Source organism: Oryzias latipes, chromosome 22 (assembly GCF_053564925.1).
Source record: "Oryzias latipes strain Hd-rR chromosome 22, Olatipes_Hd-rR_3.1".
In the NCBI taxonomy this organism is placed as follows: Eukaryota; Metazoa; Chordata; class Actinopteri; order Beloniformes; family Adrianichthyidae; genus Oryzias; species Oryzias latipes.
In genome coordinates this window covers 203,260-275,348 of record NC_136258.1, presented here as the reverse complement: position 1 = coordinate 275,348, position 72,089 = coordinate 203,260, and the positions used below count along the sequence as shown (strand labels likewise).

General features: G+C 40.5%; 2 protein-coding genes and 1 long non-coding RNA gene across 8 annotated transcripts; 2 read left to right on the top strand and 1 right to left on the bottom strand.

Annotated features, from left to right (window-relative positions):
- Positions 1-20,383: 20,383 nt before the first annotated feature.
- On the top strand, positions 20,384-45,864 carry utp25 (UTP25 small subunit processor component). 4 transcript variants are annotated; one of them, XM_078940488.1, is made up of 13 exons: positions 20,384-20,544; positions 26,050-26,089; positions 26,164-26,335; positions 27,074-27,307; positions 29,425-29,513; positions 29,580-29,831; positions 29,910-29,984; positions 33,607-33,823; positions 33,910-34,112; positions 41,734-41,916; positions 42,008-42,117; positions 42,400-42,645; positions 44,980-45,864. In XM_078940488.1, exons 1-13 carry the CDS (start codon positions 20,444-20,446, stop codon positions 45,230-45,232), a joined length of 2,175 nt encoding a protein of 724 aa, XP_078796614.1. In that variant the 5' UTR covers positions 20,384-20,443; the 3' UTR covers positions 45,233-45,864. The 4 variants fall into 4 exon arrangements, with proteins under 4 accessions (XP_078796614.1, XP_023807504.1, XP_023807503.1 ...); XM_023951736.2 differs by having other exon boundaries at positions 26,164-26,329; positions 29,580-29,984; XM_023951735.2 differs by having other exon boundaries at positions 29,580-29,984.
- A 4,116-nt stretch (positions 45,865-49,980) lies between these two features.
- Positions 49,981-55,781, bottom strand: zmp:0000001267 (b(0,+)-type amino acid transporter 1). The gene is made up of 6 exons (XM_004084668.5): positions 54,959-55,781; positions 52,658-52,791; positions 52,345-52,474; positions 52,122-52,246; positions 50,986-51,073; positions 49,981-50,909 (listed from the first exon to the last, which is right to left on the bottom strand). The coding sequence occupies exons 1-6, from the start codon at positions 55,655-55,657 to the stop codon at positions 50,679-50,681; spliced, it is 1,407 nt and encodes a 468-aa protein (XP_004084716.1). The 5' UTR covers positions 55,658-55,781; the 3' UTR covers positions 49,981-50,678.
- LOC144988980 (uncharacterized) lies at positions 50,720-62,136 on the top strand. 3 transcript variants are annotated; one of them, XR_013653097.1, is made up of 4 exons: positions 50,720-50,776; positions 61,346-61,436; positions 61,566-61,662; positions 61,824-62,136. It is a non-coding gene; the product is annotated as an uncharacterized LOC144988980 (long non-coding RNA). The 3 variants fall into 3 exon arrangements; XR_013653096.1 differs by lacking the exon at positions 50,720-50,776 and adding an exon at positions 60,578-60,690; XR_013653095.1 differs by lacking the exon at positions 50,720-50,776 and having other exon boundaries at positions 61,299-61,436.
- Positions 62,137-72,089: the final 9,953 nt, after the last annotated feature.

Here is a 72,089-nt window from a genome sequence, read left to right as displayed (position 1 = left end):
TGAATATTATGAAGCGCCTGTTTGCTCATCATGTTGTTTTTATTCTGTGTGGTCAGTGCTTTTTTTATGGAAGACCGTGTAAGCCTCTCCCAGGAGAAGGCTAACGCGCGCTAACAACATCAGCCTTGTTTGATGAACATAAATCCATGTGGGAAACGTTGCAATCAGCATCTTGGCTGCACATAAAAATGTGGGAATAACATCAGCCTTTTATTTTCCCGGGACACGACTGGAAACAGAAATCTACGTGATTGATTGAACGGTTTATTAGCACTAAGAGGCATTTCTGCTTTGAAAAGCTCACACACCGTCCCAAAGCCGCTGTGTGAGCTGGCGGCCCAAGCTCTGCTCAGGGACACAGTTCTCCTGAAGCCGGCAGCCGCTAACCCAGAGCGGCGGGACGGATCGCAGTCTGAATTCTCCCACACATAACAAAACACACACGTAAAAAAGCATCTTCCCTTCCCCTCAAACACACAATAAGTCCGGCTGCTCTGCTCAGAGACACGTTCACTTGGTCCATCACACCCAAACCTGGAGGCAGAGCTCGGGTGCCGGGTCCAGACGTCAGGGGGCACGAAGCGCTCCTCCCAGCATCCCCCTCGTGAGGGGTGTAAGAGAGGGGAGAGGCGTTTTGCAACGGGCACCCGCAGGGAAGCGGGCGGTCCTGTTTCAGCTCAAAGTATTTCTCTCAGCGAAAATTGTCTATGCATGACGTTAAACCAGAGCAGTAGTGACACACGATCGGAATGAACTGTTTACATGCACAACGATCAGATAAACGATCGGCATAACCCACCTATCTCGATCTGAAAGAAATTTTGATCCGAGTCTGATCGGGGCAGACTATTCCGAACAGCGTGTTTACATGACGCATTTTTCTTCCGTTCAGGCGTTCTTTACGATTACTTTTGCCCATGTAAATGCAGCTTTTGATGGGAAAAGCTGTTCTTCAACAGTGATATGCCGACCAGGGTTGTAGGATGTGATGCAGTTGGTGACAAATGATCCCCACACAGTGGAAATTGCAGCAAACTTATCAGTCTTTGCTGGCTCACTGCGTATCATCACAGCGTAGGTGTCGCATGATGTCTTGGAAGCGCTTACGGGACGTAGTTCCAATGATTTGTGGGTTTCCCAGGTTTGCTGACCAGCATACATACATTTAGAGTGTTTATACTGTAATAAAAAAGGCTCTCATGGGATCAGGTGGTAAAATACGTGGGTTTTTTGGCTCTCTCAGTCAAAAAGGTTCTGACCTCTGATCTATGGCGTAAACTTCTACTGGGGTGAAATGGAGAAACTCCCCCACCCTACAGATCATCACAACACAATCAGTCTTCTCTCCCCACACAAACAAGCAACCACCCCCACCTCACAGTCCCCTGCCCATTCCTCAGGTAGTGGCCACATTTACAAATCAAATGATGATAATTTCAGTCAACTGAGTAGCCAGTTAGCTTCTCTGTGGCTAAAGGAGAGCCTGCCTGTCAATTAAGTCAAGTACTTCCCAGGGAGGATTTTGATTAGTTAACGGATTTTTTAGAAATATATTTTTATTTTTTGGGTTTTTATCTTTGCTGACCTGAGATCTACCGAATAAACAAAACACTAAACAATTCTCGCCATACAACCATTATTTATTATGATATTTGTCATTTCACTCATCAAAATTGTATTATTTGAAGACAAAATCCATCCTCCTCTCTTTTTTCAAAAACAGTTCGATCACCCTTTCATGTAGACTATCGTGCTTCAGTTGCATCAGGTTCTTTTCTATGCCATCCAGGCCAGTGCTGAGAGCTGAGTCTGTCCAGTTGTGTTTCTGCATGGGTTTTAGCCCTTATGCTATCTTAGATGATCCACACTTACATTGATGTGTTATTCTTACCATGACAAAGGTGGATAAAGGTGGAAAGATTTCATGTAATCCATGGACACCAGTGAAGATCACAACTCATTGAAGAAAAAAGGATCAGAGCACTGTCTAGTGCAGGGGTCGGCAACCTTTTTTACTCAAAGAGCCATTTGGGACCGCCCCTAATAAAAAAGAAAGCACTCGGAGCCACAACCCGTTTTGACATCATTATATATATTATGCATGTATATATTATTCAAAGGTGCTCATTACGTCGATCGCGATCGACCTTCAATGACATGAGTGTAGATTGCGGGCCAGAAAAGATTTTAAAAAAAAATTACTTCTTTAAAATCCACCAGCCAATCAAAATCCTCACTGAGAAGTAAGGGACTTGATTGACATGTAGATTGGCCAATCGGACATGTCTGAAGCATACACCGCTGCAAATGCACATTATGTTCTTTAAAGGATGATACCGTAGCCGCGTGTGGCAGGAGCTACTGGTTCTGGTCTGATCGCTGCATGGAGCGATGTGTTTATCAATGCATGGTAGACACTGAGAATGTGGAGGGATCAGGTTTATTGTTTTGAAGAGTTCTACTTGGTAATCATGTTTCCATATTTGAGTTCATGTAGTTGTATAGTTATGTAGTTGTAGATTTAGATAAGTTAATTCTTCTCTAAGATTTCTGGTAAATCGCCTGTCCGTCCTGGGGGAGGATCCCTCCTTCATGTGGGCACCCCTGAGGTTTCTTCGTTTTTTCCGGAATCCGTTTTTTTTGGGAGTTTTTCCTTACCGCGAAGGGGGGTCTAAGGGCAGGGATGCCAGTATAGCTTAGTCAGTTTGTTAGTTCATTTTCGTATTTTTCTATTGAACTCTTTGTATTCGTGATCCTTTTGATTTCATGTTTTACTTCGAAGCCCATCGAGACGACTGTTGTTGTGATTTTGGGCTATACAAATAAAATTGAATTGAATTGAATTGAATTCATAAAATCATCCCAGAGAAAGTCTCTGCTTACACTCCCGCAGGGAAAGCTGCGTCTCAATCTGACGCCCGTGTTTGCATCTCTCTGACAGAGTTTGAAGCCAAAGCCCCTCCTCCGCCTCTCTACCTGATTTTCCTCTCTACCTGTTCACCTGTTCACATCCTCTGCAGCTGAGAGTTGGTTTCCCCCGCGCTCCCGGTGTGTCCTACACAGAGAGCGCAAAATACGGTAGTCGGGGCGCTCCTGCGCAGCATAAGGATGAAAGAGCCGGTGTAGGTACCGGATGTTCTCGGGTTGCCGGATGTTCTCGGGGTCCTTCAGGGTCCTTCAAATGAGTTATATCACTAGAGGAGACATCACGTGGTTCCTCATGGGAGGAGAGCACCGCCATCTTGGTGAGGTCAAGTTTTGAAGACCAAATCACTTTTATAACATTTAATAAAGAGCTCTGTTTTTGCTTTCAATCACTTCATTATATGAAAAAGAAGAATGGCTTGAAATTGCTTAGTTTTGTTCAGAAATACAAACTTCACGAGTACCCCTAACTTAACTAGTATTAGACTACTTAGATTTATTTCTATGTTCCTTTATTTTATTTTACTTATGTTTTTATTTATTTGTGTGTTATGTTCATTGTTTCTTTTTTTCCCCTCTATTCTTTATTTTCTATGTCATTATTTTATATTTGGCAATGGTGACTGATCTTCGAGGCAATATTGATTACATCGTAATTGTTCGTTGTTAACGTTAATGTCATTGTTAATGTATGATACCGCAATTGTCAATAAAGTTTTTTAAAAAACTTAGCGACGTTAACTCATTGGTCGTGGCAACTTACAGCCAATCAAATAGTGTGACGTCATCATTGGTCGAAGGACCCCGAAGGACCCCGAGAACATCCGGCAACCCGAGAACATCCGGTACCCACACCGGACTCAGGTTATAGCGGGGATAGAGCGGGTTAAGCAAATGAATGAAAGAAGGCGCTCCGCTGAAGAAATATTCAATATTGTTTTTCATTAAATGTACAAAAATGAAACACTAATAATACAGAAAAAAAAATCGTTCTTTCCTTTTAACATATATAAATGATCTAGTACATATCGTGCAAAACAACCAAACCTCTGACGAAGATCATTACAAAATTTTCAAACTTATTTTTATATTTTGTTCAAAAAAGCAAATCTTTCAGTTTAGAGCACATGCGTCAAGGCCCGTGGGCCAAATGTGGCCAGTTTTTAATTTCTTAAAATGAAAAATATAAATTGGTGAATATTTATTCCTATCTAGGGGAAATTGCACTTGAAATATATTTAAACACTGTCCATTTAATCTAACCTGACAGAATCAAATTTAACAGGATTTATGCTAAAGTAACAAGCAAACATATGTTTTCTATGCAATTGTAATTGTCAATTTAAAAAGTTATAATAAATAAATAATAAGTTATTTCACATTAAAGAATAGTTACGTTTATTTTTCATTACATTTAGTTACATGTATACGTTATATCTGGCCCTTTGAGGACAACCACTATGCTGGTGTGGCTCTCAATGAAAATGACCCCCCTGGTTTAGAGGTTTAATGTTTAGGGAAAATTGCCTCAAGACAGCCTTACCTGACGTTTTTATTGATTAATTTTGGCCCACTCATGTTGATTTTTATCCCACGGATTTATAAACTACGCTATAAATTTCCCAGTAACATAATAAGATTTTCAATTGGTTTTTATATAACTATCATCCTAGTACGACGGAGTATTAGGGCCACCAAAAAAAAAAAAATTAGAGCCACCAAAAAAAAAAAAAGTAAAATTACGAGATTTTATCTCGTAAATTTAGGAGATAAAAACTCGTAAATTTACGACTTTTTATCTCATAAATTTACGACTTAAAATCTCATAAATTTACGAGAAAAAAGTCGTAGATTAAGGAAAAAACACCGAAGTTGTCCGTTTATCGGAACCTAGCTTGAAGATGAAGTATGTGGAGCCTTTTGTGAAGCTTCATTTCCGGATTATTATAGGTGTAAAACAAAGAGATTCTGAACCTTTTGGCGACTCAAAATCAGATTATTTTCCGTGTAGCAGTCTTTCCGGGGTTCAGTGTCAGTAAAGCGGAGTTTAATATGTAAAATAAGGAGCTCAGAGACACGTTTGGGTGTAGACAATCGCTGCAGCCTTTATTCTCCTTTTCATTCACATATCCTGAAGTTCATCTGTCTGATTACGTCATGAACCTGTCATCCCAACACCAATGCGGAAGTAAACAGTGTTACAAACGCCCCCTCCTGCAGATGAAATGTCCCGTTTCAGCATAAAACAATAAAGAGGAATGAAAATAGTGTTTTATATTGGCTTTGGAACGTTGAAAATGCCAAAAAAAAGTGCTCCTCCTTTTGTGTGACGGAAGCGTCACACAGACGTAGAGATCTTGTCTTTGGTGGAGGAAGAAAGGATTCAAGCAAACAGCTGCAGGGACACCGACGACGGCTTCATCGGGCTGCAGAGATCCTGCAAACCAACCATCAATAAATAAAACTTTAATGAATCGGAAATCAAACAAATGACCTTCCAGACATTTGGAACGTTATCAATAAACATTCAGCTCACCTGTTCAATAAAGTTTAGTCGGTCTTCTCTGCGGCTGCACGGCGTTCACCTGCTGCTCTGCATGCTAACTTCCACTGTAATCTCCTAAAATTACGAGTTTTTTTCTCCTAAATTTACGAGTTTTTATCTCCTAAATTTACGAGTTTTTATCTCCTAAATTTACGAAATTAAATCTCGTAATTTTACTTTTTTTTTTTTTTGGTGGCTCTAATTTTTTTTTTTTTTGTGGCCCTAATACTCCGTCGTATCCTAGGCTGTAGTAACAAACTAAAAAAAAATTCTGCTCTCACACATATAAAATGTGTTTACCAAAAATATACCAACTTCTCTTTATTGGGTCTGCTGTCCAAAGAACTTCTTATTAGATATTTGTTCTAGTTCATTTAACATTTTATTTAAAAAGCAATTTAAAAAAGGTTTTTCCAAAAATACACTGCTTCTAAACACATGTGCACTTTTACCCTTGTGCTATCCTATGGGGTCAAGATGACCATTGACGTGTTCTCCCTACCATGACAAAGGTGGATAAAGGTGGAAAAATTTCATGTAATCCATGGACACCAGTGAAGATCACAAATCATTGAAGAAAAAAGTTCAGCGCACTGTCTAGTGGGTCTAGATGACCCAACTCCCAATGTTAAAGTGCCTAGGATAGCACAAGGGTTAAGCTGAACACCTGCTGATAATTACTTAAGAAAAGTGACTGGTTGCACCTGGCAGCTCATTAAAAATGGATAATAAGATAATCCGATAGTCTTGTAATTTTTTACTAATAATATATCAAAAATTCTAAAGATCAATGTCTATTGATCAAAGTCTTGATAAATAAACCTCCAAAACAGAAAGAGAGATTTTCTTTATTATATGTTTGCTTTAGCATAAACTAAAAACGTACAAAATTTTGTCATTTTTCATAAAATTATGTAAAAGTAACAGCCCACCTGACACAGGTAAGTACTGCCATTTTTAGCAGAATAAGAGCAGTTTGAGTCAAAACTTTTTATAAAATTAACCAGCTGACTTTTTGTTCTGTAACAAAGATTCTGCAAGTAATTGTAGTGTGGATTATTCATAAAAGGAAACTTCGTCATTAATGTGCTACAAACCAGATTGTTTTATAGTGAAAAAAATAATTGGAAGTGATTAATTGCTGGCTATCTTCTGTCTCTGAACTTTTAAGTTTTCAAATCAAAGGTGAGACAGTGGAGGGGGAAAACCCCAAAACCTAGAAACAGGACATGTCTCGAACCAGGAAAAGATCATTAAAACCAAACAAAGAAAGCCAATGACTGGGTGCAAACTAGGAGTGTAACGGTAAATCGATAATAAAATGCAGATACGTGAAATGATCATCCTAAAAAAATTCTGGATTATCTGAACTTTTTCTTCTCATCATCACTGTTTCTCCCATGGCTTCCTTCTCTGATAACGGTAGGAACCCTAAAAAAAAATGTCTGCATGTTAGTTTGATCGATAGATTTTACTCTAACAGACAAGGCTGACAAAGGTTTGTCATTTGCTGTGGAGGTACTTACTGAATACATGTTGGACAGGTTGTTGAAGAGCACTTGGCCAGCGCTCACCTTGTTCCTCACTCCACGTATGGTCCCGTTCTTACTGCAGATATTGATTCTCTTATTGCAAAACACCATCTCTCTCTTGACACTGGCATACAAAAGCAGGTCGTCAGGTTCACAGCCATTCTCGTCTACAGTTGCCTCCCCTGCCGCTAAGCCATTCAGATGAGGGTTGGCCTCGCTGGTGTGCAGAGAGCTGCTCTGCTCTGCCTCCGGGCTGCTGTTGCTGTTAGAGTCCACTGAGTCAGAGCCCGAGCTGCACCAGGCCCTGTCATCCTTGAACACCTCAGCCAGGACCCGACCGCTGTTGGCAGATGCGACTCGAAACCTGACGGTTTTCCCAGTTTTGTCTCTTTCCTGTTTCATTCTTGGCTCCTCCATGGACACATATGCAAGTCTCACAATGTTTACATTGGAAAACAATGATGACTATGGCCTAAGCCATAGTGGTACTAATCCATGTAGCAATAATATCCTGCTGATGTGTCAAACTGAGCCAGAAATACCCCGAGTAACACACTAACATTCACAAATGCTCAATAATATATAGACTTCTGCCATGGCAACAGCTAAAGAATGCAAACAGTAAGTTGATATTGAAATGTTTAAATATTGATCAAGGTTGGTTTTCAAGCAGCACTTGGCTTGTATCTGATCCTGTTGGATCATGAACCATGCATGGAGCAAGGACTCACAGAGAATACCCCAGATAACTTTCTTTTTATTTTTTATTTTATTTTTAACTGAGAGCTGAGGGCCTCTTGTGTTGGACATATTTTACTTTAACAATAGGGGTTATTAATCTTCATACAAACCAGAGGTATGTCTGAATAAACCCCTTTTGTAATTGAGGCCAAACTTTATTAATTTCAACCATGTTTGAAAATCTTGGGTGTTGGACCGGACGGAAAAGGAAAGAAGAGAAGAAGAGAGAGGGACGTTAGAGGGGGGGGGGGGGGTTAGGAGGGTGATAATGGGAGGGGAGTGGGGATAAGACCATGAAGCAGCATAAGGCAACAAGTTTACTGGTTGTTTACCATTACGGTCAGGTTCAAATGTAGTACAAAAAGGGCGGGGCCTGTCCATACACACACTCAAATGTTATCAACACACCTGCTAGCTGCAAAAATGTCCACATGTCGACATGTACACAGAACAGATAGTGTTCACACGCATACTTATGCCTTAAAACCAACTACTGTGAAATATTTCAGTCATTCAATCATGCAAACTGTTAGTGCAAAGGTGAGCTAACACCTGTGCTCAGGTGAGTGTTTATGTTCTTCTAAAATGGATGGTGGATGGATAGATAGATAGATAGATAGATAGATAGATAGATAGATAGATAGATAGATAGATAGATAGATAGATAGATAGATAGATAGATAGATAGATAGATAGATAGATAGATAGATAGATAGATAGATAGATAGATAGATAGATAGATAGATAGATAGATAGATAGACTTTAATAATCCTGAAGGAAATTTTAAGTGGCCAGCTGCCCATACTTAAAAGCACAATCATTCCTAAAACAGATAAAAACACAATAAATAGATAAAAATATAAAAGGATAAAAAGAATTAAAGCAAGTATGAACAATTCCCAAAAACATGTCAAGTTTACCAGAAATTCAGCTTAATCAAAATCAGAAGCAAGAGTAAAAGCCCTCAACACAGAGTGTTGTGCAGTCTGATGGCTCATTGGACAAAGGACTTTCTAAGGAATGTGAAAAGAAGGAGGGAGAGTGCCCAGCCATCCCCACTCCAAGACCCCCGCCGCAGTGGCAGCTGGAATCCCCCCAACGCCACACGGGAGCAGGCAGGGAACAACCGCCCCCCGGGCGACCAAGCCCGCCACCCAGGCCAGGGCCAGCAGGACCGCTGCGAGGCCCCCGGAGCCAGAGAGCAGGGAGGCACGGTGGGAAAGAGAGCGCCGCCCCAGCCCAACCAGGAGAGCAGCCCCCCCCGCCGCACCGGGAGAGCCCAACGCAGGGCCCCACCGGAGAAGGACGCCCACAGCCCCAGACGAGCACCCCATCACCACCCAGGAGTTCCGGGCATCCCCCCGCCCTAACCCCAGGTACGAGACAGGACCCCCCAAGGGAGACCCGCTCCGCACTCCAGGCAGCCACCCACCCGGCCCACGGTTGGTCCAGGGAGGAGCAAGGCAGGGGCCCACCGCCCCCGCCCAGGAGGGGGGAACCCTGGGGAAAAAAGGGCGCCCACCAGGGGTGTTGTAAATATAGCCCGACCAGGCTCGGCCACAGTTGGAAATTTGGTGGGGCCCAGCGCTCAGGGGCAAGGACCAGAACCCATCCCCCAGGGACACGAACACCCCCGGCTCAGGTGTAATGTGCCCCCCCCCACCGCGCGGAGAGAGCACCGCCTGTCCCAGGAAGCCGGCACCCAGGGGACACAGCCAAGGGGCCCAAACCCCCCACCAGGGAAGGGAACGGGCCAGGGACAGATGGTCCTAGGTCCCACCTTCCTTACAAAATGTGTGTGCGTGTATGTGTGTTTGAGAGGGTGTGTGTGTGCATGTGTGTGTTTATGTTGGAATGTATATATTGAGGGGGGAGGGGTGTGTGTACTAAGGGGGGTGCAGTTAAAATTGGCGGGTAGGGCACTAAGGGGACATCTCCTGATTACTCACAATGATGTCCCCTCACCCTCCCCACCAAGGGCCCTACATGTCTAAGGTGCAATTAATCTCCAGATAACTTTCAATGACCTTTACAGCACGCTGCATGGTGGCAAAGTGGTTGGCACAATTGCTTTACACTGAGAAGATCCTGGTTAAATCCTGGCTGAGTCCTTTCTGTGTGGGGTTTGCATGTTCTTCTTGTGCAGGTGAGGGTTTCCTGCTGGCACATTTTCCATGATGCCTATGGAATTACATAAATGCCAATAACTGAAAGGGCGTAAAGACAACTAAGCGGGCGTATTTAGAAACTGAGTGAATGAACCTTAAAACCGTGTTGAGCAAATTCTAACCAAGCGACGCCGTATTTTACAACTGAACGGCTGAAATCCTAACTGAGCAGTGATCCTGCTCGGTCAATTCTCTTTTGCGCCCTCACCTGGATTTACGCTCAGTGTTAAGGGGGCGTTTTTGTCACTTGGAGGCGGTATTCAGGGGTGTGTTTGTCACTTAGGGGCAGGAACCTTTCTGGTTGATCTGACTGGCTAAAATTTGCATGCCAAGCAGCGGGGCGGGACTTTCATTTTGGGGATTTAATAGAAAAGGAACGGTGGCTGTAATGTGGATTAAAAGCACTAAAACGGTAAAAAATGCAGTTAATTTCACAAGAGAAAAACTTAGAGCACATAAAACTTTCTTACCTTAGTTTTGAGTCGTTGGTTAATGTTTTAATCCACGTTACGCGTTTTTTTCTATGAATGCCTCTAAGGGGGGGGGGGGTGCGAACGAGTTTGACACAAAGAGCTGACATTTCTAACTGTGATAGTCAAAGAGCCACACCACACACTGACCTGCCAGATACACACACACAAGCACACAATTAAAGCAGTTCGGTACTAAAGCTAAAACCATGTTATTTCTCATAACCCCGTCCTCTCCTTACAACAGCACTGGATTAAACAGCGCCGTTTCAGTTTAGTGTTTTTACTGTATTTAACGTTAACACATATACCGGTGAAACGTGCACGCTGATGTGTGTTTGAAAAAGGCAGCTGTTCTCTCCTCTTTACCGAAGTCACACAACAACACATTAGGGCCGCTCTGTACATTAAGGAGAAAATGTAAGACTTTCACCTTATGGTTGTGAAAGTACTGAATATAGAAAATATGATAAAAGGCAGAGAGCCACATGCAGCTCAAGAGCCGCCTGTTTACCCCCCCCCTGCACTGAAAAATGAAGGTCCCACCCCTCTGCCTCACCGATAAGCCATGCAAATTTCAGCCAATCAGATCAACCACAAAGGTTCCTGCCCCAAAAGTGACAAAAACGCCCCCTTAACACTGAGCGTAAATCCACATGAGCGCGCAAAAAGGAATTGACCGTGCAAGATCACTTCTCAGTTAGAATCGCGCCTGCGCGGTGTGAAGGTTCACTCACTCAGTTCCTAAATACGCCCGCTTAGTAATTTGTAAATAATGTGTAATTTCGTAGATGCCTTTCTACATGCGACACCTGAGAGACTTTATGAGCAGAATCGAAACAACGAAGTGAAAACTTTAACCACTTCTGATTGGTCAGACTGATGACATGTGATTAAGCCTCCAAGAATGATTGGTGGAGACAGTTGAAGGGGCGGGACTTTTCAGAAAACAGCTGAAGCTGTGGCTAAATCACGGTACCGTCATTCTTATCAAAGTGTCTTTAAAATAATCAAATAAACAGAAAAAAGTATTTTATCATCTTTCATTTTCCTAACCACTCAGTGTTTTATTAGGGCCTGTATGGATGAACACAGAGCTGAAATTTTGGAGATGGGAAATGTTTTTAGAACAGTTAAAATGGGTAATTTCTCATGGCACACCTGACCATCTCCATGGTGTGCCGTGGCACACTGGCTGAAAAGCACTGGGGTAGGGAGGTTAGTGTTTAGTCATCGGTTTCCCCTTTCTTTCATTCACAGGTAAGATTTCAGAATTCAGTTAGTTGGGGTTTTATTTGTTATTGTGGCCTTGGTTCACCCTAAAGCAGGGGTGTCAAACTAATTTTGGTTCAGGGGCCACATTCAACCTGTCTGATCTCAAGTGGGCCGGACCAGTAGCGTAAAGGCAAAATAACAGCTTTGTTTTTGTTTTTTTACTCAATTGGAAAACATGCCTCAACATACATGGTGGCCTAATCATTTTTTATTACACATTCATTCACAGAGGCCAATGGATCTTAAATAAAGTTAATTTCACTTTAAAAAATTAAACTTGCAAACATTTGTGAACATAAGAGTTTGGAGTTAACCTCCTTTCTCCCCTGAAACGTCACCAGACCGTCAATATCAGGATTCAAATCCTGTGCAACAACACATTTACTGTCATTCAAGTGTGCAAAACACAATGAAATGTCCATTATTATTATTATTTATTATTATAAGAATCTTTTCCTGGTTGCTGCCTGAATTTTGTGATAACACCTGCCTTCTTCCTGACCTTTGATGGGGCACCATCAGTGACCAAAATTACTTCATGTGACCAGTTCACTTCAACATCGTCCAGCGCAGTAACTAGAGAGCTGACTATGTCATCAGCTGTTGTTGTGTCCATCAAGTTCAGAAACTCTGCTGTGACGTCTCTTTAACACCTCTAATAAATATGCACAATTATATGTGATGTTGGTGCTTTCATCAATAGTGACTGAAAATACAATAAATGACTGGATTCCTTCATATGGCTGCCCATGTTTCCTCAGAGATGTTGGATCTGGAGTCGTAATTCTTGACAGACTCATGTTGGCAAAGGTCGACTGCTTTTTGGGAGCAAGACTTCTGCAGCCTTCAGCATCAGAAAATGGTTTGGATGTTTGCTCCAACTTGTTTGCAATAAGGTAGCTAGCTTTCACTGCTCCATCACTGACGTCACGGCTGCAGTAAATCCAGATGGTTATTTATCGAGTAAAAGGAGCGCGTCATAGAAACCTTAAAGTGACAGACAGCAGTACCCACAAGCAGAATTATGATGTCATTAAATGTGGTTTATTAAACATTCGATCCATTTCCTCTAAGTCCCTCTTAGTCAATGAGTTAATTAATGATAACAACCTCAGTCTTCTAGCCTTAACAGAAACAGGATGACTATGTTAGATTGAATAAAGCAACCCCCCCACTTATGCTAACTATCAGAAATCCAGGATTTCAGGGAAAGGAGGGGGTTTGGCAGTAATATCACAGTCTAGCTTACTTCTCAGCCCTAAAGTTAAAAATGCTTATAATTCATTTGAAAGCATCATATTGTCTATAAATCACCCAAACAGGAAGACTCGAAAACCTGTTTCATTCATAATTATTTATCGCCCCCCCGGCCCATATTCAGAATTTTTAACTGAGTTTTCCGACTTCCTATCGACAATTGTCTTAGATTCTGATCAAACTATAATATTAGGGGATTTTAATATTCATGTTGATGACCCCAGTGACTGTCTAGGAAAGGCTTTTGCAGCTTTATTAGATGATGTTGGTTTCACCCAAAGTGTGAATGAACCCACTCACTGTCATAAGCACACCCTGGACCTTGTTCTAACCCATGGTATAGAGATCAGCCAGCTGAGTGTCCTTCCTCTTAACCCCATCATTTCTGATCACTTTATGATTACCTTCCAGTTTACATTAGAACATGCAACCGCCCCAGCGAATAAGAAACAGAAGAACCTTAACTGACCGTTCTGTGTCTGAGTTTAAACACACAGTTCAGCCAGTACTTAGTGATATTCTGAGAAAATTCTCTGAGTCCAGCTCCCATAGTATCAGTCCTAGTATAAATGACCAGTTTGTTAATGATGCCTGTGATGGCTGCCTACGCTGCCACACCATCAGGGCAGTAACCTCCTGCACCACACACTACATATATCTGTTCACTTTATTTGTTTGCATCTACTTTTAGATTTCTTTTTCAAAAATAACACACATAAAGTCATAAAGTTTATCAACATGTTTCAGTTTACTTTATTATAATTTGCTTTATTAATTTGATGTTATGCTTTGAGTCACCAGTGCTAAAGGGAACCATTGCTGCTGCTGCTGCCATCTGCTGCTGGAACAATCAAGTCAGGCCTGACACAAGAATGCATGCCAGTCAGCAGAGGCCTTATATTCAGCAGGCAGCTAATTGGACTGAACCATCACCCAGTGGACAAGGAACTCTTTTTGTGTTTCTTTACTTTAGTTTCCATTTTGATGGTCCTTAGTTTCATTCATTGTGTATGTTAATTTATCACATGTTGGACATTAGTTTAGTTTGTTCTCTGTATTTTGTCTTAGTCTTTTTAAGTTCCCCCTTGTGTGTCTAGTTGGTTTGATCAGCCACTATATATGTTCCCTTGTGTTTGCAATTAGAAAGGTCAGTTTAATTATGATGGTTTGTCTGTTCAGTTGTCCTCTTTTACATTTAAAAGCTTGAGTTAACTTTATTGCTTTGACCTCTTTTAAGGGGCCCATTTACACATTTTGAAAAATAAAATTAAATATTTTTGTTTAAATTGTTTGCTGTCCTTGCCTTCTACTGCTCGGTCCACCACAATGCCTTAGAAGCCCTTAGGAGTACAATTGATGTTGTTGCCCCCCTGAAACCTAAGTTTGTTAGACAAAACCGAGTAGCACCGTGGTTAACGCTGAAACACGTTCTCTTAAACAAGAAACCCTCAAGTTCGAGAGGGAATGGCGCCGCTCCGGTACAGAGCAGTCTCTGAATACCTGGAAACATAGCCTATTAAATTATAAAAAAGCTCTGCGTAGAGCTAGAAGCCAGTACTATTCAACTTTAATATCAGAGAATGGAAATAATCCAAGATTTCTTTTTAGCACTATTGCTAAATTAACTCGCAGTCAGAGCTCAGTAGAACCACATGTTCCTGTTTCTCTCAGCTCTGATTTTCTTACATTTTTCGATAGTAAAATCTCAAATATTAGACATAAGTTAAATCAAGTTATTCCTACTATCAGCCCAGAGCAGGCGGAAGCGGTAGAAGTGGAAGCATCCATAGAAACCTCTGTAACATTAGACTGCTTCACTATTGTGGATCAAGTGGAAATAGCATCAATTATAATCTTCAACTTGTCTGTTAGACCCAATTCCCACTAGACTTTTTAAAGAAACTTTTCCCCTAATTAATGATTCCATATTAACAATGATAAATACCTCTCTGGAAATTGGTTTCGTGCCACAGTCTTTTAAATATGCAGTTGTTAAACCTCTTCTGAAAAAGCCCAGTTTGGATCCTAGCATGTTGGCCAACTATAGACCGATATCAAACCTCCCCTTTATTTCTAAAATCCTAGAGTTGTAGTTAAGCAGCTTTAGCGCCACCTACAGGACAACAGCCACTTTGAAGACTTTCAGTCGGGGTTTAGACCTCACCACAGTACGGAAACTGCACTAGTTAGAGTCTCTAATGACTTGTTATTGGCCTACTTTCTATTCTGGTCCTGTTAGACCTCAGTGCAGCCTTTGACACTATCGACCACGGTATTTTACTCCATAGACTAGAGCAGGACATTGGGATCAGAGGATCTGCTCTCCAGTGGTTTAAATCCTATCTGTCCGATAGGTACCAGTTCGTTAATGTAAATGGACATTCCTCTCAGTGCACTCGAGTTAACTATGGAGTCCCACAGGGCTCAGTCTTAGGACCCATCCTGTTTACGCTTTATATGCTACCCCTAGGAAACATAATCAGGAAACACAGCATTGATTTTCATTGTTATGCCGATGATACGCAGTTGTATTTATCCATGAAACCTGACCAGAATGAGGATATAGTGAAACTGAACGCCTGCATCAGAGACATCAAGACCTGGATGACAATTAATTACCTCCTCTTGAACCCAGAAAAAACTGAGGTCATTATACTAGGTCCTAAAAACCTCAGAGATCTCAGAGCCACCAAGCCCCTGTTTTATGGAATAAGCTCCCAGTTCATGTAAGAGAGGCCGATTCAGTTTCTACATTCAAAGTTAGACTGAAAACATTCCTCTGTGGACAGGCTTATTGTCAGACTAGTTAGTATTCAGAGATTATTTAACTTAATGTTAATGTGTTTAAATTAAACTTAATAACAATAACTTTTTGTTTTAAAAGGTTGCTAGAAGTTGAAGCTGGGGAAACTATGGTGCACTGGGGTTCTGTCCTCTTTTCTCATCTACTTCTACCCATCTACTTCTGACCGTTTACCTCGCCTTTGCTCCTGCTCCTTCACCTGGCTGTGGATCCTGCCTCTGGCTCGTCTCCGCTCTGTACCTGACCGAGTACCTCGTCTCTGCTCCTACTCCTACACCTGGCTGTGGTTCCTGTCTCAGGCTCGACTCGCGCCCCTGACTGTCCCCCCAACCACGGCTGGATGAAGCTCGTCTGCTGGACTTTATTTATGTAGTTGTAGTGTTAGATAAGTTAATTCTTCTCTAAGAGTTCTGGTAAATCGCCTGTCCGTCCTGGGGGAGGATCCCTCCTTCATGTGGGCACCCCTGAGGTTTCTTCGTTTTTTCCGGAAACCGTTTTTTTAGGAGTTTTTCCTTACCGCTAAGGGGGGTCTAAGGGCAGGGATGCCAGTATAGCTTATTCAGTTTGTTAGTTCATTTTAGTATTTTCCTATTGAACTCTTTGTATTCATGATCCTTTTGAGTGCATGTTTACTTCGAAGCCCATCGAGACGACTGTTGTTGTGATTTTGGGCTATACAAATGAAATTGAATTGAAATTGAATTATTTATCGGTCCAGCTAATAGTTGCTATATCTTCTCTTTTCTTAACTGCAAATGTTAAAACTTTTCTTTATGGTGAGACTCACAGTGGAGCTGAATGTTATATTCTTTCAGCACTGCAACCTGTTGATGACATACCAAGCATGCAGGTTTGCATTCAGCTCTGTGAACAAATAAAGCGCTTTCCATTTTTCCTGGAAAGCTCAGGACTTCACTTCAAACATTTTTTTCCTTTTGACAACATTTTGGTCATTAGGGTGTCACTACTGATCATTCTATTAGCAACAAAACAATGTTGAGGCTCACAGGGAACCAAACTACTGTCTACCCAGACACAGAGCTGTTAGGTTTCGCTTTTGGCACATGCATGTGTTGTTTCACCTGTTTTGCTTTTCCTTTATTCCCCCTAGTGGCGGAAATGCGCATTTCGGTTATTTCTTGAAAAAAATCATATCATGGCAAGTGCCACAGGAATGGACTAGAAACTTGCTTTCTTTTTTAAACATTCGTATGATTTTTACTCTTCATGTGTGGGCCGGACTAAACCAACTGGTCGACCGGATACGGCCCGCCAGTTGGCTCCTTTTTTAAGTTATTGTTGTTTCGTAGAAATAGAAATATCTTTATTGTCATTGTACATTTACAACGAAATTACAGTGCAATTTTTTCCGGTGGAATAAAATAAAAAGTCAAATAAAAAAAATAATAATAAAACTGCGAAATAAGACAATATAAGATAAAAAATATAAAAAGGAGGTTACACCTTCTCCAGCTATTGCACGCTTCCCTAATAAATTAACTTTATTTAGCAGCGTTTAAGGCCACGATGGCTCTTGGATAGAAGCTATTTTTTAATCTGTTTGTCCTTGTTTTAATTGTCCTGTATCTTTTGCCTGAAGGCAGCAGTTCAAACAGATCTCCAGGGGAGATCCAGCTGCTCTGCTCAGAGACACAGTTCATTCGGTCCACCGGCACACGAGCCAGGACCACGCAGGGTCCCGCTCCTCCCCGGCACCCCTCTGGTGAGGGGTGTAAGAGAGGGGAGAGGCGGAGAGCCAGCGGGGCAAGAGCCAGCGGGGCAAGAGCCAGCGGGGCAAGAGCCAGCGGGGCAAGAGCGGAGCGGCGCTTCGCACCGGGCGTCCGCAGAGCAGCTGGTCGGTCCTTTTTGAGCTCCAAAGCGTTCTCTGGAGCGAAACATCGTCTATTCATGACTTTAACCAGAGCAGAAGTGACACACAATCGTAATGAACCGTTTACATGAACAACGATCAGATCAACAATCGGCAATCACCAATCACCTATCTCTATCGGACAAAAAATTTGATCCGAACGAGTCTGATCGGGGCAGTGTATTCCGAACTGCGTGTTTACATGACGCATTTTCCTTCCGTGCAGGCGTTCTTTCCGATTACTTTTGCCCATGTAAACGCAACTATAGAGGGGCATAACTCACGGCGACATGTTGCATGTCTGTAAAGCTCTCCAGAACATACTCTAACTATTAGCTTAACATCAACCATGTTTTCCATGATTTGGCAACAACTGAAGCAGGTGCTCGCTTTCATCACATCGCTTTCACTGAAAGGGAATGTTCTATGTTATGTTATACAGATGAGGGAACGTTTGGAACGGATGAAAGCTAGCCCGCTCTCATATGTCAGAAGCTCAGCAGTATCAGAAGGGGTGGTGTGACAAATTAGCCCGACAAAGGTCTTTAATCCTGGGCAAAGGGTCCTGGTACTGTTGCCAAGCGAAGGCCGCAAATTACTTGCAAAGTGGCAGGGTCCATTTGAGGTTCAGCAGAAACCGGGACCATCAACATACAGAGTGGCAACCCCTGCGCAACTCCGTTCCAACAGGGTGTTGCATGTCAACCTCCTGAAGGAGTGGGTGGAGAGGCCCACAAAAATTGCTCTATTAATTAGAGGGGTGCAGGAGGAGGAAGATGGGGAAGAACAGTATCTGCCAGTGACCTCCTCAGTGGACTTAGATGTCAGCCACCTGCCCCAGGAAAAACAACTTCAGGTGAGAGAACTGACTAACTCAAAAGTGTTTCAAGAAAATCCAGGGAGGACGAATATCGTCTCCCATGACATTGTATTAAAAGAAGGAGCATCGGTGAGACGTTTGAGTTACAGAGTCCCAGAGAGGTTGCTGGACCCACTGAAGGAGGAGGTTAACCTAATGTTGTCCCTTGGAATTATTGAACCCTCAAAGAGTGAATGGTGCCACCCACTGGTCCTGGTTTCAAAAAAGGATGGAAGCATGATGTTCTGCATTGATTTTAGGTATTTAAATGCAAACTCAAAATTTGATTCCGACCCCACTCCTAGGATTGATGACCTAGTGGAATGGCTGGGAAAAGCAAAATACCTTTCAACTATAGATCTCTGCAAAGGATACTGGCAGGTCCCCCTTACTAAACAAAAAAGCAAAAACATTTTCAAACCTTTTATAAGACAAATCTTTTTTTTAAAACCCAAAGTATATTTGTGTGTTTTATTGTATGCGTCTTTTTTTAACCATCTTCTTTTTTTCGGTTATGTAAACAATTTGTTTGGTCCCAACAGCTATATTATATTATATTATAATTGTGTGTATATGTTCTTAAATGTTAATTAAAAAATGTTATGTTTGGTGTTACTGATTATGATAAGAAGCTATCTTTAAAATTACAATTGATAAATTTCCTAATTTTATTAACAAAACACTAACAAAGAAGAACATTCATAAAGTTAACTTTAGCAATAGAAATCTAAATTTCTTTGAACTAATTGCTCAAATCAGACAATATTTAAACACTATGTCACCCAGTACAAAAAAAAGCAATTACAACCATCACTGGCACTGTTTCAGCTTTACACAGTAACAGTATTACTTTAATTTGTGTTGTTTTTTTTTTACTGTTGAAACCTCTTTGTTTTTTTTTGTTGTTTTGTTTTTTATTGGGTGTGGGGGGGGGGGGTATGTACAGTTTGTTTGTTGTTCTATACTGTATTTCATGTAAGGGTTCTGACTAAAGTTTTTTTTTTATTCTCAAGGGCCTGCATTACTACCGTTCCAATCTCAGTCCATAACATTTTAGAATCCTTTGTTAGGAATACTTGTTTTTCAGGACAGAAGCGCAATAATAAAACCCTTCATAATTTATTCCAAAAAGAGTTAGTTTCTGCTTCTCAAGCTGTTTCTTGTTGGAAAGGTGTAGTTACAGATTAAGATTGGGAAAAAATTTGGGTAATTCCTAGTAGATGTTTAACCCTTGTGCTATCTTAGATGACCCCACCCTCACATTGATGTGTTCTCCCTACCATGATGTAATCCATGGGCACCAGTGAGGTTCACAAATAATTGTAGAAAAAAGGTTTAGCTCACTATCTAGTGGTCTAGAAGACCCAACTCCCAATATTAAAGTGCCTAAGATAGCACAAGGGTTAATAACAGACAAAGTTTCTTTCAAAATTTTACATAAGTTTTACCCTGTTAACAATTTCATGTCCAAATTCAATAGGAACATTGTTGCAAGGTATTCCTATGAGGAAACCACCCAGAGTCTCTACATCACCTCTTCTCGATCTGTTCACACACTAGGGTTTTGATCATCTGCACAAGGATTTTATCTTAAAATAAGAAGACACATTTTTTATATAAACATATTAATCCTAATGGCAAATTTTCACATCCACAAAAAATGTGGATGTGAAATCCAGAAATCCAAACAAAGTCAACAAAGACCGTTTTGAAGCACTTTTAAAATGACATTGTTGTTACATGTCACAAATAAGTCATGCTAGTAAGAAAAAGGCCTTGAAAACCACCAATATATTATTACTTTACTCTGTGTCTGAATATTTGTAACACCTCCTGACTTTGTTTCTTTGATATCTATTTGTATGATGTTGCTATTTCTATGTGCATCATTTCTAACTAAAAAAAAAAATACTCCGCAACTGTAGGTGGCGATAGAGTCGCTTCTTATCTTTACCATAGAAGAAGTCCTTCCTCCACACGTGGCTCAAAAGCACAACATGACGAAGCGAAGACAGAAAAATAACTTCTTTACGAAACTGTCCAAAAAGCAGAAGAAACACTTGAAGGAATTTGGAGAGGAGCACCCATTCCACGATGTGTAAGCGCTGTTTCCTTTTTAGTTTTACAAATGTTAAGACATATACAGACTTGAGGGTTATCAAGAATAATGTATGTTTTATTAAACAAGTTCTGCTAACAGCTCGTATTTATCTATTTAATTAAGATTTCAATGTATTTCTTGGAGAAACATTTTTCCCATTTATTTTTTTGACCATGCTCGTATGAGTAGATTAGCCACCGGAAGTATCTGGCAAACTAGCGATCCGAGCTTGTGCGCGAGGCTGCAGCGTTGACTTTCTTTGAATAAACATCGCTTGTCATCAGTAGGTAGCATAAAGTCGAGCACATCTTGTAATAAAATTTGTTTTTGACCTGCTTCTCAAATTTTAACTCGTGTAACGACGTAGGAATTTTTCCGGACGGAAATTTCGGTTCACAAAACCTCTCGTCAGCTTTTAAGTTAGTTGGTGTCTGATTTTGATACTAGTCGATTTTTGCTGTCGTGTTCTCCACCTTCTGCAAATTTAATGAGATAAAAAAGTAAACAGGTACTGTGTTTTTCGTTGGCAAGCAGTGCAAGCTTGAACATGAGGTCACATGACAGGTTTTGGGTAAGCTGACTGGCCGGCTGGTTTGGGCACCGCAGAATTTCCTCTCTGCTCTCTGCAGATGATGTCCTGTTGGCTTCATCGAGCCATGCATTGGGGCTGTTTGCGTCCGAGTGTGAAGTGGCTGGAATGAGGGTCAGGACCGCTAAATCTGAGGCCATGGTTCTTGACCAGAGAAAGGTAGTTTGCCATCTCTTGCTGGGTGAAGTGTCCTTGCCCCAGGTGGAGGAGTTTTAATATCTTGGAGCATGAGATTGATGGGCAGAGCGGGCTGCATCCAGAGTTATGTGGTTGCCGTATCGGTCCGTTGTGGTGAAGAGAGAGCTGAGCCCAAAAGCAAAGCTCTCAATTTACCGGTCGATCTTTGTTCCAATACTCGCCTATGGCCATGAGCTCTGGGTCATGACAAAAAGAATGAGGTCTCGAATACAAGCAGTTGAAATGAGCTTCCTCCGTAGGGTGGCTGGGCGCTCCCTTAGAGATAGGATGAGAAGCTCGGTCACCCGCAAAGAGCTCGTTGTAGAACCACAATTCCTCCACATCAAGAGGAGCCAGTTGAGGTGGCTTGGGCATCTAGTCCGGATGTCTCCTGGACGCCTCTCTGGGGAGGTGTTCCGGGAATGTCCCACTGGGCGTAGGGCCCGGGGAAGACCCAGGATCCGCTGGAGAGACTACGTCTCTCGGCTGGCCTAGGAATGCCTCATGGTCCCCCCTAGAGTAGCTGTAGTTAGTGGCAGGGGCGAGGGAAGTCTGTGCGTCTTTGCTAAGACTGCTGCCCCTAGGACCCGGTCCCGGATAAGCGAAGGGAGATGGATGGATGTATCAATCATGACTTTTTAAAAAATATTTCATGTATTTCTACCCTTTGGTATCATATTTTTGCGGACTTTGTAGATATTATTTTCATGTTTTTCTGACTTTCTCTTTATGTTGGTAACTTAAAATAAAATAAAAAAATATCCAGTGTAAATAAGATGTCTGCTTTAAAAATGTTTTTTAAGCTAAATAATTTCATAAACATGATATGTAATACTTAGGGCTGCATGTAATAAGGAAAACTCGAGATAGGCGATATTAGTGATCAATATTGCAATGACGATATTACTTGCAATACATGAACAATAGCAAAACAACCAAAAACCAAATTTCCATTTCACTGCAACAGTTTAATTTAAGAGTTAACCCTAGTCTACAAATGAGGCCAACATCTAACATAAAAGAGCTCCATCCAATTGATCAAATACATGAAGGGATTTATTTGATTCGTTAAATACTTCAAGCTGTCATAAGACTGTAACGATTTATTGCAATTTTCACCATCTTTTGCGATATCCGTATTGCACAACTTAATATCGTGATAACGATAAATTTGAAATTTATTGTGCAGGCTTAGTCATGCGAAGATGTTGGTGTATATTCTGCCCTACAGCATCAGTGTAAGTTCAAATTGATCTGTACCATTTCTTGATTATTTTACTAATTGATTATTATTTGATAATACAGAAATAAAAATGTATTTGAAATCAACTTTAATTGTTGTAGTTCTTTTGACTGGCTTTGCAAAGATGCCTCCCTTTTTTGGATTGGGAAGTTATGACACTAAGAACACTCATCTTTGATTCCGGTCACACAAATTGTGTTGTTTTCCTTTATATTTTAGAAATAAAATATGCCCTACATGTGATCACTTAAAATGCCATAACTTTATTTGTTGGCCTATCTGAATGATCTGTATACTAATTAAATTTTAGTCACAGGAATGGAAAAATGTGAACTGCACATAGAACTATTTACTAGTTCTATGTGCAGTTCAGTTTACTAGTTAAAGTTACTTTTACCATGCAAAATGACAACCATCTGAAATAGGGTTGGGCGATGTCCATTAAATTGGCCGTTGACGATGTTTGCTGTCAACCATCGGGATGGACGATGACATCGTCGGGGGGGGGGGGGGGGGGGTATTTTTACATTTTTCGTTCTTATATAACTGCTATTCGTTTTTTTGCTTTTTTCATTTTATTTCCCAACTGATGACTAATCCGTGATGATCCAGTATAAACTGAGGGAAGTGACTTTGACAAAAAAAGTAACAAACAAAATAGAAAAGAAGTAGTCCGCACCCGCACTTCCGGGGGAGTGCGGACTTACAGCTTTGTGTTTGATGGGAAGGGGGGGGGGTACATGAGCGGTATGTGTGGGAGATTTAAGACTGCGATCCGTCCCGCAGCTCTAGGGGTACTACCTACCGAACTCAGAACCGGGTCTAAAAGTGTGTGTCTGTGCACAGCTCGGATCGTCAGCAGAAACACAGCGGTTTGAGCTTCAAAGCAGAAATGTCGCTCAGTCCTTAGAAAACATTCAAACAATCACGCGGATTTGTGTTTCCAGTCGTGTCCCGACTAAATAAAGGCTGATGTTATTCTTACATGTTTACGTGCAGCCAGCAAGCAGCACCACCCAAAGCTAATGTTGTTAGCCCGTGTTAGCATACTGCTAATCCTGGCTTCGTTCAGAAAAAGCACTGACCACACGGATTAAAATTCAAATGATGAGCGAACAGGTGTTTCATAATAACCGTAACATTATTAAAAGCACGTTTAGAAGATCGTCTCGTATTTTACCGAGCTGACATGTCAATGTATATAGCCGCTCGGCGCTGTTTAACATTGTTTTGTATTGAATTGTTACATACAATAAAGTTTGAAGAAAAAAAGCCGCTCGGCGGAGTTTATATCCCTCCGTTTTTCAAACCCTACTGCGCATGTGCGAATGATTTATTCCGACGGAAAGTGTGACCTTAGTGAACGTTTTTATATTCTAAAAACATTCTTCTGGGCCCATGTACACGGTTGGATTCTAATCCGACCATTGATCCCATCAAGATATTTTGTACATGTAACCACGGCTTATGGTGTCGACGCGCAACGGGGCGGGGGCGTGGCATCACGATGGTGGTCTCTCCATCGGGATGTCAGTCACCCATCACGATGGACGATGATATTGTCCATCGGCACAACCCTAATCTGAAACAACTGAGACATCCTTATTAACAAAAAAAGTTACACTTCCCAGCTTGGCAAGCAGGGGGCGTAACACTACTAGAGCAATTAATTATTGATAGAAGATTCATAACATCCCAGGAACTTCAAGACAAACATGGAATAAATAACTTCTTGAAATATAAACAACTTAAATCTATAATTACTAAAACATTTAAATACAAAGACAATTACCTAGAACTACAAGAACCAGTTGTATCTGATTATTTCTTTCAATGAATAAAACCTCCAAAATATATGAACAATCTTATGCAATCTAGATAATATTTCAATCCGATAACAAAATGGGATGCAGATTTGAGTTTCATTACAGTTAAAAGCTTCATGGGAGATGACCAAGGAGGACACCACTATTGAAAGGAAATCATAAAAAAGCGAGACTGGAATTTGCAAAAATGCATCTTAACAAGCCACAAAGCTTCTGGGAAACCGTCCTTTGGACAGATGAGACAAAACTGGAGCTTTTTGGTGAAGCATACGACCAAAAGAACACTGTCCCTACTGTGAAAACATGGAGGAGGCTCAGTTCTGTTTTGGGGCTGCTTTGCTGCATCTGGAACAGGGTGTCTTGAAGTTGTAAAGGTCAAATGAAATCTCTAGATTATCAAGGCATTATGGGTAGAAATGTGCTGCCTAGTGTCTGAAAGCTTGTTCTCAGTGGCAGGTCATGGGTCTTCCAACAGGACAACGATCCAAAACACACAGCCAAAAAACCCCAAGAATGGCTGAGAGAAAAGCGTTGGACTATTCTGAAGTGGCCTCCTATGAGCCCAGATCTGAATCCCATTGAACATCAGTGGAAGGAGCTGAAACATGCCATTTGGAGAAGACACCCGTCAAACCTGAGACAACTGGAGCAGTTTGCTCATGAGGAGTAGTCCAAAATACCTGTGGACAGGTGCAGAAGGCTCATTGACAAATACATAAACCCTTTAATTGCAGTGATTGCCTCAAAAGGTTGTGCAACAAAATATTAAGTAGTGGGTACCGTCAGTTTTGTCCAGCTCTATTTGATTAGTTAGTTTTTTTAAATAATTCTGATAATCAACTCAATTTTAATGTATTGTTACTTTTGAACATTTCAAGTCATTTCAGTAAGCATTGTGGACTTTCTTTCTTTAACTGAGGGGTACCAACAATTTTGTCCACCACTGTATGTTTGTGGCATTTGGGTGTGTGTGTGTGGACAGGTTAAAGAAAAGAAACATGTTTGAAATTTAAAAAGAAGAAAAAGTTTTTTTGTTTAAATAATAAAGTCAAAGACCATAAAGAAATAAAGTCAAGATGGTCCTAAACTAAACTAAACAACATTTCACAAACACTGAGGGTTTTTTTTTAAGGAAATGAAATGAATCCCTTTTGGATTTATATTACTTATCAACCTGAATGGAATGATTGCAAACATCCAACAACTTGTTGCCTTATGCTGCTGACCCCCCCCTCCACTTTAATACCCCCCCCCCCCCCCCAAGGGCACCCCTCTCTCTTCTTCCCTTCTTTTCTTTGCCGTCCAGTCCAACAAAACACTGTTACAGATATGAGTAAGATGAATAAAGTTTAGCCTAAATTATCCTATCAAAAATGTATATAATCTATTTATGACTAATAATTCTCTAGAATATTCACCTAGTGTGTCAAACATTTCATAACCCCTATTGTAACAGTAAAATATGTCCAACACAAGAGGCTTTCACCTCTCATCTGTCTACTTAGCTGTTCAACAGGACAAGTTTAAAAAATGTAGCTGGAAAATCTGCAGTCTGCTGACCTAAAACTACCAGAAAATAAAATATGTTTGCACGGACATGGATATTAGTAACTGCAATGCAAACGATTCTCTGATTGCGTCTTTATCTTTTCTGTTTTTTTTCATAGAGTTACCGAAGGATCTGAAAGGATGGAAATAGTAGAACTGGTGAGTTTTGCTTTTCCACTTGTTATCCTTTCTGAACTCTAGTTTCCTCATTTACACTTCTGTGTCTGCTTCAGCCACCTAGCCCAGAACATTCACCCGTAGACCCAGAAGAGCAGGAAGATGGGCAAGAAGACAAGGAACCAGAAAAGAAAACGCCCTATCAGAAGCTACTTTCAACAATGAACCAATGCACACCTCATGCAGAGGAGGAAAGCTCAGAGGATGAAGAGGAAATTCTAAGTAAAGGTTATTGTATAAAGGCTTGTTTGGATGATATTTAGCCTTAAAGTCCCACGAAAGAAATCTTGTGATTTATTGTAAAAACATTATCAGTGGTGTTTTAATTATGATTATGCTATTTTTTTAAACCAAAATCTAAAAAACTGGGTTGTTTTCTAGGACATGCTTTTTACAGAGCAGCAGCAGTTCATTAGAAATTTACCTTTGAGTTTTGGATGGAACTGTTGTCACAGAACAAGCCCACGGCCTCTTCCTGTCACACATCTGTTTACACTCTCTCCCACTAGCTTACAGCCCCTCACACCCTCAACCTTACGTTACTGGTGCAACAAAAACTGCAAGCAATATTGGATTTATCTTGTCGTACAGTTGTCCTTGTCTAAGATGGCATCTGGCTCTAAACTGCACTGCTGGATAGCTTTATATTGCTCATCAGTTTTGTGCCAGTAATGTTAGCTTGGGTATAAGCTTGCGATGGAGCAAGCAAACCAAGCTCTCAGCGACTGGGTGGGGAAGGGGGTTGGATTCCTTCACACCATCTGTCCTGCCCTCAATTCAGAGGCCAATTTATAATGAGCTCCTGCCGATGTGCAGAAAATGTATTTAAAAAACAACACAGGCTTTTTGATTCTGGCTAAAATCTACATAATCATAATTAAAAGAGCACTGGGAACAATTTTACGATATAAAAAAATGTAGTTGGAGAGGGACTTTAATTAGCATTTTGTTTTTAATGTATTACAGAAGTCAATGATGAAGCTGAGGATGAAAGTAATAATGATGAAGAAGATGTGAAAGAGCTGGAGGAACTTGCCAATAGAGAAGCTGAGAATGGAGATTGCAAGTACCAAAACGAGGCTAAAGAAGAAGAGTTTGTTGACAAGGGGCAAGAGTTGGAGTTTTCCCTAGATACCAACTTCCTGAACAGAAAAGAGCAGTGTGAAGCCGGAAACTTCACGCAGGAGGAAAACGGCAAAGGTCAGAATCTACGATAGGGCCAATATATATTATGGTTATGTGTTAGGGGTGTAATTATTCATTAACACAGGGGTGCTCACACTTTTTTGGTGTGTGAGCTACTTTTGAATCGACAATGTCTTGAAGATCTACCTAAAAGATATTCATGCATATATATATATATATATATATATATATATATATATATATATATATATATATACACACACATATATACATATATACATACATACATACATACATATATACATACATACATACATACATACATACATACCAGGGACTCAGAGAAGAACTGGAGAAAGCATGGAAAGTGAAGGTGACAGTGGTGCCTGTGGTAATTGGAGCACTTGGGGCAGTAACCCCCAAGCTGGAGGAGTGGCTACAACAGATACCTGGAAAGACCTCAGACCTCTCAGTCCAGAAAAGCGCAGTGCTAGGAACAGCTAAGATACTGCGCAGGACCCTCAAGCTCCCAGGCCTCTGGTAGAGGACTCGAGCTTGGAGGAGAAACCACATGCGGAGGGTGAGAGGGGCGTTTTTTTGTTTTTTTTTTTTTTTAATAAATACTATTAGTAAATGACATTGAATCGACAATGTCTTGAAGATCTACCTATAAGATATGCATGCATATATATATATATATATATATATATATATATATATACTATTAGTAAATGTTTATTAGTCACATTAGTTGTTTATTTGAACATTATTGTTTATGTACTGATGATTAAAAAACTACACAGTGAGATTACACAGATACTTTTGTATTAACAGATTAGGCGTTTTATGACAAAGACAGAAAGCAGCAACCATCGTATGACATGCTCTGCTGAAAATCGTGCAATAGGAAGAGCGTGGCATTTAATGCGCTGCTGGCTCCGTACGCGCGTGCCTCTGATAAAACAGCTTCCTTAATGAGCTCGTATTTATCGGCCGAGAACTGCAGAGCTGATAGCAAGAGGAGAAACGCGGGGCGACTTCAATAAACACTCCGGTTGTCCGGAGAGCTCTCCTGCCGGGGACAAGATGTGCCGCGGGGCAGAAAACGACTTTCTCATGACAGTTTGCGCTCAGTGAATTTATGCGCTCAGTGAATTTAAACAGGCGTCTGCAGTGACGTATGTATCAGAGGATGTCCGATTGGCCGTTCTGCATGTCAATCAAGTCCCGTACTTCTCGGTGAGGATTTTGATTGGCTGGTGGATTTTTAAGAAGTGCTTTTTTTTTTTTAATCTTCTCTCTCCTGGATCTACCCTCATGTCCTTGAAGATCGACCGGTCGATCGCGATCGATGTACTGAGAACCCCTGCATCAATCTAACCATATTAATTTGTCTGAGACAAGTTGTTAATTGAGTCAAATTGACCTGTATTGTTATAAATTTATATCAAAATAATACAGTGCCTTGCGAAAGTATTCGTCCCCCTTGAACTTTTCAACCTTTTGCCAGGCATCAAACATAAAGATATAAACTGTAATTTTTTGTGAAGAATGAACAAGTGGGACACAACCTTCAATTGAACAAAATTTATTGGATATTTTAAACATGTTTAATTAAAAAAACAACCAAGTGCCATCACAGCGGACAACACACACGTGATGGGAGCATTAATGATCAAGCCATCATTACAGTCCAATGTATGGAAACACTGAATTTTGCAAAGACGTGACAATTCAGTGTGGTAGAATGTACCGTTTGTATTATTTATATGTGGATAATCATTAGTGGGCTGAACTTATGAAACTCAAATGTAAATGGTTCTGCCATTAGGTCTTGTTTACTTGTTTGTACACTTTTTTTTACACTTGATTATCCTACAAGAAATGCAAGGAATCTGGAAAATTTCCCCTGCACTGTTCAGTACCCAGGTATTTATCTCTTGTGACACATTGGTTGAAGTCTTGGCTAAAGATTTCCTGGATCGATTTTAAGTCAGTGAATCGGATCGTTCAAAATGAACTAATGTCGACTATGAATTGTATCAAAAACCACATTATTATATGAATCAAATCATTGTTAAAATGAATCGTTACACCCCTAACAAAAATGCATTTTTAATGTAGATCTTAATTTCTGTTATAATTACAAATGTTTTGACTGTTATCTGTAGATATGTTCCAGCAGCATTTGTACACAGAGCTCACTGAAGAAGATGTGCAGAAGATAATATCTGACAGCAAATCAAAAACACAAACTACGGTATGGAATGAGTACTTTATTTTTTGCTAAACTCTGCTTACAGTTTTGTCTTTTTTTCTGAATTAGTTGGCAAGAATGGGAACGCTTCTCTGCACCACTTTCCTTGAGAAGTTTGGGCAAGTTGACCTGCAGAAAGATAGAAATCTCCCCGTTTTCCACCCATTTTTGAAAACCAGCTGGAAGGATCTGAACCAACTATCCGACCCTAAAGAAACACCCGAGGAGATCAGCCCTCTCCAGCTGGAGTTACTGACCCTCATGGCCTCCTACAAGGATTTGTGTTACTCAGAGACCTGTCCACTTAAGCTGGGTCCTCAGGTCCGAAGTGCATACTGCCTCCATGTGCTTAACCACGTTCTGAGGGCCAACTCTCAAGTACTGTTGCACAATGCGCAGGTGAGGGAGCGGAAAACAAAATCTACAGTTGAGTGCCAAGAAGAACACAGAGACCAGGGACTGACCAGGCCCAAGGTAACCCAGCCATAACCAAGCAGTTCTTGTTTTCATACATGACTGATTAACAGCTAAGGCAGGGGTCGGGAACCTTTTTGGCCAAGAGAGCCATAAATGCCACATATTTTGAAATGTAATTTCGAAAGAGCCATACAATAATGTAGTGTCCCTTCCCCACACTGAGGCACGGAGACTTAACCTTTTAAAGTTCTTTATTCCGATTACTGCAGACCGCAACAAACGCCGTACAATTAATTCAGCAACTCCTGAATCTCTCCCGCCGAGACGAGAGAGAGCGCTTCTCCCAACTTTATATTCCCCTGCTACCGCTGCAGCCCTCCCATTTCCCTTATTCGGCCCATAGCTGAACCCCATTGGTCCAAACTACCTAACAACAGGCTGAGCGACAGAACTGAGAGCCAATCAGATCTCTGCTTGACGCGTTCAATGAACTCCAGAACTTTTAACGCGGCCCAACAGCCATCCAACTCAGTCCGCGACAATTTGTTTAAAACTAAATATACAAATGAATGTGTGCATTTGATTTAATTTCAACATTTTTAAAGTACAATAAGTCTGTGGATTCTTTTTAATAACATAGTTATGCTGTTGCTAATAAATGATGAGTATTTCTCGTGGTAGTTTTGCTGATGGTCTAGTCTGGTTGATCCGTGGTGAGTTTCTGCTTCGTTAAGGCGTTGAAACTTTAAACGTGATCGTAGGTCTGAATGTTCTGTAGATGTGAGAAAGACTGCTCACATGCAGACGGGGAGCCAAACACACACTCACACGCTGCAGTGAGTGACGGGCAGCGGGTTTTACGTTTTTATAATCCCTGCGCGATTCACCTGCTGTCCCCCCACCCCCACCCTCTGCTTTCTCCCTCTCAGTCACATCCTGTCCCCGCATCTGCGCGCTCTTTCTCAGAGACGGGAGCGCGCAGTTTTAGGCACGTCAATTCACAAGTTTCCAGCTGGTACAAACTCTGTGAAATAATAGATAATAGTAACTGATAGCGCTGGCGCAGATTTCTCTCTCTAAGCACTGCTACTACTGCGCGCCTCTGGCATCGCATCGCGCCCGAGAAGGACTGGTCTAATGAAAAAAAAAAAACTATAATTAAAGATTTGTCTGCGAGCCACATGTGACCATCAAAAGAGCCATATATGGCTCGCGAGCCATAGGTTCCCGACCCCTGAGCTAAGGTGTTATCTAAAAACCCACTCAGATGAAAATAATTTTTTCCCTGCACTTTTCTGAAAATTCAGTTTTAAAAAGATTATATTTGTGATGAAGAAAATATGCTGGATAGCCACAATCTTCCTGCTTCACTCTATCCTGATGCACCTGTTTGCAGATGACTAGATCAATTCACGTCTGTGTCCAAAAAATACTAAAAACGTGTTTTAATTTAGGCTAAAAACAGCTTAATCATGAATGAAAGACCACTGGGGATGCTTTCACAATAGATCGGGTGGGACTTTAAAAGAGAAAAATTGGACATTTCAACAGGACTCACACTGGTAGGGCTGAGCGATAAAATTCTAATTAAATATATCGCGATAGACATTTATTTTGAAGGGTCCGAAATTAGCACTCCCCAGTTGCAAAGATTTTCTCTTCTTTAGCGAGTAAAAGTTGGAGGGTTAGTCGGCACAGGGCGAGTAAATGTTTGCATAAACATAGTCATGTTAATTTGCTATCCTTTTGGTGAACCTTTTTTGTCCTCTCTACCGTTTGCACACAAGTGAAACAAACGAGACGCTTCCCACCCCCGCTGCCTTTTCACCTACACATCGCTAAGTTTAAGCTCATAAAACAGAGGAACATACAGCGATTTTTAATAGTATCCAGTAAGGTTGCACTGCAACCGTTTATCTTAAATAAGAGTCAACATACCTTAAATTATTCTCCAAATGACCCTCGTCTACATAGTAGGCAAGCATCTAACATAAAAGTGCTCCATCCGATTGGTCACATGCATAAAGGAATTTATTTGATTTATTAAATAATTCAAGCTACTATAAGATTGTTTTTACACATTTAAGGAAACTATCTCAATTTTCGCTGTCTTTTGCGATATGTATATTGCACAGCTTGATATTGCGATAATAATAAATTTGCGATTTTGTGCAGGCCTTGTAGCCAGTAAGAACAGGAGGATAAAGCCGCTTCACCTGTGTCTGCATTCATAGCTTGAAGATAGCATTTCCTTATTAAAAGGCATACAAAACAATCTTTTTTTCTTATCAAAATGCATTTGGAGTTCACTCTCTTTCGTTTATACAAAAGCATTGAGATACTTGCTGTTACTTATGAACGTTTATCAGAAGAGTTATTCAGAGATTCACAGAAGAGATATTCACAGATTCGGCCGGAAGACCGAATCTGTGAATATCTTTCTAACTTAAGTGAACTAAAACTGTGAGCTGCCAGATGTCCTGAATCGTCCTGCGTCTTTACTCATGAATGTTAATGATTAATAATAACAATAAATAAAAACATTATGTGGTTTTCAGGCAATTCTTTTGTTATGATTAAATATAAAATATAATCACCGGGAAGCTGAATAAGGATATCGCTGTTAAACCTGTTTTTGTTTTTTCAGCATGTTTGAATTTGATTTTACAGTTAGATGACAATAAATATGTTTTCATACCATTTATAAATTACTAATATGCTTTTTATTTGCCTAAAAATATTTAAAAGATAGAAGGTATTTCTTGTAAAATAGTGTTATAATTTGCCGATAAAAACAAGTTTGGCTGGTAGGTTTTTTTTAATTAACCAGCCAACTTGGCCGGTGACTCAAAAATACGTTTTGGTCCCTGTGTGGAGTTTTTACAGTTATCCGACAAAAAACAGAGTCCACTGCAACGTGCCCTTGAATATTCCTTCTGCAAATTGTGCAGAAGGCATATTCCTTCTAAACTGGAAATACCACCAACCTTTTTTATCACCTAAAGCAGTACCATCAAGCACGCTCAATCTCAGACTGAAATAAACGATTCTCGAGCAAAAACTACAAAGTTCAGACCTGCACAGCAGCAACAGTCTAAACTACGAGAAGACATTCTGAGAAATTGCTTTTAGTTCTTAGCTTATTTACAGGATGTTGACAAAGATGTTTGTAAATTTTATGTTTGTTTTGTAAAACTTGAAAACATTTATTTGTGGAATTAATGTTTTGTTTTTAAACGGAACTGATCAAACAGTTTGGCATTCTGCTTTGTTTGTATTTAAACTTGATGCCTTTTGCTTGAATCATGTTTCTTCAGTAAATCTGTTATGTTTAAAGTATGATAGGAAATAAATATTTAAATCTAAACAACCTGCTGATGACTACACAATTCTCTTATGAGCAGTGTGTTCAAATTTGACAAATATATTTATCAGGATTATATTGTGATCATAAATCGTTATCGTCTGATATGAAGAAAAAATCGTGATATAAAAAATACTATAATCGCCCAGCCCTACTCACAGAGTAACGATATGTGATTGGTCACTAACTTATGGTTCTCTTTTCAAAATAATTTTGCTGGCAATTTTTTTTTCCAAACTAAAGAGGCAGATTTGGAGTCAGATATTTTCCTCTACTCATCTGCTTTCATGTTAATGACTGACATCACTGTGTCAGGTTCTTATTCTCCTTCCTTTCCGGAGTGGAGCTCTTCAAGTGATTCACATCCTTCTCAGTTTGCTGGAGACCAAAGGCAAGAAGATTGTTGTGAGCAACAAGAAAAAATTCAAGGAGGAGTTTGGCGAAGATGCAGATGAAAAGCCACCGAACCTCCACAGACCTGATGATTATCACGCCATCTTTGCTGGCAATGTGGATGACCACTTCAGGATAGGTTTGCTTTAGGGCAAGAATGCACTTTTGATTACCTCCTTGAAGTGTTCCTCACTAACTTCTTTTTGTGTGGACTTGCCTTCGCAGGAGTGTCCATAGTGAGAAACAACATGCGGCTCTACGCCCCCTTCTATTCCTCAGACATCATCATCACTTCTCCACTGGGGCTGCGCACCATTTTGGGGGCAGAAGGAGAGAAAAAGAGAGACTTCGACTTTTTGTCATCCATCGAGCTGCTGGTGGTGGATCAGGCAGATGTCTTCCTCATGCAGAACTGGGAACACGTCCTGGTAAGAGCATCTACATACTGTCTTTTTTAAACTTTTAGTCAGGATTAATTATTTTAATAACTTCTGGGTTCTTCATAAAAGTTTAAGAAGTAAGTAAAAGTGCCCAGGGGTTAGTGACTTGGACCTCCATTTTCAGACTTCACTCTTGTTTAACCCTTGTGCTATCCTAGGCACTTTAACATTGGTAGGTGGTTCATCTAGACCCCACAAGACAGTAGGGGTGTGCCAAAATAGCGATATGGTGATATATCTAGTATATTTAGTCCTGCGATTGATTCTCGAGACGTCTTCGTCAAGTATCGACCTTTTATTTACATTTAAAGACCCTGTAAAACGGTATATTAACCATCCTTTGGTAAGAATTCTTCGGAGGGTCGATAGGGGGCGCTTGTTGCAAGATTGGTTGTTGCAGGTGGACGAAGAAAAATACACATTCAAACAAAGAGGGTGGAGGGGGAAAACAAGATGCGAGAGCAGCAAGTTCAAAGACGCGCCGGCAGCATTGAAGTTGCATCACCTGGAGTTGTGTGAGAAAGCCGTGGCTGTTGCTGGCCTGAAGCCGACACAGCCCAGCGTGGATACCTTTTTCCAGGCGAAGCTACCGCCGTCTTCTGTGAGACAGAGCAGCGGCAATATAACAAACGGAAAACAAAACGGGAGGTGGAGAACAAGGGATTGCGGTTTTTATTGAATGCATTAGAGCCACGCTTTGACATTCCCTCTGGGAAATACTGAAAAAAGGATCCCTGCGCTGTACGGCCAGACCAGAGTTACGGATGAGATGGAAACGGAAGAAAGCGAGGCATCCATCCCTTAGACCCCCCTTCTCCTCTAAGCAGCGGTAGACGAGCAGCTTGAGGCCTGTGGTTCTCCAGAAAAACACGAACATTTAAACATCCATCACATGCAGCTTTTCCCCAATCGTGGTGTTCACAAAGATGTTTACTTTTAGATGCACTTTAAGTTCTTCATGTATTTTATCCTTGGTCATTTATTTTGAAAGTAGTTTATGTCTTATTTTTGTTTCCACCACATTTGCACTAAATGGTGTCATTTATTTTTAACAAAGACACTAAAATTTGTTCACAGAATTAATATCTGATTCACAACTATTTTTTTAAATTAAGCAATGACTATGGGTTTGTTTTTCAAAAGTTAATACCAATATGCCTGGCAGCTACTTGACTTATTCATTTTGTATCCTGTTTACAGCAATTTTGTACTAAATAATGGCTGCTGTTCATGTTCACTATTGTTTAAACCAAATTTTATAGATATTTCCAAATGAAAATTGTCATTGTCAAAGACAGAGTATTACTGATTTCAGCAATGTAAAGACCCGTACACACCGGGATGAATTTCGCGCGCGATTTTCACCGACGTTTAACGCCTCGTGACTAAACAAAGGGCACCAATGTGAGTGTGCATACCGACGCGAAAAACGCCACGCGTAAAAGCGTCATTTTTAAAAAAACGCTTCGGGTTCGTTTTTTTGGTTTGACGCGCTGCGTTTAAAACTATACGACCAATGAGAATGCCGCTTTTGCACACGTTTCTGGAGCTTCTGAAGTTACAGTAAAACACAACTTGGGGGCGCTCAAACACAAAACTGCCTTTCTGAGCACACATACCAGCGAAGAAGACAGTCGCCAAGTAGCGTCTACACTGCCGCGAAGAAATAATGACGGACATTCTAAAATATGCCCGAAAACGCTCATGATACATTTTCAGCTCTTGTACCAGTCGATAAAACTCCCCATGTTCTTCTCTTCTCGTAACTATGGGATGTACCCGAAATCAGCATCTTTTCCGGCGTCTTTCATCATTCACCAGAACTATAATTTCTTCATCGCTGAAACTGGAGCTGGAGCTACTGGTGCTTGAAATATTCATGTTGTCTTTGTTTGATTCTGACAAGCGCGTAAATACTTGCTCTCTTCTTCTGAGTGAAAAGCGAGTTTAAGAAGCGTAAAGTTGCGCAGCGCCACCTTGTGTACAGGGGGAATTTCTGTTTTACATTAAGCGCCATCTAATGTCAGGGAATGAAACTGCATGTTCACTCGGCTCATCGTCAGTGAAAATCGCCTGGGTGTGAACACAAAAAACATGTTGAAAAACGCTGGCGAATAACGTGCGCTGATTTTCGTCTCGGTGTGTACGGCCCTTAACACAAAAGTCTGTTATGAAAAAACTAGAAAACTACAAAAGGCGCACCGGGTGTTAAGGCGGGGGCATGTTAACGCCCCGTTCAGAGCCTCCAGAGTGGGTTAATAAAAGAACCAGTCTCTGTTCTTTTAGACCAGGGGTCTCAAACTCGCGGCCCCCAAGATGATATTTTGCGGCCCCCGCCCTAATGTGAAAGTTTAATGTTAATGCGTTCCGCCAGTCTGTGTGAATGACACTTTTTCAGTATTGTGCGCGGAGCTGACAAACCAACCAATCACAGTGGAGTGTATGACTCTTGGGGGCATGACATTGACCTGGCTTGAAAGTAGGAGAACATTTAAGACAGGAAACCTGACAGCGCCCTCCCCGGACCACATTAAGGAGTTCCTTACTTTCCTTTTTAGAACGTATTTATTCGCTCGTAATTTTTAAATCCATGCAGTCCGTGCTGAACGTTTCTCTGGGCCGCACAGACCCGGTGGAGGGTTAAGGTTATGGTTACGGTTAGGCGCGCGGCGGCATCTTAACCCCAACCAAAACGGTTCTCGTGCGCGGCTGTCACTGCAGCACATCGTTCCAGCAGGAGGTGGATTGTTGCGGAGAATAAATGTCCCACATCTATGTGTGACAGCTAACAGGGCTTTAACATTAACATTAAAATGCAACAACAGACGTGTTTGAGATGAACCAGCGCCGCGCCTGGATCGTTAGCAAGACCGGGGGGGGTTGTGAGATGTAGGCGAAGCTGCAGCGAGACTGAAGGAGAACAGGAAGTTGGAGTTCAATTTAGTTTTAATATGCCTTCCCCCTTTAGTATGATCTGTGTTATTATATCTTTTATAATTATTTGAATGTTTTGTAATGCATGTAGTAGAGCCCTGGGCAGGACTATTTTCTTCATCCCACCTGCGCCTGCCAAATTTCTGATCAATCCCGCCCGCTCCTGCAACGTATGCGCTACGGAGGTTCTGCTTTTGGTTTGGATTTACGGAGAGTTTGAAGGTCAGCTGCAGCTTTGCTCTGAAACGGTGAAAGAGAAGAAAACTTTTCTTCATGTTTGCTTTTTCCCCCTTTTTAAATTGTTTTAATTTCTCTCCATTCAGCAGCAGCTCACTGACGCAAAGACTTTTGATGACTTTTGAGTTGTGACAGCTCTGTCAGTCTGCCCCAGGGCAGCTGTGGCTACAATAGTAGCTTACCATCACCAAGTATGAATGAGGAGTGAATGAATAATGGACACAATGTAAGCGCTTTGGGTGTCTTGAAAAGCGCAGATAAATCCAATCCATTAGAGGGATGGGAATCTGCTTCTTGCTGTAAAATGTGACAGTCTTTAACAATAATCCTCCCGGGTGTGCGTGTGTCCGCGCGCAGACAGACGGCCTGAAGCGCGCTGAACCAGCTGGTAAAGATGCAGGTCAAAGTCATTTGAATTTATGGAGGAAAAAAAACATTGTAATGGTTCAACATAGATGAAAATCTATGAATTAATTTTTTCCTGACGCAAAAATACTTTTTTTAACTTCAGCCTTTTCCAGTTTTTGCTGTTTAGCGCCTCAGTGGGGCATCAGCACGCAGATCTGAACACCATGCGTGTCAAACGATTAACCTCGTTTTTGGTTCTTTTCTGCTTCATCCATTGACATCATGTCCCTGCCAGGCAACCTGCTCCTTCCCTATCCTGCGCAGTGTTGCCAGATAGATTCACAGCTCTTCTGCTGCGCTGGAGCGCCCCGACTATTGTGTCAACCTATGATGACCGTACTTTGCGCTCTCTGTTTAGAACAGACTTGAGGAGCGCGGGGAAAACAACTCTCAGCTGCAGAGGATGTGAACAGGTGTACAGGTAGAGGAAAAGCAGGTAGAGAGGCGGGGGAGGGGCCTTGGCTTCAAACTCTCCCAAAAAGATGGAAACACGGGCGGCAGATTCAGACGCAGCTTTATTATTCTTCAAAATAATAAACCTGATCTCTCCACATTCTCCGTGACTGACAAAACATACGTCACACAGCAGGGGGGTATTCCAGGAAGCATGTTTAAACTCCCCTGACTTTAACCCTGAACTCTGGCTGAAATCCACCTGTACTTGCTTACTCTGGGTATGTCGGTTCCAAAACACCGGATATGAGTTGGCGCAATTACGCTCCACTTGGTAACCCTGGGTTAATGCTCGTGCACGGCGAGTACATAAAGACATTCTCAATGGTTCGCTGATTTCTGGAGTCACCATGGGAACGCTTGGAGAAAAAAAGAGAGCGCCATACTTCAGTGATACAGAGTCTGAGATTTTATTGACGTCGTATGAAGATTATAAGTCCATCAAAAAAGTAACACGGCTGCATCATCAAATATAGAGTTTCTGCTTAGAGAAAAATAACAAAGTTTCTGATCTTGTTTCCATTTTCCTTGTGAAGCGCATATATATATATATATACACACACACATACTTAAATAAATTTTTTCTATTAGTAACAAATAATTTACTTAAATTTATTCAACCTAATTTTTTACGTCTATAAAATTCAATAATTGTTTATATACCTCAAATTTACGTATTTATCTAACTAAATGTCACATTACTCCATTGATCTTTTTTTAATCTTAATTACTTATACTTCTTGAACTCTCATATGTCTAAGCTTGAGCCGGCAGATATGCTCATTTTTATGACAATAAAAAGGACGGAAAAAATGCACAGAGTGCAAAAATTCATTAAAGAATTTTCCATCATTGTCATTATAATATATACTTGTATGGAGGCTTGTAGGGGTGCTATATAAATTCATCATCCTCTCCTTCACTCTCACTCATGGTGCATAGTAGGACAAAATAACTCGGCAAAACACAGTAAAATAGCTATACAACTAAACACATTCTGTCAAAAAGCCACACTTAAACCCAAATCCGTCCAGACAGGCAAAGGGAATGGTATCCCACAATCCCTTGCGGTGCCGATCTAACAGCAGCACCAAAGTTACACCTACTTAATTGAATTAATTTGAATGAAAGGAAAATAATTGTCTGAAAATTACGTGTTATTTTTAAGGTGACCTTAAAAAATGATTTATCTTAACTGAAGCAATTAATTTAATTGGATCAAAGTAAAAATGTTTATCTTTACAACATCCATACGTGGTCTTATCACCCTCTCACCGTGGAAAAAGTATTATCTGAACTTCTTCATCCACTAAATCATCTTCAAATGGACACGCCATGCTGCTTCACCTCTCTGAAAACAAACTAACCTTAAACTAAACCTGTTCCGGACCAGGTTATGTTCAGAGCATGAGTGGCCATGGTAACTTGACCTACCCTGAAACATACCTCCATTTCTGTGAACAACCAAGAGTGTTGTTCACTTGGTTGGCTGTTGTGAACGGGTTCGTCTTCACCATGGAAATGATTCTGCCATCATCCACCACTGTGGACGTCCAGGTCTTTTTGCGTTGCTGAGTTCACCAGTGGTTGCTTGCTGTCTGTCTGTCTGTCTGTCTGTCTGTCTGTCTGTCTGTCTGTCTGTCTGTCTGTCTGTCTGTCTGTCTGTCTGTCTGTCTGTCTGTCTGTCTGTCTGTCTGTCTGTCTGTCTGTCTGTCTGTCTGTCTGTCTGTCTGTCTGTCTGTCTGTCTGTCTGTCTGTCTGTCTGTCTGTCTGTCTGTCTGTCTGTCTGTCTGTCTGTCTGTCTGTCTGTCTGTCTGTCTGTCTGTCTGTCTGTCTGTCTGTCTGTCTGTCTGTCTGTCTGTCTGTCTGTCTGTCTGTCTGTCTGTCTGTCTGTCTGTCTGTCTGTCTGTCTGTCTGTCTGTCTGTCTGTCTGTCTGTCTGTCTGTCTGTCTGTCTGTCTGTCTGTCTGTCTGTCTGTCTGTCTGTCTGTCTGTCTGTCTGTCTGTCTGTCTGTCTGTCTGTCTGTCTGTCTGTCTGTCTGTCTGTCTGTCTGTCTGTCTGTCTGTCTGTCTGTCTGTCTGTCTGTCTGTCTGTCTGTCTGTCTGTCTGTCTGTCTGTCTGTCTGTCTGTCTGTCTGTCTGTCTGTCTGTCTGTCTGTCTGTCTGTCTGTCTGTCTGTCTGTCTGTCTGTCTGTCTGTCTGTCTGTCTGTCTGTCTGTCTGTCTGTCTGTCTGTCTGTCTGTCTGTCTGTCTGTCTGTCTGTCTGTCTGTCTGTCTGTCTGTCTGTCTGTCTGTACGTACGCGTGGCGCACCTCTGTGTGTGTTGTCTGTCTGTCTGTCTGTACGTACGCGTGGCGCACCTCTGTGTGTGTTGTCTGTCTGTCTGTCTGTACGTACGCGTGGCGCACCTCTGTGTGTGTTGTCTGTCTGTCTGTCTGTACGTACGCGTGGCGCACCTCTGTGTGTGTTGTCTGTCTGTCTGTCTGTACGTACGCGTGGCGCACCTCTGTGTGTGTTGTCTGTCTGTCTGTCTGTACGTACGCGTGGCGCACCTCTGTGTGTGTTGTCTGTCTGTCTGTCTGTACGTACGCGTGGCGCACCTCTGTGTGTGTTGTCTGTCTGTCTGTCTGTACGTACGCGTGGCGCACCTCTGTGTGTGTTGTCTGTCTGTCTGTCTGTACGTACGCGTGGCGCACCTCTGTGTGTGTTGTCTGTCTGTCTGTCTGTACGTACGCGTGGCGCACCTCTGTGTGTGTTGTCTGTCTGTCTGTCTGTACGTACGCGTGGCGCACCTCTGTGTGTGTTGTCTGTCTGTCTGTCTTTACGCGTGGCGCACCTCTGTGTGTGTGTGTGTTGTGTGTCTTTAGCGCTTTTGTAGGATAAGGAGGAAGGGAGACAAGAGCGCGCAAGTGAGTGACCAATCCGTTTGTGTTATTCAGTTAGGGAGAACAGTAACAAAAAAAAACGTTTCTTCTAAAAAAAAACAGGGATTAAAAGGGATTTTACAGGGAAAAACAGGGATTTTATTAACCCACTCTAGAAGCGCTGAGGGTCTGAACGGGGCATTAACATGCCCGCGCCTTAACACCCGGTGCGCCTTTTGTATGTGTCAAAGACGGAAAAATCCCGTGACTGAGACCGGGCCCTACCATCCGGCGCGCCCTATAGTCGTGAAAGTACGGTACTTTGATTTTTTTCAAAATTCCTTTGAAATTCGTTTTATTTATATTTGTAGAAAACACCCAAGTTCCACTTTTAAATTGAGACTTATATATAACAGGTAAAAAAAAATACTTGATTTTTGCTCTTTTTTTTTATATCATATTTTAAAAAAATTAAAACTTTCCCTTTTTCTATTTGTTTTTTGTTTTAAAAAAAGAGACTTAAAAGTCCAAAAAGGTACATGAACTGAGGTTAAAATTCATTTTTGGGCTTGTTTTAAATCGCAAATACCTAATATGCTTCTAACATTTTAGAAGCCTGTTTTTTTTTTTTTTGGCACAAAAGAATGAATAATGTTTATAAAGACTTTGGTTGTATTTTTAAACTGTGTTTGAGTGACTGTCTTCTCCCATCAGCATGTGTTAAATCACATAAACCTGCAGCCGCTGGACTCTCATGGAGTTGACTTCTCCAGGGTGAGGATGTGGAACCTGAACAACTGGGCCCGACACTATAGGCAAACCCTGGTCTTCAGCTCCATCCAGGACCCACAGATCAACAACATCCTTACCAAACATTGTTCCAACTACAGAGGACAGGTAAACTCTGCGGTTCACTTTGTATTATCTTTTTAGGACTGTTAATGCTTGGTTTTTCCTTTTACTGTTATGATGTTTATTTTTGCCTCAGATTGCCTCTAAGAATCTACCAAAGACGGGCTCCATCTGTCAGGTGCTGGTTCAGCTTCCCCACGTGTTCCAAATGTTTTCTTCTGAGAGCTTCATTGATCACGATGCTCGGTAAATCCTTTTTAAATCAAAGTTTTGACTGTTACAGTAGATATCTGTGCTTTAAACCTATGGAGATCTTGAGTTTATTCTTTTTATTTGTTTTCATGTATCCTTTATTTACCCAACATGGTTAGCTTGAAAACATCCAATATGTTCTTTGAAAACACTAAAATGCTTTGTTTGTAGTTTCACTAAAAGCAATACTTTATATTTCTTTTTAAATCTTGTAAAAGTTTTTATTGAAGTGGTTTATCTTTGTTATCTTTTGTTGATGTTTTGCTTTGTTTGTAGGTTTCGGTTCTTTGTGGATAAAGTCCTGCCTCAGTACAAGGACTCTGTTATATCCCACACTCTGGTCTACATCCCATCCTACTTTGACTACATCCGATTACGAAACTACATGAAAAAGGCGGGGATGAGCTTCACCAGCATCTGCGAGTATTCCAGTAAATCGGAGATTTCCCGAGCCAGACATTTTTTCCTGAAAGGCGACAAACACTTCCTGCTCTTCACCGAACGCTTCCACTTCTACAAGAGGTGAGTTCTTTGTGATGAGAAGGGTTTCAATTACTGCTCGAAAGAGACTATTCTGTCAGGGGGAAAAACGAAATTTATGAAAATAAATGTTTTTTATTTAAGAAATTAATATTTATTTAGTTAGCTGTCCCTAAAGATCTAGGTTTACATCCAAAAAATAAGGGAAATCCATTTTTAGTTTTTGAGTCTACTAAAGACCCACTCTATGAAAATCATGTTTTTGGTATTTATACATGTTCTCATGATGGAGGACACATAAAGAAAAATAAGCTTTCTTTATTCAAATCATTGTGAATCTGGATCAGATGGAAATATGCAATTTGAAAAATATCGTATTTGTTACGTAAAAAATACGCTGGACGGCCACAAGCTCCCCGCTCCGGTCCATTCTGATGCATTCACTTGTAGATGACTATATCCATTTAATCTTTGTTTTCCTCATCTGAACTGGCATCTGGCTCAAAAGTGTACGGCTGGATAGATCCAATATTGCTTGGCCTTTCTGTGCAATGTTAGGTTGGGGGGTGAGGGGTGTAAAATAACTGGAGAGAGTGTAAATGAAGAGCTCACAACTCAGAGATGAATTTCTAATGAACTCCTGTTGCTCTGCAGAAACTGTCCTAGAAAACAAAACAGGTTTTTTGATTTTGGCTAAAAATGGCATAATCATAATTAAAGGACTGCTGGGAACACTTTTACCATAGATCAAATTCTTAAACCTTTCAGCTAGGGCTGGGCGATAAATTGATTTTATCAATGAATTTAAATTTGAATTTGCAAAGCAGAGGGAAAAATAAGCTTGTTTCCCAATATTTACAAGCACACGTGACATGCAACTTCTTAACACTTCTTTGTAGATTTTAGTTCAGGCTGATGAAGCAGCAGGACATTTGGCAGCTTTTAATGGGATGCAGACGGAACTGGAGGCTAAACCTGCTGGACTCACAGCAGCAACAGAGTTTATTAAAGAATGTTGATCTGGAGACAGCGGTGTTGTTAGACACTGATGCTATCATGCTACGGCACTATAATGCTGATCTGACGAAATGTTTTCTGACTTTAAACCAGTTTGTGGTCGCAAACAGGTTTAAAGTCGGATGATACTTTCCCAGAGCAGACTTTAAAACGTGGCGGATAAATAAAACCAACTTACTTCAAAAGACATTCATTAAAAAAACTATTTTCACTGTGAAAAAACTTTATTAGCAGTATGTTGCAACACAGAGCCAGTGTTGAGCTGAAAAAGAAAACGCACTACCCACACATCTCGGAATGCACAGAGATGTTCGAATGAAGCAAAATATCACTTTGGGGTTGTTTTTGTGAGGAATTCGCATAATCCATTAATTTTTTTTCCTCATAATACATTCATTTAATTTAAAAAAAAAAGAAATTATTAATTTTTCAGTGTCTCCTTTTGTTTGTTAGGGCAAAAGATTGCAAGAAATCAAAACAATAAAAGTGCGTTTTACTTTATCTATCTGAGCTGAACCTTTTTGCTAATAACCATGGTGAATAATCCAAACCCATATATCAGTTGTTGGTGTTAAAAGACTTAAGAGCTCTAAAAGTTGATTTGATTATGATATAGGCCCTTTAAGGCTGTACAACTACTCACTAGACTCTTCATACACATTTCTGACACATGAACATTTTCACACGTTTTCATTAGACATTTTAGATGTTAATTTTTGTTTAAACTCTTGTTTTTTCTTGAAGAGAAATATTGTTTTTGTGAATTGTTTTATTTTTAGTTTTGGAGCAGACGCAAGAGATAAAAATTCCAAATAAATCTGTCTTCTTAAAATGTCAAGTAACTATTTAGCAGAATATTCTCTCCAGGGTTGTTATAAACCAGTGGTCCCCAAACTACGACCCCGTGGCCCCGCCTCCACATTTGGCCCACTGAACAATATCAGAGACGCACTTTACTGCATGCTGCTTTTTCCCTTTTAGAACATCGCACCTTGTTCTATGTCCTGATTGGCTGAAGACCTTATCAATCAATCTCCTCTGTGCCATTCTTCCACACATGCAGACTTCCAAATCTACATAAATCTTCGACTGGGATCAGATCTTTGTTTTCATTCTATAATACTGAAGTTATTTTTCTATAAAGGTTTGAACTATGAGAGTTTAAAGAAAAGAAAAGTGTGAACATTTTCATGTCTGTCTGAGAAACATGTAGAAAGTCTGTTGTGAGGAGTTTTACTGCCTCAAAACATCAGACTGTGCAGATTAACACAAAGTTCAAGACTCATCCATGCTCTTCATTTGAACTGTGCAGCAAACAGCTGAAAAACATATCACATAACTTCTGCATGTGATCTCCAGGTACACCATTAAAGGAATCCAGAACCTTATCTTCTATGGTCTGCCGTCCTTCCCTCACTTCTACAGTGAGGTGTGTAACATGCTGGCAGAGGGGGGTCCAGGAGGGGCGGCCAGCTGGACATGCACTGCCCTCTACTCCAGATATGATGCTCACAAGCTGACCGCCATCACAGGAGGCCAGCGAGCGGGACAGATGCTGCATTTGAACAAGACTGTTCATCTGTTCATCACAGGGGAGGACAAGACCCTCTGATGCTGTTAATTAAAGGAACAACGAGCTGCTGAATATTACAAGCTTATTAAATGGCTTTCATGTCTGGCAGTGTTTCCTTTCAGTCACATCAATGCAGCTTTGAAAAACCAAGTCAGACCATAATAAAAATAGGTTTATCATTAAAGCATCACTCACAATAAAAATGAGTTAACTATTGAAAGTTTGTCCTTATCTGTTAGGTTTATAAATGTGTCAGTGATAATGTTTCATAATATGTGACCCACAATAAAAGACAAGCTTAAAAAAAAGTAAGTGATCACAAAGTGTAACGTGTGACCTCCAAAAATTCAGTTAACTATCAAACATTTGTTTTTAAAAATAAGGTAAAAACATTTTGAACAATTTAATCTTCATCAAACATTTCAAGACCACTAAGTGTTGAATATTTACTTAGAATCTAGTTTTAGTCTGTTGGTTTCAAATCAGTCTTTTCTCCGTTTAATGGTTTGTCTTAATGTTATTTTTATTAGGGTCTTTTGCTGTTAAGGCTACCTAACTATTGTAGTACGTGTGTTTTCAGTAAATAAATGTAAAACACCTTTCATTCTGTTGCACACGTTTTCAAAGCCAATTGTAAAAATAAATGAACAATTCTAAATGATTAAAGAAAATCTGGATTGTTGTCTGACTTGTAGAAAATGCAGGTTGAAGAATATGATGCCATCCCAATGCAGTGAGGTGCCTTGCTGGGGGGTATTCTAGGAAGCATGTTTAAACTCCCCTGACTTTAACCCTGAACTCTGGCTGAAATCCTCCTGAACTTGCTTGCTCTGGGTCTGTCGGTTCCAAAACACCGGATAGGAGTTGGCGTAATTACGCTCGACTTGGTAACCCTGGGTTAATGCGCGTGCACGGCGAGTACATAAAGACACTCTCAATGGATCGCCGATTTCCAGAGTCACCATGGAAACGCGTGGAGAAAAAAAAGAGAGCGCTATACTTCAGTGATACAGAGTCTGAGATTGTAATGACGGCGTATGAAGATTATACGTCCATCAAAAAAGTAACACGGCTGCATCATCAGCAAAAGAGAGTTTCTGCTTGGAGAAAAAGAACGGACAAAGTAAACGCACGAGTTTCTGATCTTATTTCCAATTACGTTATGATATATACACACAACCTATAAAACTTAAATGAATTGATTCAATTGGTAAAGAGTAATTGAGTTAAATTATTCAGCCTAATATCTTATGTCTCAATAATTGTTTATACAACTCAAATTAACATATTTATCTAACAATGTAATTTTTTCCAATTCAATTAAATGTTTTTCCATCTTAATTTAATGTACTTCTTGAACTCTCATCTCATATATCTAATTTTATAGGGGTATTATGAAATTGAAAAACCAGTATGTCGGTTGGGTTTAATAATAATTTTTCCATCCGGTATTATGAGGGTTGTACAACTGTCTACCACATTCAATTTATGGAAACGGTAAAGTTATCCACATATTAACTGCAAATTTACGTTCTTTCATGTTGTTTGCCTTTTTTAAGAGCCACAGTCATATCTGCTCTAATAATGCAAACCAACACTCACTGGCCACTTAATTACATCTGTCCAACTGCTCATTCCAAAATGGTCAAGGCGATCTGCTTCAGTTCAAACCGAGCTTCAGAATGGGGAAGAAAGGTGATTTAAGCTACTTTGACCGTGGCGTTTGTGCTGGTGCCAGATGGGCTTAAATAATGCAAAGGAATTGTTTCAAAAAGAGAAAATATCCAAAACATGGCTGTCCTGTGGGCAGAGGTTAGAGGAGAATGGCCAGACTGGTTTCAGCTGATAAAAAGGCAACAGTGAACTCGTTACAACCGAGGTTAGCAGAAGTGCATCTCTGGATGCACAGCACGTCCAACCTTGAAGCAGATGGATTACAGTGGCGGAAGACCACACAGAGTGCCATCCTGCTTTGTATCAATGGTTCTGGAGGTGGTGTAATGTGTAGCGAATTTATTTGGGCCCCTTAGTACCAATTAAGCAAAGTGACAGCCTACAGGAATATTGTTGGTGACCACTTTATGACCACAGTGTAACCATCTTCGTTTGGCTACTTTCAATGAGGATACCGTGTTATTTCATAAAAGTGGAATCATCTCAGACCTGACCTAACCTGACAATCCCCTGTACTCAGGGGATCCTGGCTCTGCACCCTCGGGGGCGTGTCTAACCTAATTCCTCACTGACCGCGCAGGATTATGTGGCTGGAGGTGGGGCTGGTGTGCCCCACGGTCTCCTTGCCGCACTGTTCACCTAGTACGTCCACACCTAGGAGAGGGTCTGGGGACTGGGTTACCACAAGCCATCTTCTTTTGGAAGGAGTAATTGGGTGATTGGATGAAGCTGTTGGTGGACGGAGGCATCCATTTTGCCCCTTTACACTAATTTTAACTGCACCCTCTTATTATATGACATCCATGTACACACCAAGGGGATGGTGGTCACGTTGAATCCTGTCTTCCGCAATGACTTCGGTGGCTTGTCAGCCCAAGTTGGATTGGCCACCAACCGGTACAGGGGTGGCTGGGTGTTCGGAGGGATTCTGTAATCCTGATCTGCCTCACTTTCTGTCAGTGGTCTAATATAAAATATAAGATCATTGCTTGGAAGATCAAAAGGCTTTTATAATTTCAAGATATCTTTTTTATGAAGCTGGTCTGAGAACAGCCAGGGCCAACCTGTCACGAGGCATCAGGCTGGCCAAGAAGGAGCACTCCAGGAGGATGGCTGCCCGCTTCAGTGACAGTGGTGACACCAGGAACCTGTGGCGGGGCATCCAGACCATCACGGATTACAAGCCCGCCCCACAGGCCTGCGACTATTCAACCCCTCTGCTGGACCAGCTAAACACCTTCTTTGCCCGCTTCGAGGCAGACAACAGCATCCCGGCACAGAAGACTCCTCCCCCTCCCAGTGACCTGGTGCTGATGCTATCACAGAACAGCGTGAGGCGCTCACTGGGAAGGATTAAGCCACAGAGAGCCCCAGGACCTGACAACATTCCATGCTGTGTCCTGAGGAACTGTGCTGATGAACTGACAGATGTCATCACCGACATCTTCAACCTCTCACTGAGCCAGGCTGTTGTCCCGTCATGCTTTAAAGCCACCACCATCATCCCAGTCCCAAAGAAGTCCTCTCCCTCCTGCTACAATGACTACCGCCCAATCGCTCTCACCCCCATTCTCATGAAGTGCTTTGAGCGGCTGGTCATGCAGCACATCAAGTTCACCCTCCCCCCCACTCTGGACCCCTACCAGTTTGCATACCGGTCTAACCGTTCGACCGATGATGCCATCTCTACAGCCCTCCACTCAGCCCTCACTCACCTGGAAACAAAAGACTCTCATGTCAGAATGCTGTTCATTGACTTCAGCTCCGCCTTTGATACAGTCATCCCCCAGCAGCTCATCTACAAGCTAGACCAGCTAGGACTCAACACCTCCCTGTGTAACTGGCTGCTGGACTTTCTGACAGGGAGACCACAGGGAGTCCGTGTTGGCAACAACACCTCCAGCACCATCACAATTAACACAGGGGTCCCCCAAGGATGTGTGCTGAGCCCCCTTCTCTTCACTCTGCTGACTTACGACTGCACCCCAACATCAAGCTCCAACCTCTTCATCAAGTTTGCGGATGACACAACAGTGGTGGGTCTCATCAACAACAACGACGACGAGACCCCCTACAGGAGTGAGGTGAACAGGCTGGCTCTGTGGTGCAAAGACAACAATCTCCACCTGAATGTGGAGAAGACAAAGGAGATGGTTGTGGACTTCCGGAGAACTCCCACCCAGCATGCTCCACTGATCGTCAATGGTGCTGCTGTGGAAAGGGTGAGCTGCACCAAGTTCCTGGGGGTGCACATCTCCGACGACCTGTCTTGGAACCACAACACTACATCACTGGCCAAAAAATCCCAACAACGCCTGTACTTCCTCCGCAAACTGAAGAGGGCCAGAGCTCCTCCCCCCATCATGCAGACCTTTTACAGGGGCGCCATCGAGAGCTTCCTGACCAGCTGCATCACCGTGTGGTACGGAGCCTGCAACGCGTCCTGCCGGAAGACTGCAGCACATTGTGAAAACAGCTGAGAAGATCGTTGGTGTCCCTCTTACTGGCCTCTCGGACATTTATCGCTCCCGCCTCACCCGCAAAGCCATCAGGATTACAAGGGACCCCTCACACCCATCCCAGAGACACTTTAACCTGCTGCCATCTGGGAGGAGGCTGCAAAGTATGCAGGCCAGAACCAGCAGACTCAAGGACAGTTTCCTCCATCAGGCAATAAGGACACTCAACTCCCTCCCTGCCCTCCGCCCCCTGGCCCCTCCACTCCATCCTACCAGCTCTCATTGAAAACTTCACACCATTTCCGAATATCATCATCACCAAAGACTGCCATCACTGACTCATCCACTTACTGTTCTCAGCACTGACGTCACTTTAAACTGCCACTTTAAACATGCCACTGTTCTTTAGCACTGTTTAGACTATTGTTATTCTTCCTACTATGACTGTCTTTTTATCTATTTTTAAGTCGTTTATTTATTATTTTATGTGCTGCTTGCACTGTGGGGTGAGAGGAAAGCAATTTCATCTGTGCTGTATGTCTTATGGATGCAGCATACTTGACAATAAAGCTGACTTTGACTTTGACTTTTATTTAATTATGCCTTTTCATTTTTAGAAAGTGTGACTCAAAGCAGTGGTTTTCAACCAGTGTGCTGTGGGAAATTATTTAATTTAATTAATCTGGTTTAAAAAATAGACTACAATATCAGCTCTGTGTTCACGCACTCCATGATAGAAGCAAAAACATATTTCAAAAACTTTTTTCACAAATAACTGCCTTCAAATTTACCAAAAAATATAACTTCAAAACAGAACAAACCAAACTGCAGTATTTTGAAGTGGGCAGTAATGTTGTGCTTCTGAACTAACTGTTAATTAAACTTCACAGTTTTATGACGTTAAATTTTTGATGTACAGCATCTTGTTCATATTTTAATTTTGTTAAACCATTTTATAAATAGGATGGTGATAATGATGATGGTGATGATGATGATGATGATGATGATGATGATGATGATGATGATGATGATGATGACGATGATGATGATGATAAAGAGTTTACACTCTGACCACTTGAAAATTTAGAAGACATTGGCTAACTGCTTAGCTAACTGTTTTGAGAACAAATTTGAAATTTGTTAGACCGTTTCAATTAAAACTTTTTTTTTAAGTTTCTTTGTGCAAAATGTACATTTGCTAAGAAATTAAGACAAAAGATTAACACTGCACAATTCTAAGAACATGTTAAATAACAGACCCAGCCTATCTCAAACTATGTTGGTGCTATTTGTTTGTTTGTTTTTTACTGAAAAATTAGTAACCAACAAACTGGTTAAAGGTTAAGTCACAATCACGGGTTTTTGTCTGCAGGAGCGACCTCCAAAAACAGCTGCAGAAACAGAGTCATCTTTCTGAGCGGACCAGGGAGCAGCTTGAAATGGATCAAAGGTATGTAGATTATAGCACCGCTTGATATAAACAAAGCTACATAAAGGTATTCAATCTGAGGATTGTCTAAAATGGGAGCCAAAACCAGAAAAATTGCCACAAGGAGGACCAGTATCGGGATCATTATTGGAACCTGAGAAGTAAAGAGACAATCATTACTACAGTTTCTGAATACAATAAGGTCAAAACTAGATTTTTTAAACACTCACGCTGAATGGTCGAGGGATATTTTTCATTTTGATTTTCAGGTAAATTAGCCCTCCCAAAGTGATGCCGTAGAAAAACCAGGCTGTGAAACTGAAGCAGAATTGAACAGACCAGTAAGAGAAAAACAAAAAGGTGGTGGTTTAAATATAAAATTAAAGCCGCAAGGGGCGTTGTATGGCCCGCAGTAGCAACCCGCACCCACCGCCCGGCTCTACGCACCACCGCTGGGCTTCGCTGCCCACTTCTACTCAGCAACGCCGCCATTGCAGCCCACCTTCAATCAAGGCTGGTAAAAAATGCATATGCTAATAATGCAAATTTTTAGTAGTTTTGCTAATGTAGCTAAAAGTGCAAGCATTGCGATCGGCATCATTAACTGACTCAGAAAAACACTTTGCTTCATTGGTGAGGGCTACATATTATAAGTTCATAGAAAATCCACCTTTATCAAAATAGCGACTTTTCTGTTGATTTTATCTCCATAGCAACCATTTTATATTTTCATTGCCTTGGGATGACGAACAGATAGACGTCAGTTGCTTTCCAAGCCCACATTCCTTTATTGATCTTGTCGTCTGTAACATAGTTTTGTTCAGCTTGGGCCAAGGAATTGCATATTTCATTTTCATTACATTCCGATACAGAATGTGCGAGCTAGCTAAGATCGCAACGGTTGCGAATTTGCCACGCGCCGTTCAAAATTTACAACTTCTAATTGCAACATTTTGTCCGCAGCACCTTGCTATGGATGTCTGAGAATTTATGAGGCAATCGCTAAAAATCCCTAGGAGAAGTTTTCGTTTGTATGTGGCCCTAAAGGGGCTTTTTAAAAAAAAGCACGATGGCCAAAGGTCAACCACACTTCTGTGGTGTATGCAGGATTTTCGGCCCATTCCTTTTTTTTTACGGTATCCCTTGCCGTGATGTCATCGTCTTCGGGGGGATGAAGTTGACTTTGTGGAAAATTAATTTCAATTTATCCCAGGTGTGTGGACATTTTGGTGACCTTTCGAGTATGCGGTGGGGGTCACATTTTTGCTGAAAGGCGCCGAAATCGTTCCAACAGTGAAAACAATATGGTCCCTGCAGTCAGTGACTGCTGCTGTGGGCCATAAAAATAGAAGCAGAGATATGTCACCTGAAGTAGTTCACAATACTCTGAAAGTCTCCAGGGATTAGGACCACTAGAGAAATTACAGTGGTTAAGATCAGCGCTGGAGATGGAGTTAGTCGGTTGACATGAGCCATGGACAGAATTTCCGGCTACAAAACAAACAGTCTCAGATTAAATCTTCTGTGACCTTATTTTAATCAATGCTGCTTAATCAAATGACAAAACAAACAAAAACATTTAAGCCTACCATGTGCCCTTCCCTGGCAGCTACAAAGCAAACACGACCTCCACTGAAGAAGGTCCCATTTAAAGAACCAAAAGCAGATAAAGCCGCAGCCACGGACATAATCCAACCCCAACTGCCTAACACCTTATTCCTGTGAAGATCAGACAAATTTCATTATCCTTTTTTAAAATATAGTGTACAAGACTGACAAATTATTTTAATATGAATGCTTTTTTTCATTTTCTTTATTTTTACTGCTCGTGTATGTCTATAGAAGGAATAAAACAGGGAAACTGATTTCCTATGAAATGAAACAATCACACTGGGTACTTACCCCCAGGTTACAGCTACAGCAGTGGAGGTCATGAGCTCTTTTGGAGTTATAACTGCCAGGTAGCTCACATTCACCATCAGGTATAAAGCAGTTACCGAAGAAATCGCTATCAGCAGCGCTCTGGGAAGATTCACCTGCAAAAAAACATAAACATTAGATTAATTTTTTTATACTGTTTTCCCAGAAAGTGTAGAGCAGGGGTGTAGTTATAAATATAACTAAATGTAATGAAAAATAAATGTAACTACTCCTTGATGATAAATAATTCTTCATTTATTTATTATAACTTTTTAAAGTGACAATTACAGTTACATAGAAAACATACGTTTGCTTGTTACTCTAACGTAAATCCTTTTAAATTGTGTCCGCTTATTAAAACCCATAACTCCATTAATGACGGATGAAGCTGTCCAAGTGAATAAAGAAAAATAACATCAAACTGAGCTAGAAAGAACATTATAGTGTAACATTTGACAAAAAAAGGCTGCATACAGCCTTGCATCCTGATGGTTTGATGACAACAATTTGTCTGCATACACACACATAAGACCTGCAAACATTGAATAATTACAGCAGCTGCACATAAATGTAATAGACTACAAAAAACATTTATTATAAGACATTATAAAACTTTGTTGCTCTCGCGGGCCACGTAAAATGACATGGCGGGGCACATTTGGCCCCTGGGCCTTTAGTTTTACACATGTTGTGTAGAATGTGAGATCTGGCAAAATAACAATAATCTGTGATATTGATGAATCTCTAAGCTTTTTATTAACCATGCTTTTTCATATTTAGGTCAATGCACAATTTAAAAAAAGAGTGCACTTCTTTAACCCTTGTGCTATCCTAGGCATTTTAACATTGGGAGTTGAGTCATCTAGACCCACTAGACAGTGCGCTGAACCTTTTTTCTTCAATGATTTGTGATCTTCACTGGTGTCCATGGATTACGTGAAATCTTTCCACCTTTATCCACCTTTGTCATGGTAGGGAGAACACGTCAATGGAAGGGTTGGGTCATAGGATAGCACAAGGGTTAAGAGTAATTGTTTACTAAACACATTAAAGTTTGATTAACCTCGTTATGTCGTTCTGTTTCTTCATCCAGCAGTTAACAATAAACTGATCTGAGCAAAGCGTTGTTTGTGCCATTCTTCCTTCCTTACTGAGGAAGTAATATATCAGTTTGTGTTTTCTCAGTATATGTTATATTTAGACTTGATCTTCTGTCTCCTGATCCTGTCTCTGTTTGCCTGCTGCCTGCCCCGACCCTCTATTGTGATCATCCTGTTACTCTTCTGGCTGGCAGTAGTCGATAAATGCCTGCTGTTATCGACTACTGCCAGCCTGACCCTGATTTAGCTTTGTGGACTTTTAGCTGAGCTAACAAACCTGCTCCATTTGGAACCAGATGTCTGCCTGTTCTTGTGACTCTGGTAAAGGATAATATTAGTTCGGAAAATTACGTTTTTTTATGTACAATATATAGAAAATTATGATCAACCATGCATCTAATGAAAGAAATAAGAGACGATGGAGATACAGGCAGTCAAGTCGCAGAAAGTGAGAAGGATGACCCCAACTCATTGAGGTAAAAATGCCAATAGATGTCGTGATGCTGCATGCACACGGATGACATGCTACATCCGCATGTTATGCAGTGTGCCACTGTGTGTGACGATGCTTGATGAAAACAGAATGTCAGGAGATAAAGAGACTAATATATCAGTTTGTGTTTTCTTCCAACATGCAAAAATAATGTCTTGGTAATACTGTCACAATAATGTTTCTCCAGTTTGGGAATTTTCCATGGCTAAGTGTAATTGGTTTTCTAATTTAGGCCTAAAACTGTTCACTTGTGCAATCCTATGACCCAACCCTTACATTAGTGTGTTATCCCTTCCGTGACAAAGGTGGATAAAGGTGAAGAGGATTTCATGGAATCCATGGACACCAGTGAAGATCACAAATCATTGAAGAAAAAAGTTTAGCACACTGTCTTGTGTGGTCTAGATGACCCCACTCCCAATGTTAAAGTGCCTGGGATAGCACAAGGGATACTTACACAGAAATTGTTTTTAATTGTTTTTTAATATATTAAAACAAGAAAGGTTTATATGTTTACAGAAGTCTTAATTAAGGCTTTCTTAATTCATACATCAATGGGTTAAGATGTAGTTGCTTATTATGTCTACAGGCCCGAACAACCCAAAAACCTGCATAAATACATGAAAATTTGGGTTTATGAACTTTGTTTTGAGCAGATAAACATTTACCGACAAGCAAACTGTTTCCTACCTCAGGACGTTTCAGCTCCTCAGTAACATAATTTAGATTGTTCCATCCATCATAAGACCACAGTCCTTGGTATAATGCAATTCCGATGGAATTAATCCCCAAGTTTGTGTTTTCAAAGGTGTCTTTAAAGTTGTAATTGTGTCCTCTGACCAACATCACCAACCCTCCAATTATGATAACTGCCAAAGCTAGAACTTTAGCCAGCGTGAAAAACACTTGCACTGACATGGAAAAGCGAACATTCATGCTGTTAACAAGAGCTAAAGTTAAAATAGCAGCTGCAGCCACACATTTCAACAGCAAAACTGGAGGGGGGCATTCAGGATAAAAGGGTGCCAGCACATACCGAGCAAAACTCAGTGAAATGCCAACAATACCAGCAGGTCTGACAAATATTACAGAGCTGAAAACAAGCATGAAAGCAATGACAGGACCTGAAGTCCTGAGGATGTAGATGTATTCTCCTCCTGATTCTTCTATGACAGTGCCCAGCTCAGCATAACAGAAAGACACCGTTATGACCAGTAATCCGCAACATGCCCACACCAACAAACTGGCACCAGGGCTGCCGATACTACTTAGCACCGTCTGGGGGGACATGAAGATCCCGGATCCAATCATCGTCCCTCCTATGAGAGACACTGCTCCCATCAGCCCCACTTCCCGTTTCAGGCTGAGTTTATGCTCCTTGACATCCATATTTGTGGTAGTTCAGGACCATCTGCTGTCTAACACCTTCGGCTGCAGGGGTATTACTGTGGCCAAAGTCACAGTTGCACCAACACTTGTGGTTAATAATTATGTGACCAGTTCACATAGTTGTCAGGTCTGTTTTGCTTGACTACAGCAATCTAAGTCAGCTAATTCAGTAGATATGATTGACAGTTTCTGGAAAGTTTCCATTCATTTATGTCACTTTTATCAGCAATCATCAGACCTTGACCTCTCTATCTGTCAGTCTTATTGACGAACAGCTGATATCATCTCCCTAAGTTTTTGTTGTTTTAAGCATTGTTTTTTAGAGTAAATGCATTTAGATCAAACTTTTAAATTACAAGAGTATCTTTAACCCTTGTGCTATCCTATGACCCAACCCTTCCATTGACGTGTTCTCCCTACCATGACAAAGGTGGATAAAGGTGGAAAGATTTCACGTAATCCATGGACACCAGTGAAGATCACAAATCATTGAAGAAAAAAGGTTCAGCGCACTGTCTAGTGGGTCTAGATGACTCAACTCCCAATGTTAAAATGCCTAGGATAGCACAAGGGTTAATGAATTTTTGCACTCCGTGCCTTTTTTTCAGTCCTTTTTATTGTTATAAAAATGAGCACATCTGCCGGCTCAAACTTAGACATATGAGAGTTCAAGAAGTATAAGTAATTAAGATGATAAAAAGATTAATGGAGTAATGTGACATTTAGTTAGATAAATATGTAAATTTGAGTTGTATAAACAATTATTGAGTTTTATAGACGTAAGAAATTAGGTTGAATAAATTTAACTCAATTATTTGTTACCAATAGAAGTAATTCATTTAAGTTGGCAAAATTGTATAAGTTATATATATATGCGTCACAAGGAAAATGGAAATAAGATCAGAAATTTGTGCGTTTACTTTGTCTGTTGTTCTACTACAAGCAAAAACACTTTCTTTGGATGATGCAGCCGTTTTACTTTTTTGATGGGCGTATAATCTTCATACGCCGTCATTAATCTCCGAAAAAACTCTGTATCATTGAAGCTCTCTTTTTTTCTCTACGCGTTTCCATGTTGACTCCGGAAATCCATTGAGATCCATTGAGAATGTCTTTATATACTCAACGTGCACGTGCATTAACCCAGGTTTACCAAGTCGAGCGTAATTACGCCATCTCATATCCGCTTACTGAAATACCCCACTGGGGGTATTCTAGGAAGCATGTGTAACCCTTGTGCTATCTTAGATGACCCCACCCTCACATTGGCGTGTTCTCCCTACCATGACAAAGGTGGATAAAGGTGGAAAGACTTAATGGAATCCATGGACACCAGTGAAGATCACAAATCATCGAAGAAAAAAGGTTTAGCGCACTGTCTAGTGGGTCTAGATGACCCAACTCCCAATGTTAAAGCACAAGGGTTACACTACCCTGACTTTAACCCTGAACTCTGGCGGAAATCCGCCTGAATTTGCTTACTCTGGGTATGTCGGGTCCAGAAGACCGGATATGAGTTGGCGTGATTGCGCTCGACTTAGTAACCCTGGGTTAATGCACGTGCACGGCGAGTACATAAAGACATTCTCAATGGATCGCCGATTTCCGGAGTTACCATGGAAACGCATGGTGAAAAAAAGAGAGCGCCATAGTCCAGTGACTGAGACGGAGTCAAAATGACGGCGTATGAAGATTATGCGCCCATCAAAAAAGTAACATGGCTCATCAGCAACAGAAAGAGTTTCTGCTTGGAGTAGTAGAACGGACTAGGTAAACGGACGAATTTCTATCTCATTTCCATTTTCATTGTGACGCATATATATATATAACTTATCCAATTTTCCCAAATTAAATGAATTACAGTGATCCCTTGATTATCGCGGGGGTTACGTTCCAAATAGAACCCGTGATAAGCAAAACCCGTGAAGTAGAAACCTTTATTTTTTTACAATTATTATACAATGAAATTCACTATTATACATTGAAAAGAAAGAACAAACCATTTAACAGGCTAAATCAATTGTTTTTTTAACAAATAAAAGTACTTTAGAAACGTTTTTTCAACAAATAACTTCTGTAGTGTGCTGTCAAATAATAATTTCAATCATCGATAAGAAAAGAAGGCTTTAAATTGCGGAGATTAGCCCCGCCCACCGCGACCCGAGTGGATTAAACGGAGGAAAATTTAAAATGATTATGAAAAAAATAAAAAAGTACAGTGGGACAGATAGTGACTCCGGTCTACTTTTTCACTGCTCTTCATACTGAGCCGCTGCATCCTGTGCAGCGTTTTTTCCTTCTGAAGCCCGCGGTGCAGCTGCAGGTGTGTTTGTTCGGGAGAGGAACATAGTGATAGGCAGTTGTCGCTCTTTTTTCTTCTTTGCTAAAGATCCTTATACACGGACATGCCACCATCGATTATGTTGGAGAACTGTAATGAACGGCTCATCAAAGGGTCCCATTCTTGAGCTACTCGCTGAGTGACTTTTTAGCCAATCAGAATGCAGAACACAATGCACAATCCAAATCCGTGAAGTAGCGAAACCGTGAAAAGTAAACCGTGATATAGCAAGGGATCACTGTACTTCTATTGGTAACAAGTAATTGAGTTAAATTTATTCAACCTAATTTCTTTCTTCTATAAAACTCAAGAATTGTTTATACAACTCAAATTTACATATTTATCTAACTAAATGTCATATTAATCCAATTCAATTAATATTTTTTCCATCTTAATTTATTGTAATTCTTGAAATCTCATATGTCTAAGTTTGAGCCGGCAGATATACACATTTTTATAACAATAAAAAGAAAAAAACAAATTTTCACAGTGAACAGTCTTCCATTTTTCAATTTTCCGACAGCATCATTACAACATAACACACATGGGGTGCTATATAAACTCATCATCCTCTTCTCTGTCTGACTCATGGTGCAGAGACTTAAGCATAGTTGGACAAAATAACTCGGCAAAACACTGTAAAACAGCTAAACAACTAAACACATTTGGTCAAAAACCCACACTTAAACCCAAATACGTCCAGACAGGCAAATGGAATAGTATCCCAGAATCCCTTGCGGTGCTGGGTTTTTTTCCAGGAAGTGGGTTATGCTAACCCCCACAATAAGTTTGAGGCTAAGGAAGTTGATAACCTCAGCTTTCGGTTCCAGAAATGGAGGTATGTTTCAGGGTATGTCAAGTTGCCATGGCAACTCATGCTCTGAACATAACCTGGTCTGGAGCAGGTTTAGTTGAACTTTAGTTTGTTTTCAGAGAGGTGAAGCAGCATGACGTGTCCATTTGAAGATAATTTAGTGGATGAAGAAGCTCAGATAATACTTTTTTCACCATGAGAGGGTGAGAAGACCACATATGGATGTTGGAAAGATAAACTTTGTTGATCTAACTTAATTATTTGCTTCAGTTAAGATAATTAAAAATTAAAGCCGCAAGCGGCGTTGTATGGCCCACAGACGCAACCCGCCTTCCACGCCCAACTCTAGCACCACTGCAGCCCTCACCGCCCTCACCGCCCACCTTTGACGAGGGCTAGTCAAAGCTGCATATGCTAATAATGCTAACTATGCTAATTTTGCTAGCTATGCCAATGTGTCTTAAAGTGCTAGCATTGTGATCAGCATCATTGACTGACTCAGAAAAACACATTCCTCAAGATGCTAATAATGCTAACAATGCTACCTATGCTAAAGTGGCTAAAAGTGCTAGTATAGCGATCAGCATCATCAACTGACTCAGAAAAACACATTACCTAAAATGCTAATTATGCTAACTATGCTAGCTATGCTAACTATGCTAGCTATGCTAACGTGGCTCGAAGGGCTAGCTTAGCGATCAACATCATCAACTGACTCAGAAAAACACATTGCTCCATTGGTGAGAGCTATATGTCATAAGTTGGTAAAAAATCCACTTTTTTCAAAATGGCGTCTTTTCTGTTAATTTTATCTCCATAGCAACCATTTTGTGTTTTGGTCACCTTTTGATGACGAACAGATCGATGTCAGTTTCAGACAAATCGGAAAAATAAACTTTTTGTTGTCCTTAGCAACAGTGGTTTTATGCTAACCACGCCCACATTCCTTTTATGTCCATTTCCAGTCTTTTTCAATGTATTCAGTTTCAGGCATGGATGCATGCATTCAATTTTCACTGTATTGTATTGAAATGCATGGGAGTTATAACAGTGCGCCACTTTGCTAGCTTGCCACATACACGCCGTTCAAAATCTACAACTTCTAATTCCAACATTTTTTCCACATTAGCTTGCCATTGATTCCCAAAAAGTTTCAAGACGATCGATGAAAATTCCAACGACAAGTTTACGTTTGAATCCGGTGGTAAAGGTGTTTTTTATAGAAAATTCAAGATGGCTGCCTTTTCCCGAGGTCATAGGTCGACGAAACTCCAGAGGTGATTGTAGACTTACGCTAGGGACAAGCGAGTCAAATTTCGTCAAAATCGCTCGAAAAAAAGTTCCTTTTTCCATACTGTGTAAAATCGCGAAAATCTCAAAATGGCAGATTTTGGCACAAAATGGCAGCCAAACCATAGGTCGTGTCACTTACACGTAATGATTTGTCCGCATCACCTTGCTATGAATGCCTAAGAAGTTACGAGACAATGGCAAAAAATCCCTAGGACGAGTTTTCGTTTGTATGTGGCGCTAAAGGGGCTTTTTTAAAAAAAAGCAGGATGGAGGCCTTTTCCCAAAGTCAAAGGTCAACGACACTTCTGTGCTGTTTGTAGACTGGAGCTGGCAGCAAGTGTGTGCAATAGACCTTTTTCGCAAAAAACCGGAAACACGTCAGCAACGTGTAAACTTAGTTCCGGTTTGTGCTTCGCTGGCGGAGAATGGCAGAGCCTAGAGTGTTTTCGAAGAGTCTGGGTTGTGTTCCGAAGGTCATCAGCGCCGATGTGATGAATAGTGTGAAGATGCATTCGTCCACTAAAGGAAACAAATTGGACAAGGGATATAAATTCGTCCACGAAGAGTTTATCCACCATTACCAAGGTAAGCTTCAGCTAGCTTAGCCATAGCCGCATCACCGGTAACTCTGTGTGTTTGTTTACGTCAACTGTAAATCCTGGTGTTATTTGTAATATAAGGTATAACACATCGCAGTGAATATGTGGTGTGTATGTTTAAGTGAAAAGGCATGAGAACACCCAAAAATTTGGTGAAGCTGTAAATAAGAAATGTTAAGTTGCCCGTTTGCGTCTTCATTCTTTTTGCTGCGGTTGCGGCACTTTCTTCACTTACTATTAGTATTATTTTTCTGAAAGTAGGGTGACCAGACGTCCTCTTTTCCTGGACATGTCCTCTTTTTTGATACTTATATACTAAAATAACATTGAACATAGATGAAATGCAATCATATTTGCTTTATGTATGCAGCTCTGCACACCAATTACTCTAAATGAAATATCTCACAAACTCACTTCACTCCTCTTTTTTACTAACTCAAATCTGGTCACCCTACTGACAGTTATAGTTTAGTGTTACATTGATGTAGCAACATAAGTATGTCTTAATTGTAACCTATTTAATTTATTGTGGTTAGATATCACTGGATGGATGCAGAAAGTGCCAACCTGAAAGCTTTCTCCTGCAGTTGTGCAGCTGGTAAAGGATTCTGCAATGACATCCTTTTGCCATCCTGTTCCAGACCGCACATTATTCACAGCTGGGTCAGCAGGCTGCTCCCCCTCCTGGCCTGCACGAGTGGCTTGCAAAGATGGCACAGACCAAGAGCACAGGTGGGTTTGTGATCAAATTATCATTATGATTTAAGAATGGATCTGTATCCATAACAACTATAAATTATTATAAAAACACCCCCAGTAGTGACTACAGACTGTAATTGCTTTTTGCCTTTTATTTATAAGGGAATCCATCCTGAACCGGTTAGTGAGCTGGTGGTGCAAAAGCCCAAAACAGTTGGCAGGGACGGTCTGAGGTCCACACTGTACAAGGCATATACAGGTGAATAATTTAACTTTTTGTTGCTTTGTGAGAGCAAGTTAAGTTTTTTTTCTTGATGTTATGACTAACCAAATTATGGTTACAGCAGATATAATGAATTAAATTTAAATGTAGTTATGCACTTATGTCTAACTTTTGTGTGTTGTGTTTCTGTTGTGTAGGACCACAGCCAGATCCATATATGATGGCATCTGGAAGCAGATTATGCCAGATGCAGCCCCAACCTCTCAAGGCTGTGTTGGATGGGTTTCTGAGATGGAATGAAAGAGAACTTGGATATATATTATAGCAAATGCATGAATGCATACCTTAAATTACACTTATCTTGTCTTTAACAATCAGTTCAGCCTTCTGTCTTACTGTTGATCTGTAATGTTATTTTTTATTGTAAATCTTTGATGTTATTTGTGTTGTGATTAATCAGTTGTTGTTACGCATACCAAAAAATTAAATGAGGCACAATTTTGACCAAAATTGTTTTATTCATCTAATTTTTTTGTGAAGTCAAAGTCACATTTCAACAGAAAAATATTACGAATATAACAATTACATATATATTTTTTTATAGTATATTTATTGTGATTTTCAAAGCTTTAAACAACATCACACAAAAGGAACATTCAAATCTGGCATTAAAAGTAATATTGAAATATGCATACACACAAAAAAAAAAAAAAGGGACACTTAAATCAGCAGTGAGATGTCTTTACACACACACTTAAGTCATTGTTTAGCATTGAATGGGCTTGGAAAAAACTTATATAGGGATTCCACAAGAGTTTGAAGGTTTTTTCTTTTTTTTAACAATATATGTCAACCTTTCCAAAGCTAGACATGTCATCAATTCTTTTGTCCACATTGTAATCGAGGGTGTGTCCATACTCCTCCACAACATTGCAATAATTGTTCTTGCTTGTAAAAGCCCAAAGTCGATGAGCAATGATTGTTTCTGTGTTACGACAAAGTGTTGAGGGTATATACCTAACACACATAATCTAGAACACAACGGAACATTATTTCCAATTATATGACCAATATATCCAGTTACACTCTTCCAAAAGCATTGGATCACTGGGCATTCCCATAAGCAGTGGATTAAAGTTCCTTTATCCACTTTGCACTTAACACATATGTCTGGAATGTCTGGGAATATGTGGTTGAGTCTACTAGGTGTAAGGTATGTGCCATTTATATTGCAGCAGCTTAAATTTGGTGTTGACTGATTGTGTCTGAGCTTTCAAACAAGCCGTTTCCCATTCATCTTCAGAGATGTCTTCTGATATGTCGATTTTCCACGCTTCTAGCTTTTGTAAAGAAGATTCTTTTGAATGTGTTAAAAGCAGATTGTAAAACAAAGAAATCTGTCCTTTTCCCTCTATGCAAGATTTTATTAATTCTTCAATTTTTGAGAGTGGAGGTAAGGAAAGTTGTTTCTGTGCAGAATAAATGAAGTGTTTTATCTGTAAAAACTTAAAGAAATGTTATCTTGAGACATTATATTTCTCACACAGCTGACTAAATGACATTAGGTTGTTGGATGTGTAGAGGTCTGAAATTTTTTTAATACCCTTGGTGAACCATATCTTAAATCCACCATCTGCTCTGCCAGGTAGAAAGTTATTATTACCCCAGATAGGTGAGAATTGTGACAACACCGGTGTGTCTCCAACATATTTATGTGAAAAATTCCATATCTTAATTGAATTTTTAAGAAAAGTGTTCTTTGTTTGCCTAGTTAGCTTTGTAGGGCTAGCTGAATATAAATATAAATTGAGAGGAAGCTCAGATGTTGTATTTTGTTCAATAGTAACCCAAGATGGATGTGGGAGCCCTGAAAAATAGTACATGGTTAACCTTAATTGGGCTGACCAATAATATAGTTTTAAATTCGGGAGTTGGAGTCCTCCTTTTTTGTATGGTAAACACAGTAGCTTTGTTTTTAGTCTGGCTTTTTTGTAATTCCAAATGAATTGATTAAACAAACTATTAATGCATTGAAAAAAGGTCTCAAACTTTGACTTTGGAGTGCATTTTGGCCACAAAAATCAGTTTTTCATTCAAAAGTGTCAAAAACGCGTTTTCAGCTCAAAATAGCACTGTTTGGACTTTTCAACTTACAAGGTGACAAAAAATAACACGTTCTTCAACTGAAAATGAAAACTTTGACTTTGGAGTTCATTTTGGCCACAAAAAACAGTTTTTCATTCAAAAGTGTCAAAAACGCGTTTTCAGCTCAAAATAGCACTGTTTTGACTTTTCAACTTACAAGGTGACAAAAAATAGCACGTTCTTCAACTGAAAATGAAAACTTTGACTTTGGAGTGCATTTTGGCCACAAAAATCAGTTTTTCATTTTACAAATTGTCAAAAACGTATTTTCAGCTCAAAATAGCACTGTTTGGACTTGTCAACTTACAAGGTGACAAGAAATAACACGTTCTTCAACTGCAAATGAGAACTTTGACTTTGGAGTGCATTTTGGCCACAAAAAACAGTTTTTCATTCAAAAGTGTCAAAAACGCGTTTTCAACTCAAAATAGCACTGTTTGGACTTGTCAACTTACAAGGTGACAAGAAATAACACGTTCTTCAACTGCAAATGAGAACTTTGACTTTGGAGTGCATTTTGGCCACAAAAATCAGTTTTTCATTCAAAAGTGTCAAAAACGTGCTTTCAGCTCAAAATAGCACTGTTTGGACTTGTCAACTGACAAGGATACAAGAAATAACACGTTCTTCAACTGCAAATGAGAACTTTGACTTTGGAGTGCATTTTGGCCACAAAAATCAGTTTTTCATTCAAAAGTGTCAAAATAGCGTTTTCAGCTCCAAATAGCAATGTTTGGACATCTCTACTTACAAGGTGACAAAAAATAACACGTTCTTCAACTACAAATGACAACTTTGACTTTGGAGTGCATTTTGGCCACAAAAAACAGTTTTTCATTCAAAAGTGTCAAAAACGCGTTTTCAGCTCAAGAAAGCACTGTTTGGACTTGTCAACTTACAAGGTGACAAGAAATAACACGTTCTTTAACTGCAAATGAGAACTTTGACTTTGGAGTGCATTTTGGCCATAAAAAACAGTTTTTCATTCAAAAGTGTCAAAACGCGTTTTCAGCTCAAAATAGCACTGTTTGGACTTGTCAACTTACAAGGTGACAAAAAATAACACGTTCTTCAACTGCAAATGAGAACTTTGACTTTGGAGTGCATTTTGGCCACAAAAATCAGTTTTTCATTCAAAAGTGTCAAAAACGCGTTTTCAGCTCAAAATAGCACTGTTTGGACTTTTCAACTTACAAGGTGACAAAAAATAACACGTTCTTCAACTGAAAATGAAAACTTTGACTTTGGAGTGCATTTTGGCCACAAAAATCAGTTTTTCATTTTACAAATAGTCAAAAACGTATTTTCAGCTCCAAATAGCACTGTTTGGACTTGTCAACTTACAAGGTGACAAGAAATAACACGTTCTTCAACTGCAAATGAGAACTTTGACTTTGGAGTGCATTTTGGCCACAAAAATCAGTTTTTCATTCAAAAGTGTCAAAAACGCGTTTTCAACTCAAAATAGCACTGTTTGGACTTGTCAACTTACAAGGTGACAAGAAATAACACGTTCTTCAACTGCAAATGAGAACTTTGACTTTGGAGTGCATTTTGGCCACAAAAATCAGTTTTTCATTCAAAAGTGTCAAAAACGTGCTTTCAGCTCAAAATAGCACTGTTTGGACTTGTCAACTGACAAGGATACAAGAAATAACACGTTCTTCAACTGCAAATGAGAACTTTGACTTTGGAGTGCATTTTGGCCACAAAAATCAGTTTTTCATTCAAAAGTGTCAAAATAGCGTTTTCAGCTCAAAATAGCACTGTTTGGACTTGTCAACTTACAAGGTGACAAAAAATAACACGTTCTTCAACTGAAAATGAAAAATTTGACTTTGGAGTGCATTTTGGCCACAAAAATCAGTTTTTCATTTTACAAATTGTCAAAAACGTATTTTCAGCTCAAAATAGCACTGTTTGGACTTGTCAACTTACAAGGTGACAAGAAATAACACGTTCTTCAACTGCAAATGAGAACTTTGACTTTGGAGTGCATTTTGGCCACAAAAATCAGTTTTTCATTCAAAAGTGTCAAAAACGCGTTTTCAACTCAAAATAGCACTGTTTGGACTTGTCAACTGACAAGGATACAAGAAATAACACGTTCTTCAACTGCAAATGAGAACTTTGACTTTGGAGTGCATTTTGGCCACAAAAATCAGTTTTTCATTCAAAAGTGTCAAAATAGCGTTTTCAGCTCCAAATAGCAATGTTTGGACATCTCTACTTACAAGGTGACAAAAAATAACACGTTCTTCAACTACAAATGACAACTTTGACGTTTGAGTGCATTTTGACCACAAAAATCATTTTTTCATTCAAAAGTGTCAAATAAACGTTTTCAGCTCTAAACAGCACTGTTTGGACTTCTCAAATGACAACATGACAAGAAATAACACACTCTTAACTTTTGAGTGCATATTGTAGTGTCAAAAACGCGTTTTCAGCTCAAAAAAGCACTGTTTGGACTTGTCAACTTACAAGGTGACAAGAAATAACACGTTCTTCAACTGCAAATGAAAACTTTGACTTTGGAGTGCATTTTGGCCACAAAAATCAGTTTTTCATTCAAAAGTGTCAAAACGCGTTTTCAGCTCAAAATAGCACTGTTTGGACTTGTCAACTTACAAGGTGACAAAAAATAACACGTTCTTTAACTGCAAATGAGAACTTTGACTTTGGAGTGCATTTTGGCCATAAAAAACAGTTTTTCATTCAAAAGTGTCAAAACGCGTTTTCAGCTCAAAATAGCACTGTTTGGACTTGTCAACTTACAAGGTGACAAAAAATAGCACGTTCTTCAACTGCAAATGAGAACTTTGACTTTGGAGTGCATTTTGGCCACAAAAATCAATTTTTCATTCAAAAGTGTCAAAATAGCGTTTTCAGGTCCAAATAGCAATGTTTGGACTTCTCTACTTACAAGGTGACAAAAAATAACACGTTCTTTAACTACAAATGACAACTTTGACGTTTGAGTGCATTTTGACCACAAAAATTGGTTTTTCATTCAAAAGTGTCAAATAAACGTTTTAAGCTCTAAACAGCACAACAGGACAAGAAATAACACACTCTTAACTTTTGAGTGATATTGTAGTGTCAAAAACGCGTTTTCAGCTCAAAAAAGCACTGTTTGGACTTGTCAACTTACAAGGTGACAAGAAATAACACGTTCTTTAACTGCAAATGAGAACTTTGACTTTGGAGTGCATTTTGGCCATAAAAAACAGTTTTTCATTCAAAAGTGTCAAAACGCGTTTTCAGCTCAAAATAGCACTGTTTGGACTTGTCAACTTACAAGGTGACAAAAAATAACACGTTCTTCAACTACAAATGACAACTTTGACTTTTGAGTGCATTTTGGCCAAAAAAATCTATTTTATTCAAAAGTGTCAAAATAGCGTTTTCAGCTCCAAATAGCACTGTTTGGACTTGTCAACTTACAAGGTGACAAGAAATAACACGTTCAACTGCAAATGAGAACTTTGACTTTGGAGTGCATTTTGGCCACAAAAATCAGTTTTTCATTCAAAAGTGTCAAAACGCGTTTTCAGCTCAAAATAGCAATGTTTGGACTTGTCAACTTACAAGGTGACAAAAAATAGCACGTTCTTCAACTGAAAATGAAAACTTTGACTTTGGAGTGCATTTTGGCCACAAAAAACAGTTTTTCATTCAAAAGTGTCAAAAACGCGTTTTCAGCTCAAAATAGCACTGTTTGGACTTGTAAACTCACAAGGTGACAAGAAATAACACGTTCTTCAACTGCAAATGACAACTTTGACTTTGGAGTGCATTTTAGCTTCAAAAATCAGTTTTTCATTCAAAAGTGTCAAAAACGTGTTTTCAGCTCAAAATAGCACTATTTGGACCTAACAACTTACAAGGTGACAAAAAATAACACGTTCTTCAACTACAAATGACAACTTTGACTTTGGAGTGCATTTTGGCCACAAAAAACAGTTTTTCATTCAAAAGTGTCAAAAACGCGTTTACAGCTCAAAATAGCACTATTTGGACCTGTCAACTTACAAGGTGACAAAAAATAACACGTTCTTCAACTACAAATGACAACTTTGACTTTTGAGTGCATTTTGGCCACAAAAATCAATTTTTCATTCAAAAGTGTCAAAACGCGTTTTCAGCTCAAAATAGCACTGTTTGGACTTGTCAACTTACAAGGTGACAAAAAATAGCCCATTCTTCAACTGAAAGAAACAATACGTTCTTTTTTTTTTTTTTTTTTTCTGGTCCTGTCCAACAGCTAGGCAGGCAGATGAGAGCTGAGGGCCTCTTGTGTTGGACATATTTTACTTTAACAAGAGGGGTTATTAATCTTCAGACAAACCAAATGTGTGACTGAACAAACCCCTTTTGTAATTGAGGCCAAACTTTATTCATTTCAATCATGATTGAAAATCTTTGGTGTCGGACCGGACGGGAAAGGAAAGAAGGGAAGAAGAGGGAGGAAGAGGGAGGGATGTCAGAGGGGGGGGGGGGTGATAGTGAGAGGGGGGGGTAAGACCATGAAGCAGCATAGAGCAGACAGGTTTACTGGTTGTTTATCGTTACGGTACAGTTCAAATGTAGTACAAAAAGGGCGGGGGCCTGTTCACACACACTCAAATATTATCAACACACCCGCTAGCTGCAAAAAATGTTCACATGTCAACATGTACACAAAACAGATAGTGTTCACGAACGCATACCTATGCCTTTAAACCAACTAGTGTGAAATCTTTCATTCATTCAATCATGCAAACTATAAGTGCAAAGGTGAGCTAACACCTGTGCTCAGGTGAGTGTTTATGTTCTTCTAAAATGGATGGTGGAATGTTAAAAGAAGGAGGAGGAGCGCCCAGCCACCCCCACACCCAGACCCCCGCCGCAGCAGCAGCGGCAGCCGGAATTCCCCCAACGCCACACGGGAACAGGCAGGGAACAACCGCCCCCCGGGCGACCAAGACCGCCACCCAGGCCAGGGCCAGCAGGACCGCCGCGAGGCCCCCAGAGCCAGAGAGCAGAGAGGCGCGGAGGGAAAGAGAGCGCCGCCCCAGCCCAGCCAGGAAAGCAGCCCCCCCGCCGCGCCGGAAGAGCCCAACGCAGGGCCCCACCGGAGAAGGACGCCCACAGCCCCAGACGAGCACCCCACCACCACCCAGGAGTTCCGGGCATCCCCCCGCCCCAACCCCAGGTACGAGCCAGGACCCCCAAGGGAGACCCGCTCCGCACTCCAGGCAGCCACCCACCCGGCCCACGGTTGGTCCAGGGAGGAGCAAGGCAGGGGCCCGCCGCCCCCGCCCAGCAGGGGGGAACCCCGGGGAAAAAAGTGAAGAACAATACGTTCTTCACTTGCAGATGAGAACTTTGACTAATGAGTGCATATTGTTCATAAAAATCAGTTTTTCATTCAAAAGTGTCAAAACAGCTTTTTTTCAGCTCTAAACAGCACTGTTTGGAGGACTTCCGGTTTGGCGAGCATGCGATAGGACGTGTTTTTTTTCTGCTGCCCAATACTTTTTCATCTTAACTCCACAAACGGACGTTTACAACGCCTAGCAGCATCTGAGCAGTGAAAGAAATCTCCCTGCTTCTATTTTCTCCCAAAATGCCACCCAAAAACGCTAAATCGGCTGAAAAGACAGCAGAATCGTCTGATCACAGCGCCTTTTCGGCTGTTAGCAGAGCAGACATAGCTGCGTTGCTAGCCGAACACAGGTCTACAATTCTTGCTGATCTGAAAACAACGTTCTTTGACGAAGTGAATGGAAAGCTCGATGGATTACAAAAGGAGTCGGAGCGCCACGATGAACGTTTGACATCATTGGAGGAAAACGCTGAGTCACTTAATCAACGTTTATCTAAAGTGGAGGCTAGCTGTGCCACGCAACAAGCTAACACCGAGAAGCTCTAATCCAAGCTAGCGGACATGGAAGGGAGACAACGGCAGTCTAACGTGCGATTAATAGGACTTCCAGAAGGGATTGAGGGTCTTCAGCCATCCAAATTTTTTTCCCAGCTGCTCCGAGATGTTTTTGGAAGGGATATTTTCCCCTCACCACCTGAACTGGACCGGGCTCATCGAAGCCTAGCTCCGAAGCCTGGTTCCGGGGCCAGACCGCACGCGGTCATCCTTTGTTTTCACCGGCACCAAAACAAAGAGCTGCTGATCCGGGAGACCAGGAAGAGAAGAGAGCTGAAATACTTGGATAAACCCTTTCGGATCTATGAGGACTACATCCCTGAAGTTGTTGGCCAAAGGAAGGAGTACAGATCAGTCATGTCAGAACTGTATCGGATGGGATTGAAACCCTCCGCATCACCAAATCTGATGGCACGCGGCAGAGCTTCAGCTCCGTGCTGGAGGCTGAAAAGTTGGTGAAGGATCACAAGACGGACTAATTAAATAATTTGAACGTGGGTGAAGTATTAAACTTTGTTCACTTTTAAATCGTGATTTAGGCTTTTTCAGCCACACAGCGGTTTATATTAATGACTGCCCCCTAGCGTGCCTTTTTTGACCTGGATCACGTTGTGATTCTTTTTGGCTTTCCTGCCACTTGGTTTTTTATTTTTTATTATTTATTTAATTTATTTTTATTTTTCACTCATTATTACCAGAATACTTTGGGTGTTATCGTGAACGTTCTATTTTCTATTTGGGACAAATTTTCTATTTTTTTTTTTTTAAGTTTTAAAGGTACTGCATACATATTTCAGAAATATTTGCAATTCACTGGGATGCATTCTTTCAGGTATATCTTTATTTTAAATCAGGGCATAGAAGAGTTAAGATTTAGTGTAGAAGTTTTGTATTTTGCTAGGGTAGGTGTGCTGTTTGTTCTAACAGCTAGTATCACCAGGTTGTTCTGGGGTTTCGGGGGAGGGGGATTTTTAATGCCATGCTGTCAACATTGAACCAAAGTTTTATTTCTGCTTTCACTATCTCAGCCAAAATGTGCATTTATGACTGTACCTCGACTAATCACTGTGCTAACTGTTGTAGTATTCTTTCTTTCTTTTTTCTCTTATTGGAATATATTTAGGCTTTAATGGCTTGTTTTGTTGATATTGTAACATGGAATGTCAGGCCTGAACCACCCAGTTAAAAGAAAAAAGCTCTCACTCACTTAAAGAATATGGGTACCGGAATAGCATTTGTTCAGGAAACGCACCTTAAAAATGTAGACAATGCCCGCTTGAGAGGTGGTTGGGTTGGACAGCTATTTCATTCGACTTTTCAGGCGAAGGCGAGGGGAGGTGCAATATTAATAAATAAGAATATCTCTTTCACCCCCTCCTCAGTCTTAGCTGATCCCAATGGTAGATATGTAACAGTCACAGGTTTACTCTATAATCTTAAATTCACTCTAGCCAATATATACGCTCCAAACACTGACGATCCAAATTTTTTCTCTCGTATTTTTGAACGACTGCCATGTTTAAATTCACATTTTTATGGGCGGAGACTTAAACTTGTGCTTGAATCCAGAAATGGATAGATCCTCTGTTAAACCAGGATACGCAATACCCAAAGCCGCTTCCTACGTTCAGTCTTTCCTCTCTACCTATGGCGTCTTGGACATCTGGCGTTTCCTGCATCCACAGGACAGACAATACTCTTTTTTCTCCAATGCTCACAAGACCTACAGTAGAATAGACTATTTTCTAACGGATAATAAACTGACCCCCTATATTCAGGCATGTGATTATCGACCAATTGTAATATCAGATCATGCACCATTGGTACTTAAATTAAAAATACCAGGAGTATCCCCACCCAGACGGCACTGAAGATTCAACTCTCTGTTGCTGAGTGACGAATCATTTTTGAAATTCATCTCTGATCAAATAGCCTTGTTTTTGGAAATTAATTTAACACCGGATGTCTCCATAGCATCGGTTTGGAAAGCCTTAAAGGCATATCTTAGAGGTCAAGTGATCTCTTATGTAGCTAAAAAGAAACGAGACGCTATCGCTAAACAAAGAGATTTAGAGAAACGGATTGCAGATGTGGACAACAGACACTCATTAAATCCCACACCTGATTTGTACAAAGAACGTCTAAAACTTCAGGGAGAACATGATAGGCTCACTTCTCATTCCATAGAATACCTACTGCTTGAAAACAGGAGTAATATTTACGAACATAGTGATAAGACAGGAGAGGTTCTAGCAAGATAGTTGAAGGGTTCAAGGGCAAAACAAACTATAAGCGCAGTGACAACGCAAGCTGGGGAGACGGTCATAGAGCAACAACAGATAAATGATGTCTTCCGAGACTACTACTGCAATTTATATAGTTCGGAGGACAC

What these genes read in the sequence shown, in the direction of transcription:
- utp25 (XM_023951735.2), top strand. Translation starts at nt 20,444, where the DNA reads ATGACGAAGCGAAGACAGAAAAATAACTTCTTTACGAAACTGTCCAAA. An exon ending in GGATGGAAATAGTAGAACTG is followed by an intron (nt 26,090 to 26,163) that starts GTGAGTTTTGCT and finishes TGTCTGCTTCAG; the next exon opens with CCACCTAGCCCAGAACATTC. An exon ending in AGGGACTGACCAGGCCCAAG is followed by an intron (nt 29,985 to 33,606) that starts GTAACCCAGCCA and finishes TCACTGTGTCAG; the next exon opens with GTTCTTATTCTCCTTCCTTT.
- zmp:0000001267 (XM_004084668.5), bottom strand. Translation starts at nt 55,657, where the DNA reads ATGGATGTCAAGGAGCATAAACTCAGCCTGAAACGGGAAGTGGGGCTG. An exon ending in GCTGTAGCTGTAACCTGGGG is followed by an intron (nt 52,475 to 52,657) that starts GTAAGTACCCAG and finishes TGATCTTCACAG; the next exon opens with GAATAAGGTGTTAGGCAGTT. An exon ending in AGTATTGTGAACTACTTCAG is followed by an intron (nt 51,074 to 52,121) that starts GTGACATATCTC and finishes ATTCTGCTTCAG; the next exon opens with TTTCACAGCCTGGTTTTTCT.